General features: G+C 32.8%; 2 protein-coding genes across 2 annotated transcripts; both read right to left on the reverse strand.

Annotated features, from left to right (window-relative positions):
- Positions 1-16,509: 16,509 nt before the first annotated feature.
- LOC107933444 (agamous-like MADS-box protein AGL18) lies at positions 16,510-44,437 on the reverse strand. Its single transcript, XM_016865655.2, has 8 exons — positions 44,091-44,437; positions 43,657-43,732; positions 42,495-42,562; positions 41,969-42,068; positions 19,300-19,341; positions 19,151-19,192; positions 18,921-19,069; positions 16,510-16,809 (listed from the first exon to the last, which is right to left on the reverse strand). The coding sequence occupies exons 1-8, from the start codon at positions 44,270-44,272 to the stop codon at positions 16,728-16,730; spliced, it is 741 nt and encodes a 246-aa protein (XP_016721144.1). The 5' UTR covers positions 44,273-44,437; the 3' UTR covers positions 16,510-16,727.
- An 18,551-nt stretch (positions 44,438-62,988) lies between these two features.
- Positions 62,989-65,921, reverse strand: LOC107933445 (calcium-binding protein CBP). Its single transcript, XM_016865656.2, has 5 exons — positions 65,146-65,921; positions 63,919-63,965; positions 63,646-63,821; positions 63,523-63,541; positions 62,989-63,432 (listed from the first exon to the last, which is right to left on the reverse strand). Exons 1-5 carry the CDS (start codon positions 65,624-65,626, stop codon positions 63,328-63,330), a joined length of 828 nt encoding a protein of 275 aa, XP_016721145.2. The 5' UTR covers positions 65,627-65,921; the 3' UTR covers positions 62,989-63,327.
- Between the last annotated feature and the right edge of the window lie 6,168 nt (positions 65,922-72,089).

Consider the following 72,089-nt stretch of genomic DNA (forward strand, 5'->3'; position numbering starts at 1 on the left):
TATTTGATAGTGTGGTGATTTCTGACAGTTAAAAATGTGTTTACTTATAGAAATGGATCCCGATCCCAACCGAGCGGTAGCTGATGATCTTGAGAGTGTAGCGCCTGCTCCCGCACAAGGGACAGCGCCGGTGGACTCTCAACCTATTGCTAGTAATCAGAATGATGAAGCTAGACAGGCTTTTTATAGCGTGATGAATGATTGGTTCAATCAGTATATTCGAACTAATACGGCTGTTCCACAACCCTCATTCCCGACTAATACAACCCCTACACCTGCGATACCTCCGGTAACTGACCAAATAAGGTTAAATAAGCCCCCAGTTGACAGAATCCAAAAACACGGGGCTACTGAATTTAAAGCTACAGACAGCGACGATGCCGAGCAAGCTAAATTTTGGTTGGACAACACTATTCGGGTACTTGATGAACTATCTTGCACACCCGATGAATGCCTAAAGTGTACTATCTCCTTGCTACGTGATTCTGCCTATTATTGGTGGAATACATTGATTTCTGTTGTGCCCAGAGAGCAAGTAACTTGGGAGTTTTTCCAAACTGAGTTTCGAAAAAAGTATATCAGCCAGAGATTCATTTATCAAAAACGGAAAGAATTTCGTGAACTTAAACAAGGTTCCAGTCGGTTACTGACTATGAACGAAAGTTTGTAAGGCTTAGCCGGTACGCTCGAGAATGCATTTCTTCAGAAGCTGTAATGTGTAAATGTTTCGAAGATGGACTGAATGATGATATAAAACTGTATGTTGGCATTTTAGAAATCAGAGAATTTGTGGTACTTGTCGAGCGAGCTTGCAAAGCCGAAGAGCTCAGTAAGGAGAAAAGAAAAGCAGATATGGGAGCAAAAGAGTTTCGTAAGAGATCTTCGGGAAAGCCCTTTCAACAGTCATCGAAGAAATTTAGAGATGATTTAGGCCGATCTAAAGACACTTCGGGCTTTTCTAGACGAGATCGTGATCGACCCCCTGTGAGTGCACGAGTCACTTCGGTTGCCAGTGTTGGAAGTGATCGTCGAGATAGAACAGAGTGCCAGTATTGTGGTAAATGGCATTCGGGGAGTTGTAGATTCCATGACCGCTCCTGTTATAAGTGCGGATCAGCTGACCATTTTATCAAGGATTGCCCGAGACTGTCTGAACAAAATGTAAATCAGAGTGGGAAACCAGGTGCTACTACTGCTCGAGGTAGACCATCTAGAAATACGGGGAATGCTAGTGGCGGTCAGAGAGGATCTAGAGATGCTACAACTAGATCTGAGGCTCGTGCTCCTGCTAGAGCTTCTGCTATACGCGCACGCGAGGATGCTTCCTCGCCAGATGTTATTACCGGTACTTTCACTCTCTTTGATACTAATGTGATTGCATTGATTGACCCTGGTTCTACTCATTCATATGTATGTGAAACCTTAGCATCCAGTAAGACTTTACCTGTTGAGTCTACTGAGTTCGTAGTTCAGGTGTCGAATCCCTTGGGTCGTTATGTACTGGTTGACAAAGTGTGTAAGAAATGTCCCCTAGTAATCAGAGGTTCCTGCTTTTCGGCCAATTTGATGCTTTTACCGTTTGCTGAATTTGATGTTATTCTCGGTTTGGATTGGCTGACCGTACATGATGCAGTTGTGAATTGCAAAAGTAAGACTATTGATTTGAGGTGTGCAAATAATGAGATAATCCGAGTTGAGTCTACTGTTTTGAATGGATTGCCAACAATAATATCCTCGATGTTAGCTCAAAAATATGTGAGAAAAGGGTGTGAAGCGTATCTTGCATACGTACTTGATAATAAAGAATCAGAAAAGAAACTTGAATCGGTACCAGTGGTTTGTGAATATCCGGATGCTTTTCCCGAAGAATTACCGGGGTTACCACGTGTTCAGGAGGTAGAGTTTGGCATCGAACGTGTACCTGGGACTACACCAATTTCGATAGCTCTGTATCGCATGGCACCAACGGAATTAAAGGAATTGAAAGTCAGTTGCAAGAGCTGATGGATTGAGGTTTCGCTCGACCGAGTTTCTCACCTTGGGGTGCACCAATATTGTTTGTGAAAAAGAAGGACGGAACCATGAGGTTGTGCATCGACTATCATCAGCTGAATAAAGTGACAATAAAGAATAAATATCCGTTACCGCGTATTGATGATTTGTTCGATCAACTAAAAGGAGCCTCAGTGTTTTCAAAGATAGATTTGAGATCGGGTTATTATCAGTTGCGAGTCCGAGACTCAGATATACCCAAAACTGCTTTCAGAACGAGATACGTTCACTATGAGTTTTTAGTGATGCCGTTTGGGCTCACTAATGCCCCGGCGATATTTATGGGTTTGATGAATCGGATCTTCAGACCATATTTGGATCGGTTTGTAGTTGTGTTTATCGATGATATTTTGGTCTATTCAAGAAATGAAACCGATCATGCTGAACACTTGGGATTAGTGTTGCAGATTTTACGGGATAAGCAGTTATATGCTAAGTTCAGTAAGTGTGAGTTCTGGTTAAGAGAGGTTAGCTTCTTGGGTCATGTGGTATCTGCATCGGGTATTCGAGTTGATCCGAGCAAAATTTCGGCCATACTTAACTGGAAGCCTTCGAGAAATATTACTAAGGTTCGGAGCTTTTTGGGACTTGCCGGTTACTACAGACGGTTTGTAAAGGGTGTCTCGATGATAGCCACACCAATAACGAAACTACTTCAGAAAGATGTTAAGTTTGAATGGACAGAAAAATGTCAAAAAAGTTTCGATCAACTGAAAACTTATTTTACTGAAGCTTCAGTACTAGTGCAGCCCGAATCAGGCAAAGAGTTTGTCATTTACAGTGATGCATCCTTACTTGGGTTGGGTTGTGTATTGATGCAAGAAGGTCGAGTTGTAGCTTATGCGTCGAGACAATTGAAGCCACATGAGAGAAATTATCCAACCCATGATCTCGAACTAGCTGCCATCGTATTCGCTCTGAAAATATGGCGACATTACTTATTTGGTGAGAAGTGCCATGTATATTCGGATCACAAAAGTCTCAAATATTTGATGACTCAAAGAGACTTGAATCTGCGACAAAGACGTTGGCTTGAGTTGTTAAAAGATTATGAGCTTGTCATTGACTATCACCCGGGAAAGGCTAATGTGGTTGCAGATGCTTTAAGTCGTAAATCACTGTTTACTTTACGAGCGATGAATGTACACTTGTCTGTTCTATCCGACAATGTGTTAGTAGCAGAATTAAAGGCCAAACCCTTGTTGATTCATCAAATTCGTGAAGCTCAGAAAGTTGATGATGAATTGGTTGCAAAACGGGCTGAATGTGTTTTGAATATGGAATCAGAGTTTCAAATTAACGATGACGATTGTTTGAGGTTCAGAAGTTGTTTGTGTGTTCCAAGAAATTCAGAACTTATTTTGATGATTCTGAACGAAGCTCATTGTAGCCGAATGTCAATTCACCCGGGGAGTACGAAAATGTACAACGATCTAAGACGTCAGTTTTGGTGGCATGGTATGAAACGAGACATTTCCGATTTTGTTTCGAAGTGTTTAATATGTCAACAAGTGAAAGCGGAACATCAAGTGCCTACAGGTTTACTTCAGCCGATCATGATACCTGAATGGAAATGGGATCGAGTCACAATGGATTTTGTATCTGGGTTGCCATTGTCGGCAAGTAAGAAAGATGCGATTTGGGTTGTTGTTGATAGACTGACTAAGTCGGCTCATTTTATCCCCGTACGTACGGATTATTCATTGGATAAACTAGCTAAATTGTATGTTTCTCAGATTGTAAGATTACACGGGGTACCCATTTCTATTGTGTCGGATAGAGATCCGAGATTCACCTCGCGATTTTGGAAGAAATTGCAAGAAGCTTTGGGTACCAAGTTGCATTTTAGCACCGCTTTCCATCCCCAGACTGATGGTCAATCCGAACGAATAATTCAGATACTCGAGGATATGTTGAGATGTTGCATCCTTGAGTTTAGTGGTACATGGGAGCGGTATTTACCTTTGATTGAATTCGCTTACAACAATAATTTTCAATCAAGTATTAAGATGGCACCTTACGAGGCTTTGTACGGTCGTAAATGCCGTACACCATTGTTTTAGACCGAGCTCGATGAAAGTAAAATTTTCGGAGTTGATTTGATTAAAGATGCTGAGCAGAAAGTAAAAATAATTCGTGAAAGTCTGAAGGCAGCATCAGATCGTCAGAAGTCGTACGCGGATTTAAAACGAAGAGATATTGAGTATCAGGTGGGAGACAAAGTGTTTCTTAAAGTTTCACCTTGGAAAAAGATACTCAGATTTGGCTGTAAGGGCAAACTGAGTCCGAGGTTCATAGGGCCGTACGAAATATCCGAACGAGTTGGTCCAGTGGCATATAGATTGATTTGACCCCCTGATCTCGAGAAGATTCACAATGTTTTTCATGTTTCGATGCTTCGACGTTACAGATCTGATCCTTCGCACATAATAAATCCCTCCGAGGTTGAAATTCAAGCCGATATGAGTTATGAAGAAGAACCGATTCGTATCCTAGCTCGTGAAGTGAAAGAGTTGTGAAACAAAAGGGTTCCGTTAGTAAAGGTGTTATGGCTCAAACACAGGATCAACGAAGCTACTTGGGAAACCGAGAACTCTATGAAAGAACGATACCCAAACCTATTTACCGGTAAGATTTTCGGGGACGAAAATTTCTTGAGTGGGGGAGAGTTGTGACAGCCCTAAATTGACCCTAGTCGGAAAGTGGTTTCGGGACCGCTAAACTGAGTCACAGAAGTATTTGAATATAATATTTATTGTCTAAAATATGTGAATATGAATGTGTGAAAGTTTTAAGCTTCGATTTAGTCGATTGCATGTGAATTTAGTTAATAGGACTTATGTGTGACACTTTTGAAATGTGATAGGTTAATCTATAAGGATCTATTAATGCATGTTAGAAAATGCTTGTACTTGCATGTCAAATTACCCAAAATTTTAGGTAGTGGCCGGCCATGCTATGGGTTAAAACATATTATAAACATTTTGTGTTAATATTTTGTGTTAGAAATAATAAAATAAAAGGTTAGTAATAAAGTAATGGAAATTGGGGGGTGATGAAAACAAAATGAGAGTTTGGTTCTTCTTGGCCGAAAAACCAAATAAAAGAAAGAAAGAAAGGTTTGAAGAAGTTCGACCATGCTTGTAACTAGGTTGAGGTATGTTTGATGTTATTCCATGAAATTCATGCATATTTTTAGTTGTTAGTTTGAATTCTACCTAGCCCATGGTTTAAATTTTTGCTACTTGATGGAGATGATACTTGGCCATGGATGTTGTCTTTCTTGGTTGGTGTTTGATGTTGTGGTGATGAGGCATGAAGATGATTGAGTTTGAGTGCTTAATAAAAAGGATTGGATGTGAGTATGTGTGAGAATTTGAAAAGGATGGGTCTTAGCAACTTCATGAGGTGTTCGGCCATGGTGCTAAAATGTCGTATTTGTGTTTAAACTTAAAATTATTTAGTTATATGGTTAGTATAGGTATGGATGACCGAATATGAGAGCATGAATAGATGAAGAGTTTTGTAATTATAAACAAAATTGGTTAATTGATATGTGGTAAATGTTAAGTGTTAAATTAAATGGAAATGATATCATATTGGAATATGTATATTCGACCACATGAATGAATACATAGATTGATGTTGCATATATTCGGCCTTTAATTAAGGATGTAGGTGATAGTGATAGATTGATGTTGCACATTCGGCTATAGGTAAGCATATTGATGATTTTATCTTGACTTAGATAATCGGCTAAAGGAGAATATTGACCAATATGTTGAATTTGATTCATGATTTCTTATATATATGACTCTAATGTCTAATGTATATATGGGCTAAGTACCTTGAGTTTCTCTTTGATGTTTAAAATGATTAAATCAATTTATTTGTTAAATTAACCTCAAGAGCAAAGGGGAACTAAATCTGATAAAGGAAAGGAAAAAGTAATTGAATAGCCGTTGAAGTCGTTCGACAACATCCGAGGTAAGTCTTCGAGTAATGGAACTTAGTTTATGATTTGATTAAGTCATGACATATAAGCATAACAAATAAACGGTGATATAATGATTCTACTTGAATTATATATTGAGGTAATTGGTTTATACTTATGACGGGCAGCCGAATGCGTATAGAGATCATGTTATAAAGCAAATCAAAATCATGCCCTTTTGTATGTGGCTATTGAGCCGAAAATGGTAATGGTTGATAAGTGTCTTGTGTTTGAATTCTAGTAATGAAAATGAAAAATAGATGTGTTATGATTTATTGATATATGTGCATGATTATTCGGATGATAACCGGACTAAGATCCGAAGGCATTTGTGCTAGTGACTATATCCGGGCTAAGTCCCGAAGGCATTTGTGCGAGTTACTATATCCGGGCTAAGTCCCGAAGGCATTTGTGCGAGTTACTATATCCGGGCTAAGTCCCGAAGGCATTTGTGCGAGTTGTTATATCCGGCTAAATCCCGAAGGTACTTGGGTTTGGAAATGAGCGATCTTGCTGTAATAATTTCAATTAATATGCTCATAAAATCCAAACGATAAGGTATGTTTCGTATATGCATCGGAAAGTTGATTCCTTTTTAAATAGTATTCGCTCAAGTGATTAACAAACTTCCGGCCTTAGTTAGGTTTGATCCCCTGTGTATGAATGTACTGGTTGAAGCGTGAAGTAAGTATGATTTTTGGAACATGCGTATATGCAATTATTCATTTAGTCATATGAACGCTATACTTTAGTCGTAAATAATTTCATTACTTAAACTTACTAAGCATTAAAATGCTTATTCTGTTGCTTTGATTCTCTGTTTTATAGATTTTGTTCGTCAGCTATCGGACTCGGGAGTGTCAAATTCGAAGTCGTCCACACTATCAAAGCCCTTTTGGTACTCTTTTAGTTGAACTTTGATAATGGCATGTATAGGACTGACCTTTGTTGTTAATCAAGTACCTTTTGGTAATGTATATATTCTGATAGCCATGCGAAAATGGCTTATATATATTTTGAGCATAGCATTATAATCATTTTGTATATTTTTCATTGAGTGGTATGGAAATGCTTGGTAATGATTAGCCATTGGAATGGTTAATCACAATCATTTTGGTGCTATGTATGACAAATGGCTAGTTGATGCATGGAAAACTATGAAATAGGTGAAATTTACCTTAAACTAGATGCTGACAGCAGCAGTGATGTGAGTTTGAAAAATCACTAAAAATAATAAAAATGTAATTAAATAATGAATAAATTATTTAATCGAATCTTGATGAGTCTATTTTCATATAAAAGAAACGGAATGACCATATGAGCCGTATTTTATGAGATGTTTAAGTTTTCGTGAAACAGGGCCAGAGCGATTTCTGGATCCCCTGTTCTAACTTTGGAAATTCACTATAAATTAACCAGAGATAATTAGAAGTCATGCTTTTTATGTACAGATTCCTTTTTGAGTCTAGTTTCATTAGAAACAAATGGCATAAGTATTGAAGCCCTGTACAGGGAGACATCTAAGTTGTAATGCATGAAGGTCAGAGTAGTCGAACCCTGAAATAGGGGAGACTTTAACTAATAAACTGTACTAATTGGCCCAACCAAAATTCTAGAAAAAAATTTGTAGATGGATATATGAGTCTAGTTTCAGGAAAAATTTACAGAATCGGTTTTCAATTTTTGGAACTTGAGATATGATTTTTAAAGTGACTGTGATGCAATTAGCTATCTTGTCTGGAAATTTTAAAATGAACTGTGTAAGCAAATGAATTAAGTCTGTTAACACCCCGTGTTCGACTCCAGTAACGGTCTTGGGTACGGGGCGTTACACTTTCTCAGTAGCTTCTTTCTTAATATTTTCTTCCTTGGTCTTCTCGTTCACAAATGCAACATGGACTTCCTCCTCAACAGCAAGTGCCTCTTGACTAGCAATGAAGTCAGCCTCGACCAAGCTATCAATCCTTCACATGCACTCCTCAATTTCCCTTCAGTCCTCTTCTTTCTCGTCATCAGAGGCATACATAAGGGGAGGGGATTCCAACGATCTATCTTGGTCCCCTAAGTCCTCTTCCTTAAATAAGGGTTCATAATCTCGGATGATTGGTGGGAACACTAAAAATTCTGGGAGTAGGGCTAGGCTTAACTGATGTAATGAGGCTATAATAGAGTTGTTACAGGCCTTGGTATAAGTGTAGAAAAAATTTTGTAATCTGTCCATATCCTTTATTATAGCGGCAAGCCTGATCTGCTTATTGTTGATGGAATCGGTCCTTAGCCGCTTCTGTTAAAAATATCATCGGCTCCTTTCTCTCCGTTGGCATGGAGGATTCCGATCCACGAACTGCAGTTGTAGGGGATGAGTGTTCTTCAATAGGCTTAGTGGCTTTCTTGACTGATCTTTTCGTTCTTGCCATATTTTGTTTATTTTTTGGAGTGAAGATGGTTTAAAGCTGTAAAGGTATGAGCTTGGGGAAGATAAAGTGAATAAAAATGGCTGCTTTGTATGAGTTACAATCGGCACAGTGAAGAGGGTTTATAGCGAGTAAAAGAAGAAGATGGAAATGCGTGATTTTGGTGAAGGGATGTAAAGTTGGAGGGAATAAATATGTCCAATAGGAATTATGCCCATTTAGATAAATCAGACGACTAGGTCACTTTTGATCAAATGGTGGGATCTTAAAATTCTGGTCTGCGCTTTCATTCGTGGTGAGTCATATGTGACAGTACAATAGTACGAACTGGATTGGCAATAAAGCCCAAGTTCGTCGACAATGATACCTAATTATTCTGAAAAAAAAAGTAAAACAAACTTGAACAGAAATAAAAATAAAATAAAATTACATAATAATAAATTCTATAAAGATTAAAAATTTTAGACCAATTTAATGGTCTTTGCCTACTTTTGATCAATATTCCCAAAATAATGTTTTAATCGCTGGCCATTCACTTTGAACTCGTGTCCATCATATTAATCTCTGATTGTGACTACACCATGAGGAAATACTTCGACAACTTCAAAAGGTCCAGACCAACGAGAGCGCAATTTACCTGAATGTAGTTTCAATCTAGAATTGAATAATAAAACTTGTTGACCGCGATAAATTGTTGCTACAAAATAATTCTGTCATGCCATCATTTGGTCTTTTCCTTGTAAATTGTAGCGTTTTCATAGCCATTTTGTCTAATCTCCTTTAATTCAGTGATATCCAATAGCATTTTCTTTCCAGCAGCTTCATAGTCCATGTTCACTTACTTAATTGACCACATTGCTTTGTGTTCTAGTTCAACTGGCAAGTGACATGCTTTCCCAAAAACCAATTGATACGGCGACATCCCTAATAGAGTTTTGTATGCTATCCGTAATGCCCATAAAGTGCCATCCAGTCTAGAGACCAATTTTTCCTCAAAAGGTTCACAACATTTTCAAAAATATTTTTAATTTGTAGATTTGATACTTCGGCTTGTCCATTAGTTTGTAAATGATAAGTAGTGGCCATTCTATGATTAACTCCATATCTATTCAGTGCGGCTGCCACTTGGTTGCAATAAAAGTCTGTACCCTGATCACTAATTAATGCCTTTGGTGTTTCAAAACGGGTGAATATATACTTGTGAAAAAATTTAAGCATTGTCTTTGTATCATCCTTTGGGAACGCAACAGCTTCAACCCATTTCAAGACGTAGTCAACAGCTACTAATATATAAAGATTTCCAAATGAACTTGGAAATGGTACCATAAAATCCATACCCCAAAAATCAAACAATTCAACCTCCATAATTGGCTGCTGCAACATTTCATTGTGTCGGGATATAGAACTAGTGCGTTGACACCTATCACATTGATTCACAAAATTGTAGGTGTCTTTGAATAATGAAGGCCAGTAGAATCTTGATTGGAGAACCTCAGTAGAGGTTCGCATGCCACCGAAATGACCTCCATAAAGAGCATCATGACAGTGCTTCAGGATTGAAAGCATCTGTTCTTCCAGTTGCATACCTTGAATAAATACGACTTGTTCCAATGATAAGTCACTACTTTACGAAGAAATCTTTCTTTTTTATGGCATGTGACACCCATTGGGAGTTTTCCACATGCTAGATTATTAACCAAATCTGCATATCAAAGGGTTGCATCTACGGTAAATAACTTCTCATTTAGTAATGCATTGACAATTTGAAGTATGTTTCCATCTTCGCTGCTAACTTCCAATTGTGACAAATGGTTTGTAACATGATTCTCTGAACCCGTGCGGTCTTTTCTCTCAATGTTGAATTCTTGTAACAGTAAGATCTAGTGTATCAATCTTGATTTTGCATCATTCTTCACAAAAAAAGATATCTCAACACCGAGTGATCAATAAATACGATAACCTTTGCGACGACAAGATAAAAACAAAACTTGTCAAAAGCAAAGACTACAACAAACAATTCTTTCTCTGAGGTGGTATAATTGATTTGATCCTCTGTAAGCGTTTTGCTAGCGTAATAGATGGTGTGAAATATTTTTACTTTGCGTTGTCCTAGAATAACACCCATAGCAAAGTCGCTTGCATCGCACATAACTTCAAAAGGTTGAGACCAATCTGGTGTAATGACAATGGATGCATTTACTAGTTGCGTCTATAATTTAATGAATGCATCCAAACATGCATCGTCAAAGAGGAATTTTCAATTCTGTTCTAGTAATGAGCATAAGGGCTTTACAATTTTTGAGAAATCTCTAATAAATCTTCGGTAAAACCCCGCATGCCCAAGAAAACTACGAATACCTTTCACATTTGTCGATGGTGGTAATTTCTCAATGATTTCCACTTTAGCTTTGTCTACTTTAATGCTTTGACTAGAGATGCGATGGCCAAATACAATGCCTTCAGTTGCCATGAAATGACATTTTTCCCAATTTAGAACAAGATGTGTGTCTTTACATCGCTATAATACTTTATCCAAATTGTCAGCGTAATGATCAAAATCATTCCCATAAACTAAGAAATCATCCATAAAAACCTCTAAAGAATCTTCAATCATATACGAGAATATTGCAATCATGCAACTTTGAAATGTGGCTAGTTGTTACGAAGACCGAAAGGCATACGAAGAAAAGCAAAAGTACCAAAGGGACAAGTGAAAGTTGTTTTCTCTTAATCCTCCAGTGCAATAGCAATTTGACTGTACCTAGAATAGCCGTCTAAGAAGCAATAATAAGCTCTTCCAGCAAGCCTGTCCAATATTTGGTCAATAAAAGGAAGTGGGAAGTGATCATTCCTTGTGGCAGCATTAAGTTTGCGATAATCCATACAGACATACTGGAATTAATTCATCTTTGTCGTTGCTAAACATAGTAATGTCACTCTTTTTAGGAACGCATTGCACTAGACTTACCCAATTGTTATCAGAAATAGGGTAAATAATTCCAGCATCAAGTCATTTTATAATTTTTTTCTTAACAACTTTCTTCATCTTCTCATTTAATCCCCTTTGTTGCTTAATCAATTGCTTACCTTCATCTTCCAACTTGATCTTGTGCATACAAAAACATGATATAATGCCTTGAATATCAGTAATACTCCAAGCAATAGCTAGTTTATGTTAAGTAAGAATATAGACCAATTTCTCTTCTTGAGTTACATCCAGTGTTGCAAAGACAATAACTGGGAGAGTATTGTTATCACCAAGAAAGACGTATTTAAGATGAGTAGGTAGGGGTTTCAATTCTAAAGTAGGAGTTTCATTGATAGATGGCTTGAAAATTAAAGCTATTCTATTGGCTAAGTCTAAGGATTCAATTTGCCATCCATGTTTGAGTTCAATATTATTAGCTTCAATCATGTTGTCACAATTATCTAAGAATTCATCATTAGATGTCACTGCAAACTCCTTAGAAAGTATTGTGCTTTGGTCATTGAATTCTTCCTCAATTAGATCATTTAGCACATCGATAGTATGACACTCTTCTTTATCCTTGCATTGAATAGATTCGAAAACACTGAAGGTAACGTGCTCATCATTAAGTCGCATGGTCAGTTGACCTTTGTAAACATCAATAAGAGTTCGTCCGATTGCTAAAAATGGTTGTCCCAAGATTATGGGAACCTATTTGTCTGTCTCGCAATCAACTATGATAAAATCAACTAGAAAAATGAATTTATCCACACGAACTAAGATATCTTTAATTTGTCCTTCAGGATGAGCCAAGGATGGATCAGCTAGTTGCAATGTCACTACAGTAGGTTTCATGTAACCAATTCTAAACTTTCTGAAAGTAGATAGTGGCATTAGGTTGATGCTAGCTCACAAGCCACATAATGCCTTGCCCAAATAATGCTTGCCAAGTAAAGATGAGATAGTAAAACTCCTAGGATCTTTCATTTTAGGGGTAACTTATTCATCAAAGCAGTACTACAGCCTTCTGTGAATGCAATAGTTTCCATATTACTGAGTTTTTTCTTCTTGGACAAGAGCTCCTTCATAAATTTCCTATAATTTAGAATTTGCACAAGAGCGTCTACTAAAGGAATATTAACCTGAAGCTGCTTCAATGTGTTCAGGAACTGTTGGTACTGCTTATCCTGCTCATTCTCCCTGAATCTTTGTGGACAAGGTAAATGTGGAGATACATCTGATTCACTAACACATTTGATCGCATCGACAGTTTCGAGGGTCGGACATTAGGTATATGAGTGACAATTTGTGGAACTTTTTTGTTTGGTACATCGATAAGCTTTTCAGATTCAACCTTCTCACCAGAGATCACTTTACCAATTTCTTAAGGTGCTATAGTAGAGTCTGTAGTCGGCTCGCCAGTTTATTTACCACTCTTGAGAATGATAGCCTTGCAGTGTTCTTTCTCTTCGGACTAGGGTTTTTTGTGTCACTAGTTAGTATGCCCGGTGGTCAAGTATTCAGATTTGAAGCAAGTTGTCCTAATTATGCCTCTAACACTCGAATAGAAGATGAATTACCTTGCACAATAGCTTCTGTGCGAGTCATATGCTCTCGCATTAAGCCTCAAGAGCTGCTAGCAAGTCAGAAGGAGAAGCTTGCATGTACTATTGTCATCGATGTTCTTGAACATGCTGATTCGACATTGAAAAGTGCTGTGGCTATGTCTGATTCTGATGTGGATGCATCTGAGTGTGTTGATTGTAGTTCTGCTGTTTTTTATTGTAATTCCCTTGTCGTGAATTATAATTGCCTTGAGTAGATATATTCCCATATTGGAATGGTATTTTTTTCCAGCATTTTGAGTTCTCTAAGACTGCTGATTGCATGCAGAATTATTATAAGAGGTGTTATAAGGATTGTTGCAGATGTTACTAACATAAAAGGCATTTTTTGCATGTTGTGGAAAATCTTCATAGCTGTGGTTGTCACTACAAATCTCACAACAAATAGTAGGAACATCAACTTGTTCAGCAACTTGTATAGGTGCAACATCAGTAGTCCCTTGCATATTTTTTTATCATATTTGCAAGAGAAGAAACTTGAGCACTAAGTGCAGATGTTGCATCCAATGCAAAAACTCCTAGAGTAGCTTTTGCTTGTGCAGCTCTAGAGACAGGATATTGATATTCATTCTGAGCAATTCTCTCAAGAATTCGAATAGCATTATTATAAGTACAATCCAGTAAAGGACCATTGGCTGATGCGTCGACAAGATTCCTCATGTGTGAATTCAACCCATTACAGAAAATCTCAATTTGTGTTTCCTGTTGAATGTTGTGCATGAGACAACATCGAAGCAAAGATTTATAAGGTTCCCATGTGGTGTGAAGATTCTCATCATCTAGCTGATGATAAGTTGTAATATCATTTCGGAAACGAGCATTCATTGTCGACGGGTTAAGTCGTAAAATAAACTATGTTGCTAGTGCATTCCAAGAAGAAATTGATCTAGCAGGTAGCCCAAGGAACCAAGTACAAGCTCTTCCCTACAAGGAATAAGGAAATAATTGCATCTTCAAAGTGTCATCAGGAATGCCTTATTGACTAAAGGAAACTCAAATCAATAAAAATGATTTAAGATGTTCTCGTGCATCTTCATGTGGCAGTCCAGTATATTTCCCGTTAGAATTTAACATTTGAAACATTACTGGCTTGAGTTCAAAATTTCCAACTTGGATTGCTGGTCGAACAACTCCTGGTTGTAAGTCATCTAAGACAGGCACTACAAAATCGCGTAAAGTCTTGTTTTGTATTTGAGCATTTTGCGACAATGGTGGGTCATTAGCATTTTGTTGCTGCATCGGAGGTATTACTTTATAGTTTCTTAGTAAAGCTATTTGTTCTCAAAGTCTCATCCTTACAGTTCTTTCAATTTCCAGATCAAAATCGGCAACAAACTCTGAATTGCTTCAGGTCATACAACACCTAAAAATAAAAGGTGAAAATAACAACAAAAAGAAAAAAAGTTAGTAATAACTAAATATTATGAAATAAAAACGAACAAAAATAAACATCAAACAAATGCCATCCTCGACAACGGCGCCAAAACTTGATCAGTTGTTTAACGTCACAATAATAATATTCAAGCGTACACTGTTGATGCAAGTATAGTAGACAATATGAGGTTGTCAGATATCGATCCCATGAGGATGGTTGTCTTTTGTCAATCAATGTCAGTGTAATAAATAGATAGAAACGAGATAAATTGTAATAGTAATTGTCAGAGCAATAACTTGAAAACAATAAGACAAAATATATTAATGATAAATCGGGATCCCCAACATGAATATTCAACAGAATACTAAGTGCTCACAAGGTATAAAAGGATAGGTAATTGTTGATGCATTAAATTGCAATGAATATCTTACCAAGATTAACTTCTATATTTAATCTAAGACTTAAACATGCACATTAACCACACCTTCTGATGAATGCAATGGAACACTATTAAGAACAAGTGAATTAAATTCCTCTAATCTTCAAGCAACTTTCGTTGTCATGCTTGTTAGCTTGAACTATCGTTAAACTTTCCAGTGTCAGTGACTGTAATAACACTTTCATGCTAAAAACATTCAAACCCAAAGATTAAACAGTAGAAGCAAGATTGAATAAAATAACATTTAACCTAGAAATCATGTATACTTCCGTACAAACATGAAATAGAAAGTAATCACCATCGTTTAGAAAATAAATATAAAAGAAACAAGTAGAGAATACTATTCCTAGACAATCTCGACTTGAATCTATCCATTCCCTCTTGTGTCACACTCAGGGCTCCTCGTCAAGAGCTAATTTGCATCCCTTTCATGTCAGTTCACCCACAGGAGACTTAAGCCGACATAGCCGAAAAGCTTCAAAAGATAGGTTAAAGAAGATAATTCCCCCTACTATTCATGTGAATATTAATATTTATCCAAATAGCACATGTCTCATTTCATCAGAATTATATTGCCTCTGTACGTACAAGTAGGTTGTACCAGACTGGACAGCTTACACCTTTTTGTTCTTATTCAAACAGTTTTCAGGTGCGACGACAATTCTGGGCGCAATTTGGAAATTCTTATGCAGTGACATCAATACTAAAATATGACGAAATTAAGGATAAATAGGTTAAGATCCACTGAGTTATAAAATGAAATTTACTAAACTGTAAATGCTAAAATATGTGCTGAAGATAACTAAATGGGGACAAATTAACCAATAAGTAAGGAGAAAACATATGTTCTTTCTAGTACTATCACATACTTTTACCTAATTTAAAAATATGAATATTTTAATTATATTAATATTAGTATTTGTTTAAATAATGTTTATCTTCATTTATCCCTTACAACTTTGATGTGTCAATATACACTCTTATATATGTACTATATGTAATTTAAATTAAGTTTTAATTAAAGATTATTTATTGTTAAGTTTATATATGACTTTGATTATTACAAAGTATTTTCTTATTATAAAATAAATTTTGATTGGTAAAAGGAAATTGCACTGTAATATTTTATAACAAATATATTTTTGTCATGTTTATTTTATAAAGAATAAAACAAAATATAAATTTATAGATATAAAATAAACTCATTAAACAATGAAAAGATAAGAAAATGTTAAATGTATGTTTGTTTCATTGAAAAAAATTTATAAAATATTTTCAAGAAATCTGTAAAAGAATAGAAAATATTTTATATAAATTCATCTAAACATTAAAAAATATTATATTTTCTAAAAAAATTATTTTTTAAAAATTATTTTTCAGAAACTATTTTTAATTAAACAAACGGAGCATAAATGTGAAGGGTAGGCTAACAAGTCAAATATCAAATTTAAAGCCCAAAGTCAAAATATTAGCAGAAAAATAGAATTAAATCCAATCAAAGAACAATTTTACGCCCGCTTAAAAATGAACTCAAATAGACTCAGACTTAGGCATTCTGAACGGAGTAACTCGGACTTATACTTTGAAAAAAATTAAAATAAATAAACAAAATTTATCTGTATTCAACACTCACTTAACCCGATAGAGAAGTTGATTGCATTTTGAATCAGCAAGTTGAGTTTTGAAACATGAGACTACTTAAAAATAGTGGTTTACTTGCTGACACCACAGCCTAGAGCACTAATCAATCTGCAAATTGTAGGATGAGAGAACCCAAAAAGAAATCTAATTGCCTAAGGAGATGATTAAGAGTTCGAAGAAATAGGGTCTTTTTTTTTTATAAATGTAGGTAAAATCATTCTAGGCTATTTGACTCTCTAAATCATTATTATCTGCTTCAATTTTTTTCAATTTTCTCTTGCGTTCACCATCTGATGACAACCTGAAAATCAAAACATAAATTTTTCAATAAGTACTATAAATCTCATAAATATTAATTTTTAATAAATTCAAACTTTATCAAATAGGGCTAAATTAGATTTTTATATTATTTCAATAACTTGGTATAAATAAATCAAACACTTTCTTAATAGTATAAATAAATAAATAAAAACAAATATAAAATCTTTTGAACCAACATTATTCACACTATTTCCAAATTTCTATTATATTTTATTAATAATAATATGGATTTTAATTTTAAAATATTATTTTTAAATGTATTTATTAGACAATAAATAAAGAAGCTCAAGTTTAGATTAAAGTTTTTGCGTTTAAAGTTTTAATTTTTTTTGTTTCATTATTCTTAAAAAAAAAACTTATTTGGTTAAAAAAAACATGGTATAAAATTGATATATAAAAAAGATTAACAAATGTGTTATAAACATATAAAAATAAAAAAATAAATATAAAAAAAAAACACATTACAATTTTTCAAATCTTTTTATGGAATATACTATTGAAGTTATATATATTAAATGGTACTTATCCTTGTTTGATACGTATACCATCATCAAATTGGTTTTTTGTTATTTCCCTATTGAAGTCAAACTCAATAAATTTTTTTTATAATAATGTATAATCACATGTTTTAAAATAGTAAAACAAGTATATATTCTCAAATAATAATATTAATTATGAGAAAAAAAATTAAATTATTGACCAATTTAACCATTAATAGATGCTGACATGATTAATGAAAATAATGAGAAACTAACATATGACATGTCATATGAATAAGTATTTTGATGATGCATATTACACTAACGTATATCTAAAAATAACAAAGGCTAAAAATTATAAAATTTACTAAAATGTGTACCTTCATAATGAACTTAAAAAGAAAAATGTTCCTACTCATTTGAATTTGAACAACTGTCCAAGTTCATTCTGAAAATGGTTTAGAATATTATAAAAAAATATTAAAATTTTTACAAAAATATTTAAAATGGTAAAAATTATACATGATTGTTAATAATTATTCAAAATTTTATAAAATTAATAAAAATCCTAAAAGTTATTAAAAATTGAAACTGACAATCATTTGTTCAGATTTATCATGAACATAATATTATAAAAATTATTAAGAATAGTAAAAAATATAAAATTATTAAAGATTCTAATAAATTATAAAAATTAATAATTATTGAAAAATAACATATAAAAAGTATTACAATCATAATCCCCTTCAATTACAGGTTTTGGATAGAAACACTCTAGAAGCTAAGTCTCTAAAAATGAGCCCTCAAAAATTTAGAAATTATATGATGTTAGTACTCATATTTTCATAAAATTTAAGATTTTATATTCATACTTGAAAAGTTAATAATAAGTTTCTTCTATAATCTATGCTTACTAAATTTAAAACTATTTACTTTTAAAATTGATAAAATTGAATAATATATTGATAGATTTTCTTTTACCAAAAATACTAACAAAACAATTATGATTGGATTAAAAATTTTAAATAACAAAATAGAAAAAGTTAGGAGTAAATCTTAAATCCTATTCCACTTATTTTGAGCTAAAATTTATGGGACCCTAAAGGAAATTATTAAAATCCTGAATATAGATGTAAATGTTAAAATTTGATGGTATTTTTTTATATAATTATTTATATATATATTTTCCTTTTTATAATATTTTAAATCACATTCTAAATGAATTGTGAACAAATGGTTGTTCAAGTCTAAATTGAATTTTCATTTGCCGAAGCTTATTTCAGATGTGTATTTTTTTAGTTGTTTATTTTATTTTTTTTTACAATTATGACTTACTTCTATAATGTTCCAAACCACGTCCAAAATAAGCCTAGATAAAGGTTTGTCTAAATTTCATTTCCTTAACTTCATTTTAGACGTACATGTTTTTAGTAATTTTTTAAGATTTTTTATTTTATTAGTTGTACACGTGATAATCACACAAATGTCCGTAAAAAATAAACTAGTGAATGGTAATTTCCATTAATAAAAAGGTGTAATTGATATGCAGGACTTGGTAAAAGTGTTTATTTAAAAATAAATGAAAAAAGAAAATGGAAATGAGCATACATACCCCAAGTCCAGGTGCAAGGAAGTGTCTGAATGATGATGATAGTGGTGGTCAAAATGAAAATCTGGCTTTGAAGTATTGGAAGAAATTTTTGTTTGCAGCGGATTGAAATCAAGTGAATTAGAGCTTGTTTTTTGCTGCAGCTCCTCAACCTTAGTATAAATTAGGGAAAATAGAAGATTAGAGGGCCTGAATTGCAGCACATAACTACCTCTTCTTTTCTTATGGCCTACCTGTTTACGTAGACTCTGGTTCTCAAGAATAGCTTTCTGCTCCTGAAAATGAAATATATTAAAGCAGAATTGATGGTTAAAATAATGACGTTGTTTTCTTCTTCATGGCTAAAATAAGCATTGGATTGGCATATTAAATTTTAATTTACCTGTAGTCTACATCTTTTAAGCTGCTCTAGTAGAATTTGCTCCTGAAATAAGACAAGTCGAGTTTAAGAAATTACGGTGGTCAATGTTTTGCAAATAATGGAATGTTACTGGAATTTAGAGTTGAGTGTCTATTTCTTATATGGATATTCGCAGGGATAAAACCATGGAGAGACAGTTAGGTCCTTGTTCAAATAGTTAAATTCCACTTTTTTATTCTTTCTAAATATTTATAATTTAATCAACTTCTTTTAACTTCCGTAAATGAATATTGCATATATTAATTAAAATTATAGCAATTTGAAATCTACCACGAAATTTGCCCAAAGTAGAAATATGGGAGTTCCTTAGATTGGGAAATTAAGTATGGGAATCTCAAGGTGTTTTCATTTTTGTGGAGACCAGGGTATTTAAGGTCAACTGTTCCAACCTGCTACTCGTTATTTTATTTGTAAAAAGCTACCACCCACTAATGGTATCGAGTTAAGGTCACTTTATAACCTACCTCTTAACTGGGGTATAATTATTATACCACTATCACAAGTTGGACATGTGGCAACATTAGAAGTGATCGAAGAAACACCTACAGATGGATTACCCTCTGCCTTATACCATCCAAATAATTACTCAATGACCGGCCACTCGCATGCTTCGTACCACCTGTAAGAAGGAACATCCATAACCACCTAGTTGGACCCTCTGTTAGGCAACCCACTATTAGCAGGTGCATTCTCCTCAAGAGGAGACCACTTGGGAACTATCACCTACCTATAAATACCCCAATATACAACATAGTAAGGGGCTTCCTCTTCCTCTCCAAAAACCCTAACATGCTAAACTCTCATCCTCCTCCACGCCATTCTCCTATTTTTTTGGCTCTCAGCCCAACGAGGGTGAACCAATCTACCTCACACCACCACCCTGTCCACCTACTTCATCCTTGTTGATACCCCGTATCAACAACCACCGATAAAAGGAACTAATTCTTTCGTCATGGGTGCTCTCCAAAGAGATAAATGACTGACAATGAAATGTGCTCTATTCTCATGACCTGGATTAGGTTCCTATCCACATAATTAAATGATGAAGTGAACAACCACAACATCATACTTCAATGTTCTCATGACTGTTATCTTTACCCATAATATCAGTGAATAAAAAAACATATTAGTAGATTAAGTTGGTTGGTTCGATACTTAAACCATATAGGTTGAAATAATATATATATTAATGAACAGTATAAATTAGAAAAAAAAAGGATAAAATAAGTATTATTTTATTAACTTTTAGGTTTTTTTCTTTAATTTCAAAAATTTTCATTATGTTTTAGATTCTTTTAACCCTATTTTAGATTCATTTTGTAACTTACTTTTTAAAGCCACTTATATCATTTGATTAATAATATAACTAAAAAAACTGTTAGAATTAAGTGACCCAAATTCTTATTTAAATAAAATACGATGGAAAATAAAATAAAAGTAAAATCCATATAGAACTAGACTTTTTTTATTTTATTTTAGAATAAGGTTTTTTAAACCTTATTAAACTTCATCTATTTTATATTGATTAGGATAAGGTGTTTCAATCCTACTAGAATATGGCTTTACAAGCCTATAAATAGGCATAGTCTATTCCTCTTGTATTGATTCAAATTTTCGACATAGTGAATTTTCTTCTCCTCTACCCGTGGTTTTTTTCCGAAAGGGTTTCCACGTAAAATTTGTGTTTTCTTTATTTTCTTTATTTATTTATTTTATTTTTTCACAAATTGGTATCAGAGCTTCCGGGTTATTCATCTTGATCACGATAATGGCGTCTTTGAAGTATGAAATTCCGCTGTTGGATCGCAACACCAGATTTGCGTTGTGGCAAATTAAGATGCAAGTAGTTTTTGCACAGATGGATCTGGAGGATGACCTGCTAGGGATAGATAAGATGCCTTCGACATTAACAAATGAAGAGAAGAAGCGTAAGGATCAAAAGGCATTGACACAATTACATCTGCATTTGTCTAACGAAATTTTGCAGGATGTGATGAAAGAGAAGACTGTCGCTGCATTATGGAAGAGGTTAGAACAAATATGTATGTCGAAAACTCTAACAAGCAAGTTGCATATGAAGCAGCGTCTTTACGCTCATCGTTTGGAGGAAGGTGCGTCTGTATACTAACACTTAACAGTGTTTAAAGAAATTCTCTCAAACTTGGAGGCCATGGAGGCTCAGTATGATAAGGAAGATCTAGGGTTGATTCTACTTTGTTCGTTGCCCCCGTCTTATTCAACCTTTAGAGACACGATTTTATATAGCAGCAAGTCTCTCATAGTTGATGAGGTTTATGATTCTTTAACCTCGTATGATAAGATGAAGCATCTTGTGGTTAAACCCGACTCTCAGGGAGAGGGTCTCATTGTTCGTGGGAGACAAGATCGGAATGCTGATGATGATCGTGGTAGGACACAGGAACAGAATCCTCGTGGTAAATCTAAAGGTAGATCGAAGTCTTCAAACAGAGGTAAAACTTGTAACTTCTGTAAGAAGAAAGGGCACATTAAATCTGAGTGCCATAAGCTACAAAATAAGATTAAAAGGGAGGCTGCGAATCAAAAGGGAAAACAACCAGAAAATTTCAGTGAAGCTGATGTTGTAGAAGATTACAGCGATAATGAACTTCTAGTTGCTTCTATTAATGATTCTAAAGTAAGCGAGGAATGGATACTTGATTCAGGCTGCACCTTCCACATGAGTCCCAATCGGGATTGGTTTACAACTTACGAAACAATATCTGAAGGTGTTGTTTTGATGGGAAATAATGCTTCGTGTAAAATCGCAGGTGTTGGAACAGTTAAATTTAAGATGTTTGATGGAGTTGTCAGAACACTTAGCGAGGTACGACATGTTCCAGAATTGAAGAGAAATTTAATTTCGTTAAGTACTCTTGATTCAAAAGGGTACAGATATACAACTAAAAGTGGGATTTTAAAGATTTCCAAAGGTTCCCTTGTTGTGATGAAAGGGCAAAGAAAAACTTCTAAATTATATGTTTTGCAGGGTTCTACTCTTACTGATGATGCAGATGTCGCTTCCTCTTCCTTGTTAGATGATGATATTACTAAACTTTTGCATATGTGCCTAGGGCATATGAGTGAGAATGGCATGGTAGAATTGAGTAAAAGAGGACTTCTTGATGGGCAAGGAATTTGCAAACTAAATTTCTGTGAGCACTGTGTTTTTGGGAAGCAAAAGAGAGTTCGATTCACTAGAGGAATCCATAACACGAAGGGAATGTTGGAGTATATTCATTCTGATCTGTAGGGGCCATCTAGAGTGCCTTCGAGAGGTGGAGCTAATTATATGCTAACCTTTATTGATGATTTTTCCAGAAAAGTTTGGGCGTTCTTCCTGAAGCAGAAAAGTGATGTGTTTTCCGCATTTAAGTCTTGGAAAATTATGATTGAAAAACAGACGGGAAAACAGATAAAATACCTTCGCACAGACAATGGCTTAGAGTTCTGTTTTGATGAGTTTAATAGATTATGCAAGTCAGAAGGGATCATGAGACACTTGACAGTTCGTGATACTCTACAGCAAAACGGTGTTGTAGAACGAATGAACAGAACGATCATGGAGAAGGTTCGATGTATGCTGTCAAATGCCAACTTATCGAAGTCATTTCAAGCAGAAGTAGCCTCTACTGCATGTTTTTTAATCAACCGATCTCCATCCGTTGCCATTGAGAAAAAGACTCCACAAGAGGTATGGTCTGGTAATCCTGCTAATTATTCTGATTTAAAGATTTTTGGGTGTCCTGTGTATGCTCATGTTGATAATGGAAAATTGGACCCGAGATCTATTAAATTCGTTTTTCTTGGTTATAAAGATGGTGTAAAAAGGTATAAGTTATGGTGTCCTGAAAATAGAAAAGTTGTGATTGGCAGAGATGTTATTTTTGATGAAACTGCTATGCTACCTAACTTATCTCTTAAAGACTCTTCCAATAAAGAAAATCAAAAGCAGGTGGAGCATCAGATTAACACAGAGTCAACTCCTCAAGCCAGAACAAAAGTTAAGAATAGAGTTGCTTCTTCACCACAATACTCTATCGCCAAAAATAGAACTAGAAGAGAAATTAAACCTTCAAAGAAGTATGCCGAGGCTGATCTAGTTGCTTATGCTTTAAATGTGGCTAAAGATATAGATGCGAATCAAGAGCCATCTAATATTCTGAGGCGGTTAGCTGTAAAGACTCAGAAAAGTGGATGTTTGCTATGCAAGAAGAGATGGAATCACTCCATAAAAACAGAACATGGGACCTTGTGAAACTTCCTAAAGATAAAAAGGTTGTTCATTGTAAATGGGTGTTTAAAAAGAAAGAAGGGACTCTAGGAGTTGAAGAACCCAGATATAAAGCAAGGCTTGTTGCAAAGGGTTACAGTCAAATTCCAGGAGTGGACTTCACAGATGTGTTCTCTCTAGTTGTTAAGCATAGTTTGATTCGAGCTTTGCTTGGTATTGTGGCCATGCATGATTTGGAGCTTGAGCAGTTAGATGTAAAAACTGCATTTCTCCATGGAGAACTTGAGAAGGATATTTACATGCAACAACCAGAGGGTTTTATAGTTTCAGAAAAAGAGGACTATGTTTGCTTGTTGAAAAAGTCCCTTTACGGTTTGAAACAGTCACCAAGACAGTGGTACAAGAGGTTTGATTCCTTTATGACTTTTCATGATTTCTAAAGAAGTAGTTTCGACAGTTGTGTTTACTTTAAGAAAAACAGTGATGGTTCTTTTGTGTATCTACTTCTTTATGTTGATGACATGTTGATAGCAGCAAAAGATAAAGGAGAGATAAGAAATGTCAAAATCCAACTAAGTAAAGAATTTGAGATGAAAGATTTAGGACCAGTAAAGAAGATACTTGGAATGGAGATTCTCAGAGATAGAAAAACAAGTAAATTGTACCTAAGTCAGAAGGGGTACATTGAGAAAGTTCTTTGCAGGTTCAATATGCAGAGTGCTAAGCCTGTTAGTACTCTTTTAGCGGCCCATTTCAGACTTTCATTAGTTTTGTCTCCACAATCAGATGATGAGATTAAGTACATGTCACATGTTCCATACTCTAGTGCAGTGGGATCTCTCATGTATGCTATGGTTTGTTCACGTCCAGATTTATCATATGCAGTCAGTGCAGTTAGCAGATACATGGCGAATCCCGGTAAAGAACACTGAAAAGCAGTTCAGTGGATTCTAAGATACTTACGAGGTACTACTGATGTTTGCTTACAGTTTGGAAGAACTAGAGATGGAGTCATAGGGTATGTTGATGCTGATTTTGCTGGAGACCTTGATAAAAGAAGATCTCTCACAGGTTATGTCTTTACAATCGGAGGTTGTGCAATCAGTTGGAAAGCCACTTTGCAGTCTACAATCGCTTTGTCTACCACTGAAGCTGAGTACATGGCGATTACTGAGGCTTGTAAAGAAGTTATTTGGTTGAAGGGACTCTTTAGTGAACTCAATGAAGACCTTCAAATCAGCACAGTATTTTGTGACAGTCAGAGTGCCATCTTTCTTACAAAAGATCAAATGTTTCATGAGAGAACAAAATACATTGATGTCCGGTATCATTTTGTTCGTGATATTATTGCTCGTGGTGATATTGTTGTAAGCAAAATTAGTACTCATGAAAATCCTGCAGATATGATGACTAAGTCACTTCCTATAACCAAGTTTGAGCATTGCTTAGACTTGGTTGGTGTATATTGTTGAAGTCAAACCCTTAAGGGGTTTTATGGAAGAGGTGGAGAACTTGTTTATTGAAAGTTCATGATAAAGAACTTGTTCATTGAGAATTTGTCTCAAGGTGGAGATTGTTAGAATTAAGTGACCCAAATTCTTATTTAAATAAAATACGATGGAAAATAAAATAAAAGTAAAATCCATAGAAAACTAGACTTCTTTTATTTTATTTTAGAATAAGGTTTTTTAAACCTTATTAAACTTCATCTATTTTATATTGATTAGGATAAGGTGTTTCAATCCTACTAGAATATGGCTTTACAAGCCTATAAATAGACATAGTCTATTCCTCTTGTATTGATTCAAATTTTCGACATAATGAATTTTCTTCTCCTCTGCCCGTGGTTTTTTTCCCGAAAGGGTTTCCACGTAAAATTTGTGTGTTCTTTATTTTATTTATTTATTTTTATTTTATTTTTCACAAAAACAGTTTACTTTCATCCTTAGTTCTTTTATGAATATGATTTCCTTAAATTGTTTTGATTTTTAGGTTGAACTGAAAATGAAAATCCAACTAATTTTACATTTCATTCGATTTTTTAATCCTTGTTGTCAAATACCCTAAACAAAAACGCAGAAGTGGGACTGGACATTAAGCTTGCAACTCCATATATTTTTGTGTAATAGTTACATCACTATATTATTTAAATATTATATATTTATTTTATTTTGAATCTGTTAATGAAGAGCATTATATAGATTTTAAGAATATATATATGTATCTATGTATTTGTACTATGTTATTGTTATGATGACATGGTTTGTATCTTATTTTAATCATCTGTTGTATTTTGTTTATGTATGGTATCCAAAATTACTAAATCTACTTCAGATACCTTCCTTTTCTCTCTCATAGGGATGCTATGCAATACAAGAATCTTTTCCCCTAAACGTTTTCAATTCTATTTTGGTAAAATAATTTTTTAGTTTCTCTCACTTGAGTAAATCTGTCTTTTCTTTAAAAAATTTAAAAAATTTAATTATTATCAATTTCGAAAATAAGCAACTAAGAACAATTAATCACAACATTCGATGTATTTTGTGAAATTGTATATAATTTTGATTGGTATAATAACAAATTCAGCCTTTGATGTTTACATATTTTATTATTTTTTGGCCTTAATTCTAAAAGGTTCAATGAATTCAGCTTCAACATTTACACAAATGTAGTAGGATAAATTTGTTAAATTAAAACCAAATTGACAAAATGTGTAAACTTTGATGGATAAATTTGTTATTATACCGATTAAAATCATGTACAATTGATGAAAATATTAACCCTGTAATTAATTGTCCTTAGTTACTTGCTTTCAAAATTAACAAAGATTCAATCACCCTGTGTTTCTCAAAGAGATCAATTTACTCAATTTTAAAATTGAGAAAGATAAATTAATTGTTTTAATTACCTTCTATGTTTGTAATGCAAGTATTTTTTGTGTGGAGTGTGTCTCACATTTCAAATGAAACAGAGCTAACGACATGACACCAATGCCTTGACGAGATGAATCGCCATGTCCCGATGATGCGAAGAAGGACATCCGATAAGGCAATATGCCACGTCACGACGTGGTAGCGTGTTTCCCACTAAACCACGTTTTTTCTCTTAGTTAAACTATGTTATTTTTTCTAGTCAAACTCTAATAACTTTAGGATATTCTAATCAGATTAGTCATGAATTTTAGCCTATAAATATGACTTTTAGCAATCCTAGAGATATTGATTCAACAACATAAGTAAGAGAGAGTTTGTGAGAATTTCGGGAGAACTTTGTATTTTTAGGTACGAGTTTGGTTTGTTTGTTTCTTCATCTTGTACTCCTCTTTTAGTTTTTTTCCATTTCAGTGAAGTTTTCTTTACCCGTGGTTTTTTATCCTATTCAGAGGGTTTTTCCACGTAAATATTTGTATCCAATTTTTTATATTTTTCATTCCATAGTTTAGGTTTAACCCAACAAACTAGAATTAGAGTTTGGTTCAATTTTTACATTCAACTCGTTCAAAAATGACAATAATGTACGGTATCAAAAATTTTTATAGGATCACAATTTTAGTTTATGGAAAATTCGGATGACGACAATTCTAGTTCAGAATGGCTTGAGAAAGGTCATTACAGGGAAAAGGCCCATGGATGCGAATCAAACAGAATGGGAGGAGTGTAACATTAGGTTAGCATGAAGTGAATAATAAGTAAAGTCGTTAAAGAAAGATTCATCCCAAAAGTCTTTGATTGGTGTGAATAGAATGAGTAAGGTATGTTATAGGTAATGAAGAAATAAACCTTGTGCTGAGAATTTTATGTCAACAATGAGGGCAATTAATAATGATGGCCTTAAGCTGATCAAGATATAAGAAAAAATAGTTAGGAAGTAACCAAATAAGAACTAAGATAGTTAAGTACTAAAGGAAATATTTGATTAATTCTTGGAATTCGTAAGATTTGGACAAGACTATCAAATGATTAATGTGACATTTATTGAGTCCCAATCAAGTTTAGGGACAAGTTAAAAGGCTTATAAAGGAAGATAGGAAAAACTCCTCAGGGTTAAGTAAAAGGCCCAAGGATTAGGCGAGGGTGAGGTAAGGTGATGCTTGAATGGCGAAATATGAAGTCTATGAGTAAATAAAGTGTTGTTCACCCCATTGATGTTCTTGGCATATATGTGGGTTGTTTTGGGAAAGGACGCCTAGAAAAGTACTAAGGGGAGTTAAGTAAATAAGGTTACTGCCATAGAAGCGTGATGCGCCAACGCATAATTAGTTGGGCTGTCAGCTACGAAGGATGGGCGAGAACCCAGGTATAAGTTATGTATGCGTTTGTATACCCACACATGTTGCCTTACAGCTGTCATGCATCTAATTGGTGATCATGTGGATTAATAAATGTGTCGAACATCCATTTGAACAAAGGAAAATATCTGATTACCGGGTAAGTGTTGGGGAACTATTCATTACTTCCTCAGAAAGTATCGTCCATCTATATAAAGATGAGCCAAGGGAGAAAAATACTCCTATCATCCTTTAGGATAAGTCAGGAATGAGAGGATCAACTTTGAGATGCCCCTCTTGAAAGGTAAGTTTCCCGACCTTGCATTCTAAGCTGTCATGAGAGCAAATCTATTTAAGCTTAGTAACGAAAATGGTAAAGCCTTATTGTACGATTCTATTATTCAAGTGAGAAAAGAAATATCTTAATGAGTTTCTTATGGTTTAATGTTTAGAAGCTATTGATCTACCCGATGGAAGCCCAGATCTTAAGTTAAACTGGCTTTAAGGCTAACAAGTGTGTAACAGGCCAATTTTGGTGAAATCGAAACAGTAGTTTCGGGACCACAAATCTGAGCTGAAAAATAAAATTTATTTTATTTTTATTTTATGGTTTGTAATATGATAGGAATGTCATGTGAAAATTTTGATAAGAAAATTTTACCGATTATGTGTTTAACTAATACACATTTGACTTGGTCTGATGATGGTTCGTTAATAGCTGAGTTGAAAGCGAGACCGTTGTTCATACAATAGATTTATGAGTCTCTTAAGTTTGATAATGAACTACAAGAAAAAGGGGTTCAATGTGAGTTGAATCCTGATTCAGAGTTTCAAGTTGATTCCGATAATTTTTTTAGATTCAAGAATTGAATATGTATTCCGAGAAATTAAGCGTTGATTCAGATGATTTTGAATGAAGCACATAGTAGTTTTTTATCAGTGCATCCGGGAAGCACGAAAATGTATAATAATTTGAAACAGCTTTATTGGTGGCATGACATGAAATGTGATATTTCAGAATTTTTTTGAAATGTTTGATTTGTTAGCAAGTAAAAGCTGAGCATCAAGTACCATCAGGTTTATTACAGCCTATTATGATTCCTGAGTGGAAATAGGATAGAGTGGCTATCAATTTTGTATCTGGTTTGCCCTTATCTCTGAGAAAGAAAGATGCGATTTGGGTCGTTGTAGATAGATTGATGAAATCAACTTATTTTATCCTTGTACGTACAGATTTCTCTCTTGATAAGTTAGTTGAGTTATATATCTCTGAAGTTGTAAGATTTTACGGGGTACCTATTTCCATTGTTTAGGATCGAGATCCGAGGTTCACATCGCGGTTTTGGAAGAAACTCCTAGACGCACTGGGTACAAAGCTACATTTCAGTACCTCGTTTCATCCACAGACTAATGGTCAATCCGAGTGAGTTATTCAGATAGTCGAGGATATGTTACGTTGTTACATTCTTGAATTCGAAGGTATGTGGGAAAAATATTTGCCGTTGATTGAATTTGCTTATAATAATAGCTTTCAATCGAATATTAAAATGGCACCGTACAAAGCACTATACGGTCGTAAATGTAGGACACTGTTGTACTAGACTGAGCTAAGTGAAAATAAGATTCACAGAATTGATTTAATCAGAAAAACTGAAGAAAAAGTAAAAGTGATTCGCGATAGCTTGAAAGCAGCTTCTGATCGACAAAAATCTATGCTGAGTTGAAACGAAAAGATATTGAATTTCAGATCGGGGATAGAGTGTTTCTGAAAGTTTCACCGTGGAAGAAAATACTCAGATTTGGTAGAAAAGGAAAGTTGAGCCCGAGATTCATCGGACCGTATGAAATTACTAAGCAAATTGGGCCAGTGGCATATCGACTATCATTACCATCTGAGTTTGAGAAAATTCATAATGTATTTCATGTATCGATGCTATGATGATACAGAACTAATCCTTCACATATCATTTTCCAGACTAAAGTTGAAATTCAGCTAGATTTATCGTACAGTGAAGAACAGATTAGAAATTTAGCTCGTGAGATCAAAGAGTTGAGAAATAAAAGAATAGCGTTAGTGAAAGTATTATGGCATCGAAACGGGGTTGAAGAAGCGATGTGGGAACCCGAGGATGTTATGAGAAAGCAATATCCAAATCTATTCACTGGTAAGATTTTCAGGGACTAAAATCCCTAATGGGGGAGAGTTGAAACAGCCCGGTTTTAGCTTAAATTGGAACAGTGGTTTTGGGACCACAAATCTGAGGTCAAAAAATTATTTTAATATTATTTTTTGTGTTTATAGCATGTGATTATATATGTCTGAAAATTTCATGAGCTAATTTTATCGTTAAATAGCTCAATTTGAGCAAAAGAACTAAATTGCGTAAAATGCAAAAGTTGCATTCTACTTGTTAAAAGTGTCTATTGGCTATGAAATTTAAATATGGAAGTCCTTATGATGAAATTAGACCATTGATAGTGGAATTTGACATAAATGGGCTTAATAACATGAAATTTGGTGGCTTTTAATTAAAGTAAATTTGGTAATTAAATAAAACAATGAATAAAAAAAAAGATGAAAACATGTTCATCTTTGTTTCTTTGAACCGAAAATAGAGAAATAAGAAATCCATTTAAGGCTTGTAATATTCGGCCAATTCTTAACTTGATTAAAGCATGTTCTTTGCTCGGTTTTTGATTATTTTTCTGTTTTTGAGATCGTTGCTTTGTATTCTAGCTAGCCCATGCCTTAATTTTTGAAGTTGTCAATGATTTTGTGAAGTTCCATTGATGAATGCTTGAGCTTTTGAATGTTTTATGATGAAATATTAAAGCTTGATGATAGATTTTAATCTTTTGTGAAGTGATTTTTTATGAAAATGCCTAAATAGGATTAAATTGTGAAAATTATAAATTGAGGGGTTGAAATGTGAAATAAATGAAAGTTTTGGGCTGCTAGGGGCTTATGTGAAATTCGGCTATGGTGAAATTGGATTAAATTGTGTGAATTTTGTGTTTTTATAAAATAGGGACTAAATTGAATAAATATGAAACTTTAAAGGCTAAAGTGTAAAAATTCCCAAACATGTGTTTGTGGATTGAATTGAATGATTTGATGAATAAAGTAGTTAATGTTGAATGTATATAGATCAAGAACGAAAGAAATCGGATTTAAATCGGAGAAAACCAAAGATTATTGAATAATCGATCCAATCCCTCTATTTCGATTACGAGGTAAGTCATATGCAAATAAATACCTTTAAATTGATTTATAAATGTTCATTTGTCATTGAATTGCTATGAATTTTGAACGAGAAAATACGAGCAAGAATCAACAAAGTTATGATATCTGAAAGTCCCGTACGAACCCTAACAATAATATAGGATACGAATGTCATGACATTAGGATTGCCGAGATGTGATTACATGGAAGACCATGTCTGGGACATTGGAATTGTATTATGATTATGTGTAAGACTATGTCTAGGACATTGGCATCGTTATATGATTTCGTGTAAGACCATCTCTAGGACATTGGCATCGATATGTGATAACATGTAAGACCATATCTGGGATATGGCATTGTACGAGCTATATGTGATTTCCGAGTATCCTTAACGATTCTGAAAGGTTCAATGGGCAAAGTCAAGTCGAGAAAGAATGTGTGAACGAGTTAAGTGATATAGAGGGAAGCATTTGATGAATTCACATGTGATATTGAATATGTGTACATTTGGAAAGGTTTGTGAATTTATATGTGCTTATTCATAGTTTCCTATTTGATGAAAATGGTGTTGATTCATGAGATAGTTTTATTTGTATATGGCTTACTAAGCTTTTAAAGTTTAGTTTGTGTGTTCTTTCCTTGTTTTATAGATAATTGAAGCTAGCTCGAATATTGGGGATTATCAGGAACCGTTATCACACTATCGACTACTTTTGGTACTTTTGGATGCTTGTAAATATGGTATACAGCATGTATAGGCTAATGATATGATGATATGTTTTGAGTTATGATATAGCTATGAGATTTGGCTTGTATATGATGTAAATGTTGGTGTGTATGTGGCCATTTGAGTTGGCTAGATTATGAATTTGGTAAGTGATATGTGATGTATATAATGTCTTATGTTTTGGCAAGTTTTAGTATGGCTTATGTGTTGGCTAGATAGTTAATTGATTTGGGTAATTATCAATGATGTATCATGGTTGAGACATGGCATGATGTGGTTTAGTTTTAAGATGATGATTTGGTATGTTTTATGACATGATTTAGTTGATAAGATGGTGAAAAATGCATATAGAAGTTAAGGTTATGGCATATTGATTTGGCATGATTTTGGTTGTGGATTTGAGTAGTGAAATGGATGGAATTTCAATGGCAAGAAATGTACATGAAATGGTCATTTTTGGTTGCCTATTATATATGAAAATGATGCCAAATGAATGCTTTTACGTACATGAAAAATATGTGGGAATAATGGCTTAAATCAAGCCTATTTTCGTGCCACACGGTTGAGTACACGGGCGTGTGACTTGACCGTGTAACCCCTGAAACTTAGTTAAACAAGTCAGTGAGTTACACGACTTAGAAACACGGGCGTGTCTACTGGCCGTGTGTGGCACATAGGCTGGCACATGGGCGCATGGTTGGCCGTGTGAACCAAGTAGTATACCCTCAAGTTTTCCCATGGCCATGGCACACGAGCGTGTCTTCGGCCGTGTAGTGCAAGTCAATATGTATGCCCTGTTTTCACACGGGCGTGTTTGGTGGCCTATTCACACTGGCGTGTGATCCCTTTGTGCATGAAAATTTTCTAAGTTTCCTAAAGTTTTCAAATGTTATTGCATTAGTCCCGAACCTCTTCCAAGCATGTTTTACGACCTCGTAGAGCCTTATAAGGGACATTGTAATTATGTTTGATTAATATTTATGTGATAATGGATTCATGTATGAGAAATGTATGTTGTATGCTGTATTTGATCGATAATGCCTTGTAACCCTATTCCGGCGATGGATACCGGTTAGAGATGTTACAAATTGATTGGGTCAGGGGGAGGGTTACAAGGAGCTTGATGAGAAAGTATTGTCAACAATTCAATTGTGTCTCACAAACAATGTCTTGCAAGAGGTATTTACGGAGAAAACGGTAGCAACCTTGTAGAGGAAATTTTAAGCTCTTCATATGAAAAGGTCTATCGTAAATCACTTGGTATTGAAATGACAATTATACGTATTTTGTATGGAAGAAGGTGAGCCTATTAGGGCTCACATCAGTGAATTTTTTACTTTTCTTAATAACTTGAGGAATGTCGAGGCCAAAATAGACGAAGATTAGGCGATGTTATTGCTTTGTTCTTTTCCTCCTTCATACAAAACTTTCAGGGAAACCCTGATTAATGGTAGAGAGACTTTCTCGTTTGAGGACGTGAAGGGAAACTTATTAATGAAGGATAAACTCGACAACAAGTTAGGTTCAAAGAATAAGTTAGATGGGCAAGCCTCAATTTTGGTTGCTAAGGGAAGGCAATAGTCCAAAGATTCGAGTCAAAGAAGATTTAGAACGAGATCGAAATTAAGAAACTGTGATAAGCAATGTTGCTATTACAAAAGATGGGTCATGTCAAAGTAGAATGTTATAAACTTCAGAATAAAAATAAAAGGGATGTAAAAAATGACAATAAAGACAAGCAGAAAGTTGATGCAGCTAATGTTAGTCTAGTCGAGGGTAGAGGTGATGATTTATTATTATTGTCAACTATCGAAAGGTCTAAGTTTACATCTGAGTGGATCTTGGATTTAGGGTGTTCCAACCATATGTGTCCCAATAGAGACTAGTTATCCACATATAGTTCGGTTGAAGGTGGAGTTGTGCTTATAGAAAATAACTCACCTTGCAAAATAAACAACATTGGTACCATTCATATTAGGATGCATGACAGGATAGTCAAAACATTATCAGATGTCAGGCATGTGCCTAATTTAAAGAAGAATAATGTCTTTTTGGGTATTCTAGACTCAAATGGTTGCAAGATTGTTTTTAAGTTAAACGACTTAAAAGTATCTCGTGGAGCTCTTGTTTTTATGAGAGGGAAGAAAGTTGGTAGCCTATACATTTTGTAAGGTTCAACAGTGTCTAGTCTTGACTGTTAGAGTAAGCCCAAAAACGAATCATGAGATGATTGTAAAAACATACTTGTTTTAGCTCGTTTACTAATATAAGACATTACCATTATTATTTCAATTTCTTTTCTATGTATACAAATAAACTGTTTTATAATAATGTCCTGAGAATAATATGATTATTCTTAAAAGGTCCTTAGTCGAGTATTATTGTAGGCTTGGACAATAATAATACATTAAGACTAACATGTAATTTATTGATGACAAAGTGTTGTCATTGACATAGGATGTCAAAATCAATACATGAGTATGTGTGTTAGAGAACAACATATTGGATTGACCCGCTATGGGTATATTTCTTGGATTATTATGTAATAGCCACAACATTACTCATAGTGATTACTATGTATATGATCCTCAAACTTGAGATCATAATTATCCCAACATCGTGAGCCATAAATTTTGATACAGTCAAGCGTCCACCATAACTGGTTGTTCTATAAAGGCTAGTGTTGGATATACCACAATCTATGTAGTAGGATATGGTTGATCAATATAGGATTTGTCCCTCCTACATAATGGAAGCAATATCTTAGGCCACTTGATTGAGTGAGACTAGAAATGCATGGCCATAATCGAGTAAGTTGATATCAGATATCTTACTTATTCGTTTATCATAGTCTACTCAGGATATCAAGAAACATTAGGTGGACTATGCAAGTGTGACTATTCCATGACTTGTGTCCATTCTAGATATAAAGGACAAAATGATTTAATACATGAAGGGTTAATCATAGAGAGGTTATGTCGAATCATGACTTCTTGTAACTTAGGTAGCAATGATGCATTACTAGATGCCACTCATTATTTGTAATATTAGAATCGCTCTAGTATTACTACTAACATTACAAAAACCTATAGGGTCAACCCTATGGTTGATACGAACGGAATCCAAACATAGTTGGTATTGTTTTTTAGCTGTCACATTATTTAAATTGACTATAGAATTAATTTACTTGGGCAGTTAAATATCGAACGAATTATATATACAAGTATGTTGTACACATAATGAGAACATGATTAAATTAATACATATGAATTTGATTCGTATAAAATTTAACTAAACATAATTTACTAAAATCCTTGTTATAATTATAATTTACGATCGAATATTATTATAATTATTGTAATTGTAATTTTTGGTCAAACAGTATTATAATTATGATAATTATAATTATTATATTCGGTTAATTATTATAATGAATTTTAATTCATATTAAAATATAACCTATTCCCGAATTAGGAAATATAAGGTTTTTAAGAAAAATCTAATATACCCGATATATATAGAATGAGGTCTAGCAGCCGTCAAATAGAGTTTTCTCTCTGAAAAAGTTTGAGAGTTCTTGTCGTTCGTTGTCACACTTGGTGGATTACATAGAGGCCGAAACTTTTCGTAGCGGCTTGGAATTGATATATAAATGTGTAATCAGTTTCACAACAATTATATTTGGTTTTTCATATGATTAAAGGTAATCGTTCACATACCCTTCTCATCCCGATTCGTTTCTCGCATATGGATCCTTGGATATGATCACCAGATTTATTTTTTTCCTTTGTGCCATAAGGTGTGCTGGTGTTCTAACATTGATGTCACGACGACGTGACAAAATTCTATATTTACGAATTTTGAATCAACCTAATTGTGGCACATGTGACTCGGTCATGAGTGAAAAAGGTATGACCGTTTTGATAAAAAGAAGTCTTCTTACAAGCTCTAGAGTTGGAAAGCTAGATTTCTACGAGCATTATATTTATGGGAAGCAGACTCGAGTCAGCTTTATTCCGTCGTGCACAAGACAAAAAAGGCCCTTAACTATATTCATTCCGATTTACAGGGTCTGGCTCCATTTGTCTCCAAAGGAGGTAGTAGATATTTTCTAACTTTTATTGACTACCACTCCAAGAAAGTTCGGGTTTATTTCCTAAAACACAAGAATAAAGCCTTCAGGATCTTTAAGCAATGGAAGACCTTACTAGAAAAGTAGACTGGGAAGTCCATAAAGTGGTGAAGAATGGATAATGGTCTTAAGTTCTGTTCAGTTGAGTTTAACAATTTCTGCAAATGAGAAGGAATTGAAAGACATCACACAATTGTTGGTACCCCGTAGTAGAATGGTGTTTCCAAAAGAATGAATAGAATGTTACTTGAGAAAGGCTGATGTATGCTTTCCAAAGCAGGCTTAAAAAAGGAGTTTTGGGCCAAATTAGTTAACCTAGCAAGTTATTTGGTGAACCAATCTCCACATCAAGCATTGGATGGAAATGTTCTTAAAGAGATTTGGTTAGGTAATCCTCCTAATTACTCTAACCTTAGAGTATTCAGTTGTCTTGCTTATGCTCGAGTCAGTTAGGAAAAGCTTGAACCAAGGGCTGTGAAGTGTATTTTTCTAGGTTTTGCTACCGGGATAAAAGGCTATAAGTTATGGTGCCAAGAAACTAGTAAGATAATCATCAGTAGAGATGTTATGTTTAATGAGACATCAATGATTTTCTCAAAAAGTTGGTCACCAAGTCAAAACAACATAAAGAACCAAGTGTTTCAAGTAAGATGAAGTTAAAAACAAAAATAAACAATGATGTCATGAACACTCGACATCGTAATGTCCCAACGAGAATAACTGCCACGTCGCGATGTCATGTAGAAATCATGAAATCGATGTCTCTTAAATGTAAGAGAAGGTTTTCGAAGCCATTCCATCAAAATTAGAGACCCTAACATCTCAACTTTAAGACTATAAGTTAGCTTGAGATAGAAAAAAAGCGAGAGATCAAGCCACCACAAAAATATTGTGAAGGAAATCTAGTGACATATGCTCTAAGTGTTGCAGAGAGCATTCATTCAGCCGACTATTCAAATTATTCAAAAGCAGTAAAAGCTTCTGATTCCAGCAAGTTAATTATTGCTATGGAAGAAAAGATGGAGTCCTTCAATAAGAACGAGACCTAGAAACTTGTTAAACCACCCATCAAAATAAAATTAGTTAGTTGCAAGTGAGTATTCAAAAAGAAAGAAGGATCGAGTTAAGGTGACACAAGATATAACGCGACATTGGTCGCGAAGGGTTACAATCAAGTGGAAGGTGTTGATTTTCATGATTTTTTTCTTTCATGTTTCCAAGCATATGTCCATTTAGGAACTATTAGCTTTTTCTGCATTACACAATCTCGAATTAGAGTAGTTAGATGTGAAAACTACATTCCTTCATGGTAATTAGAGGAGGAAATTTACTTGCAATAACTTGAAGGCTTCAGTATCGAAGGCAAGGAAGATCATGTTTGTCTTCTTCAGAATTCATTATATGGCCTAAATCAGTCCCCTCAGCATTGGTACAAGAAGTTTGGTTCCTTCATGTTAAGTGTAACAACCCATTTTTAGTGAAATCGGAATAGTGGTTTCGGGACCACAAATCCAAGTAAAAAATAAAATTTATTTTAATTTTATTTCATGGTCCATATTATGATAGAGATGTTATGTGAAAATTTTGATAAGAAAATTTTACTGATTATATGCTTAATTACAATAAGGACCAAATTGTATAAAATGCAAAAGTTAAATTCTAGTGTTAGAAGGATCAAATAGCTATGGAATTCAAAACTTGAGGTCTTTATATGGTAATTAGACCATTAATAAAAAGTTAGTAGATATTTTTGATGATTTATCCATGGAAATTTAGAAAAGGGAAAGGTCTAAATTGGAAATAGAAATAATTAAATATGATAAATAATTAAAATAGAATTAAAATCATTTTATATCATCTTCTTCCCCAAATATTCCATGGAACCCTAGTAAAGAGAAAACAATCTTTCTTGGTTTAATGGGTAAGTTTTCTTGTCCCGTTTTAGTAATTTTGATATTTTTAAAACCGGGATAGTTTAATCTTTCTATTTAGGGGGTTAATTTGAAAAGTTATCAAAGTATAGAAATTATGTCAAGGATGAATATGATGAAAATTAGGAATTTATGGTAAAAATGAAAGGTTGTTGATAGATAAACAACTTTTACAAAGTGATTTTTGATGAAAATATGATTTAAGGACTAATTTGTAAAGTTGTGAAAATTGAAGAAAAATTTTGAATTTTATAGAAAATATGTGCTGTAAATTTTATATTGAAATTTTGGTTAGGCTTGGAAAAAGTAATAAATTGCATGAATTTCATTTTTCGAACCTAGGGATGAAATTAGAATTTATAGAAAGTTTAAGGGCAAAATGATAATTTTACCTAGGATGTAAATTGAGTTCAATTAAATTTGAAAGGTGATAATTGATTATTAAATTCATTTATATAGATCCGGATAACACAAATTCAAAGTTAGATTGAGGAAAGGAGAAAGTTTCAAATTAGTAAATCTATATCGCGAACAAGTGTCGAGGTAAGTTCGTGTAACTTAATTGAGCATGTAAAAATGTTGTATTGGATATTGTATTTGTATAGAATATGATTTATTTGTATGCGAATTGTTTGGATGTTACAATTTAGGAAATAAATACATGCTTGAAATTATATGAAAAAGGTCAAGTTCCGTTTGAATATTGGATTTCGATGGATAAATGTGATTTCCCCTATTAAATGAGGTCCTGCATTTGTTGCTGGCAGGATTTAGCTCGAACGAGTAATCCGATTGATCTCATTATAGAAAGGATTTAGCCTGGACCGGTAATCCTAAAATGAGCCCTCTTAAGCATAGGTTATAGATAGGATTTAGCCCGAACAGGTAATCCTGAATAAGCTCTTATGAGCATATATTGGAAATAGGATTTAGCTTGGACAAGTAATCTTGTTACGTGATATATGTGGCTTGAGAGTGTACTCACTGATTATGTGCCCTAATGGGTACTCTTGAATATGAATTGACAGGTTATTGAATTGTACACCTTGAGTGTACTATTTGAGTATCCATCGGAATTTCAATGATTCAACGGATAAAATACTTGACATGTTATGAGAATTATGAGACGAAATGAATAATGTCTTGAAAGAATATAGTATGATGAGCTCATCTATGTTTATTTGATGTATATGACAATTAAGTTACTAACTTGCTTGATTGAGTGCATGTGTTTAGGCAATTTTGTCAAGTTGATGGAAACATGTTATTATATACATAATTTTAATAAAGAGATTGGTATGTTTAATTCCAGTTATACGAACTTAATAAGCATAATATGCTTACTAGGTTTACTTTTCTCTGTTTTAAAGTGCTCTGAAGCTCGCGAAGGTTGGTGAATGGTTGGAGCATCATCACACTATCCACAAGCTTGTTTTGGTATAAATAGTAAGCTCATTTTGGTATAATGGCATGTATAGGTAACTTAGCCAAATATTGGTATATAAATTTTGTTTGTAATCTAGCTATTTGAAATGGCTAGTAATGATTATATTTTGGAATATCTATTAAGGAAATCTTATGGTATTATCATGAGTACATATATTATGGTTTGATTGAGGTATCCATATAATGATATACTATATTAGATGCTTGAATTGGTTATGTTATAATGCTTGGATTGGTTGGTATTTGGATGTAAGTTTTGGTGCAGGATATTGGTAAAATTTTAGGTGAGAAATGAAGCTAGAAATGACTTTATTTTGTCCACACGGGCGTGTGTCTAGACCGTGTGTGACACACGACTTGGTACATGGGCGTGTGGTTAGGTCGTGTGTCCCCTGCATCTTAAATTCGAGAAATAGAATGCTCAGAATTGAGCACGCAGGCAGAGACACGGGCGTGTGTCTTGGGCATGTGAACCCTGCACCTAATTTTTGAAAATTAAATTGATCACACGACCTATTCACTCGAGCGTGTGGCTGGCCGTGTGGCACAAGTCAGAAAGTTACACAGAGTCAAACACGGCCTACAGCACTGGAATGTCATAGGGTCACACGGGCGTGTGAGCCTTTCACTTAGAAAAATTTTAGAAATTTTACAAAAAATTCTTGGAGTTCTCGATTAAGTCCCGACTCGATTCTAATACTCAAATTGGGCCTCGAGGGTCCATTTAAGGGACGTTATAAATAATTTTGGTAAATGAATAGTAATTAACGTGAATTATTTGTAAATATTTTGAAAGTTTCGGTGATGCTCCGTAACCTTGTTCCCATGACGGATACGGGTTATAGGTGTTACATTAAGTATTAGTTTCGCTCGGAGTTGGATGACAGTTGTGTGCATCTACAATGTTTAGATGATAGATAATTTATTTAACTGCTACTTTATATTAATGATCTTTTAATTGCGACCAAGGATCTATTAGAAATAAATCGACTTAAAACCATGCTTAACTCTAAGTTCGAGATAAAGGATCTTAGTGCAACCAATAAAATTCTAGGGATGGAAACTTCGGGAATAGACACTTCGAGAAGCTATTTCTATCACAATAGAAATAAATTGAAAGGATTCTAGAGCGATTTGAAATGAAATATTCTAAACCAATTAGTACTCCCTTAGTTGTACGTTTCAAACTTTCGGCTTTAGAATCACCACAAACTACAAGCGAAGAAAGGTACATGTCTTTGGTTCTTTATTCCAGTGAGCTAGAAAGTTTAACATATACAATGGTTTGTACTCGTCCTGATATTTTACATGTTGTTAGTGTAGTAACTAAATACATGGTAAAACTCGACAAATTACACTAGCAAGCTGTTAAGTGTATTCTTAGATATTTAAAGAGGACATCTAATACTTGTTTGGAATTTGAAATATGTTCAGAAGGCCTAGTCAACTATGTAGATTTAGATTATAGAGGAGACTTAGACAAAAGAAGATTTCTCATCGGTTATTTGTTCACTTTTGGCAATTGCACAATTAGCTGGAAAGCCACCCTACAGGCTACTTTGGCATTAACAACTACAAAGGCAAAATATATGACTATCATAGAGGCTATGAAAGAGGCCATTTGGTTGAGAGGTTTACTTGGGGAGTTGGTTGAGAGGTTTATTTGTGATAGTCAAAGTGTCATACATATCACTAAAGATCAGATGCATCACGAAAGAAAAAAGCACATAGACATTCAATACCACTTTGTTCGAGAGGTGATTGCTCAAAGAGATGTTCAGATTCACAAAATCGACATAGAAAATAATCCAACTGATATGATGGCCCCATCACAAAGAAGGCATTTTAGAAATACAAGTCAAGTGCGGAGATTTGTTGAGTGTGCCTCGCATTTCGAATGAAACAAAATTGACATTGTGATGAGGAAAAGCCGACGTCACGATGACATGACACCGATGCCTCGACGAGAAGAATCGCCACATTTCAACTATGTGAAGAAGAACGTTCTGACGAGGTAATATGCCACATCATGACAAGACAATGTGTTTCCCACTAAATCAAGTTTCTTCTCCTAGTTAAACTTTGTTATCTTTCTTAATCAAACTCTAATAACTCTAGGATATTCTAATCAGATTAGTCACAAATTTTAGCCTATAAATAGGGCTTTTAGCAATCCTAGAGAAATAGATTCAACAACATAATTAAGAGAGAATTTGTGAGAATTTCGAGAGAACTTTGTATTTTTGGGTTTAGTTTGTGTGTTTATCTTATACTCACAAATTTTAGCCTATAAATAGGGCTTTTAGCAATCCTAGAGAAATAGATTCAACAACATAATTAAGAGAGAATTTGTGAGAATTTCGACAGAACTTTGTATTTTTGGGTTTTGATTGTTTGTTTATCTTATACTCTTCTTTTGGTTTTTTTTACCATTTTAGTGAAGTTTTCTTTGCCTGTGATTTTTTATCCTCTTCAGAAGGTTTTCCACGAACAAAATTATGTTCAATTTTCTCGTATTTTGTTCTTGTTTGTTGCATAATTCGGGTTTAACCCATCATTCTTACTAAATACTAAAACATCAAAAGGTGATTTAAGTTAGGTGGGTCAGGCAATCCTTTCTCATGAAAATGATATTTGATTAGTAAATACCTTATGTTCTTTAATTGATAATATTCCTTCATTTAATTGATGCTCCAGTTGTTGTACTTCTTTGAAACTTAGACCCTCCAGCTCCTTTCCATTCAATCGCCTGCAACTCCAAATCACACCTATTAAAAAATCAAAAACCGACTTGAACTGAATGTTTGGGCGATTTATGGAATACAAGTTTGAAATTCATGATTACTTGAAATCACATCGAATTCTATTTTTAGTAATATATAATTAATTTTAATTTTTTATGATATAAAATAAATATTGTATATTTAAATTAGTGAAAATAATTTAAACGTTCTTGAAAAATTATTTTTTTTTAAAAAGTGATGAAAAGATGTAGAAATTTTGCCAAATAATATTCAAAAGTCATAAAACAAAACTTATTTGATAAATAAGTCTAAAAATTCAAAATAAAAAATTAATATGAAAAAATCGAGAACCAAACCAACCTAACCAATATCATTCCTAATCTCAACATATATATACACATGTAAACTTATCTTTCATTGAAATGACTTACATGTATGCCGCACGTAACTTTAAATACTCCTCTTTTAGAGTGCTTACGTCAACTGATTGTGAGTTTTGCTTATATAACCAAAAAATAAAAACTCTAGAATCAGAAACAATGTAATTTTTATTATTCACACCAAAAAGATGATCAAATGAAATACTTAATGCATGATTTGGCTCTTAAATAATGTCGTTTTGCTTTTCATTTTGATACTTCAAGCTTTTTTTAAATTGACATCTAAAGTTATATTCCATTGTCCAATTTACTCTAACAGCATTATCAATGTCAAAAAACTTAACAGACACATATCACCTATTAGCGAGTACAACGTTGCACATCCATCTAATTAGAACGCGACATGTGGAATTCATGTAGATTGAAATTAAATATTTATATATAAATTCTAAGAAGAATTTTAAAAAATAGAAAATCTGAATTTTTTCGAAATAAAAATTTAGAAAATTGTATGATATATAAATTTTAAATTTGGAATAATTTAGTTAAATTTTTAGAAAAATACAAAAGCTATCTAAATTTTAAAAGTGAATTATAAATACAATAAACTTTAAAATTTAAAAAAAAATAAAAAATTAAATATATATAAACTCTAGACAAATTGCAATAATTTATAAAAATATTTCTTACATAAAATCCAAAAATATATCAACAAATTCTTAAATTTACTAAATACCAAAAACTCTAAAAATATATAAATTCTAGAAAAATTGTAATTATTTTTAGAAAAGTGTTTTTTTTAAAACCTCAAATATAAATTTTTTTTTCTAACTCAACAAAATTTTTTAAAAAATTTAAAAATTCATATTCAAATTTAATTGCGAGAGTCAAATAAAGTTAACAATTTGTCAAAGTCAATGATAATTTTCTAAAACATTTAACTTTTTCCTTTTTTATAAACTCTTTTGAATTTTTATATATATTTCCACATGTTGTATTCTAATTAGTTAGAAGTGTGCGTTCTAGTAGGTATTTCATGTGAACTGATTTTTATAACAATATTGAATTGAATTAAATAACGAAATATATATTTAGATGCTAATCTAGGCCAAGTATTTAAGTGGGAAAAATGAAATGTGGATGTAGTCTGTACATATTGCATACTCATTGTGGAAATGCAGATTAGGGAAATTTTATTGAATGTTAGCATTACCTCTGCTTTTTGTTCATCAAAAGGATGTTGTTCCACTATCTTCCCTCTGTTGTATTTTAAAAGAGTGTCTTCCATGCTACAATCATTCAATAGATGATGATGATGGCTAACAACTGAGTCCAATATCTCCTCATTTTAAGACTCCCACAATAATTGAGCTTAAACCCATTATTAATATGTTGCCTTAACCTACTACTTTCAGCCATATTTTCTTTTACAAAAAAAAGTGCCCATCCAATTCTACAATCTACAGATTCTATTTTCCTATTTTTAGACGTTGCCAATAGTTTCTTTCTTCTTGCAGATTTTTCTCATAAAATAACGGAAACAGATAAAATAACTCACTCCATACAAATACCACCAACTATGTAGCAAAGATTTCTTTTGTGATTACAAAAATAAAAATAAAAAAAATGAGGTGGTTTATAACGTACCTGGTGCTAGACCACTGGTAAAGTTTGCCGGTGGTAGAGAAAATAATGACACTAACCTCTGCATCGCATAAGATGGACAACTCTCTAGCTTTCTTCAACAACCCATTTCTTCGCTTTGAAAACGTTACTTGCCTACTATTCAAATTCTCAATCTTCTTTATTTCAATCTTCCCTCTTCCCATTTTTTCTTTTCAAGCCAAAGCAACAGAGAAAAGAAAATTAAATAAATGAAAATAACTAAGAGAAGAAAGTAGTGATGTTTATATATAACTACGTTTCTGAGATTCTATAGGACAAATAATGGAAGGAAAGTGTGACTAAAATTAGGATATTTTGTGTAAAAATGGTGGCAGATGGGAAACTATATCTAGCAATTCTCCAAATATACAAGTCTTTAATTTTTGGGTTAATATACTAAATCATACACCAATTTGATTTCAAACTTTAATGTGCTCTCCAACTTTCTTTTTATCCCAATTAAGTACTTCTTTTTGGATTTCCTACTCAAACTGGTATATAAAGTTAACAGGGTTAAATTTTAAATTTGAACCAATTGTATAGAATCTCTCTCTCTCTCTATACATATACATATATATATATATATTAAAATTTTTAGAAATTTATAAAAAAATTCAAAATTCAAAAAATAATATTTATATTCTTAAAAAATTAAAATATATATTAAAATTTAAAAAGTTAATAGTTTAAGGAATTAAAAATAAAAATTATATAAATTCTGAAATAAATATATAAAAATTACATGTTATTTTTTAAATTTTAATTCATAAAATATTTAATTTATTTTTTAAATTTTAAACTAAAAATATTTAAAATTCAAAAAACAAACACTTGCTGGCATTCCGGGCTCTGATCAACGCTGATCAACACTAGTCAACTATGAACACTTTTTGTGTTTTTAAAAAAAAATTAACTTCAAATATTTTTTTATTTTTTTGCAATTTATTTCAATTTTATATGTATAAAATTTTAAGTAAATTTGTAGATTATATATATTTTTAGAATTTATATACATAATTTATATATATATTGTAATTTTCTAAAATTTTAAATTAACGTGATACTCATTGCATTTTCGTTGGCTCAATTTAAAAAAATTAACAGAGTGAGTCCTAAGTACAGGGATAAAAAATAAATCAAGTACCACATTAAGCTTTATAACCAACCGTTTGATATATTATCGCTTAATCTCATTATAGTGGTAGGTTATGTGATTATTATTATTTTTTTCCTTTCTTCCCTTACTTTTTACTTTCATTTCACTCTAAATTAATTTCAATTTTACTTACGATTCTTTCTTTAATTATATTTTAAAAATAAAATATTTTTACATCTTTTATTAAGAAAATTTGAATACTTTATCAATTTCTGATGACACGAGAATAAAGTTTATTAACTCACATACTCATTTGATCATAAAATACACAAGTCTTTCCAAAAGTAGGTTGAGCATGAGAAAGTTGCAGTGGATCATGAGATTTGTCATTTAATATATCTAAGTATTTTTGGTAATTTTAAGTTCAATGTTACCACTTTTTATGTTGATGTAAATGGTTCTCTAATGGTTTCAATGAAAACAAAATCCATTATCAAATCGTTTAAATGGATTTTGACTAATTTTCCTTCAATGTAGTAATTATGGTAAAAATATATTCACAATTATATAATTACGGTTAACGCTCGAAAACCATTTAGAATGATGATTTGCTTAGGAAAAAAATAAAATGAATATATTTTTCAACTTATAAATAACATTGAATCAAAATACAATATATATATATAAGAGTTCAAGGTATTTGCAATTTTTTTTTATTCAGCTTTAATCTAATCACTGACCTTTGAAATAGATAAATTTAGTTGAATTGATGCACCAGCTAATGATAATTTCAGAATTCTGTTACAGATACAAGTTCATCAATTATACAATTGCTTCACTTTCACCGTCCCTTTTTTGTTACTTTGAGATTCAACTTTTATGTAACAAAAGCTACAATTTTATTCTTTATGCACAGTTTGATTCGTTAAAAAATTATCTTTGTCAATTCTAAAAATGTAGGTACTACAAGAATTATGTTACAAATACAATTTTAAAATTTAACCACTAATCTTTTTACAATGAAAAAAAAAATTATAGTATAAAAATAGAAGGTGCATTGTGGGGTATGTCTTGCATTTATTAGGCTCTTTGTAAGTATTTAGAAAAGACATTTTGACAAGCAACCGAAGAAGGCCTGAAAAAGGCCTGAAAAAGGCCCAACGTCACGACGAGGAGCATCAGGACAACTCGACAACGTTGAAATAGCAAAGCAGAGATGACGTCGCGATGAGCTGATATGCCATGTCACGACGTCACGAAATGTCCTCCTATTTGGCAGCTATGTTTTAGACTTCAAGCAGGACCGCTTCTCCCAGTTGGACTCTAATTGTTCTAGGAATATTTCAGTATAATTAGAACTATAATCTTAACATATTTAAAGGGGGTCATTATATCTCTAATTTGATATGTCAATCAATAAGGGCTTTTCTTTCTTTTTGGGCCGACAAGATATAGTCGTAGTTGTGTTTTGATGAGAGTTTTTGCGGTAATTATGGAGATAATTTTGTACTCTTTTTGTGAATGACTTATGAGATTTAGGGTTTTGTTTACTGATTTTCTCTTTGGGATTTTGAACTTTATATCAGTTTAATCATATATTTAGTTTTGGAGTTATGTGTAGATGCAAAGCATGTCGGTACTATTTTTATTACATGCATTATATATATCAATGAATTTAAGGGAATAATGCATGATTTTATTTTGCATGAATTGAGATTGATTTTAATGGTATGGTTATAAACTTTCGTTGAATTTGGTTTTGACATATATGGTTAAAAAAAAAAGATAAAGATTAAGGTTTTTGGTTTTTTAATTGCACTATTGAGACAATCTTATTTTGGGTTATTTTGGAAAATGTAGTGCAATAAAAAAAATTTAGTTTTGACCTTTGACTATTGGGTAAATTTTAAATTTGAATATTGGTATAATTATATAATTTTTAAAATAACTTAATTGAAATAATAAGTCACCAAAGTGATCTTTTTTGTATAAATTATTTTGTTTTAAAATATAAAAGGTTGTGTGCATGTAACTTGAGTTATGTTAATATTGATCGGCCCAAATGAAGATTTATAATATTACATGTGCAACTATGGTAATAAATATGTGACAATTATTATGTTTTACATGTGAGCAATAAATTGGCCCAAAGAAAGATTCATGGTTCGACATGTTCTTATTGTTAGTGTTTGATTACCATAATAAGATATCACTTACAAGTTAATATTTTTGTCCAAAGATGACATAGTAATAGAGTGTCTGATATCTTGAGATAGGGTTTATCTTTATTTAAATTATTTTGGAGTAAATTTAAAATATTTTAAAACAAATAATTTAAAATATTTTAAAACAAATAAATTCATATTTTGGCTTTGGGTTTTAATTAAGGATGTCTAATATAACAACCCGTTTTTCAGTGGTGCCAAAAATAGTGGTTTCAGGGTCACAAATCCAATGAATAAGTTCATAAATATTATTTTTTAATATTTACGAGTCAAATATGGTTTTAAAAGGGTTTTTGATATGGTAATTTATGCTATTTGAATGATTAATTAAGTTTAAGTGGTAAGACCCTAAAGTCAAGTAGTTTTAGAAAATGAGGTATCGGGACCCTGTTTTTATAAACCAAACTATAAATATTTTTATAAATATTTATGAAGTATTATTAAGGTTGTAGTAAAGTTTCGATAAGAAATTTTAATATTTCGATACTTAATTAAGCAAAAAAGACTAAATCATAAAAGTTGCAAAAGTCATTCGCTATTAGTTTAAAGGTATTAATTGATTAAAAAATTATAATTGGATGGCCTTAATGGGTAAATTACCCATTCTTAAGTTGGTCAGCGGTTAAAGCTTTATTTTCTTTTAAATTTATATGTGTTTTATATGATATAATATTATTGTTAAAAGATAAAGATAAAATAAAGAATACAAAGTTAATAAAATAAGAAAACAAAAGGTTTCCTTCTTCATTTGATATGTCCATCACCGAAACACCATGGCAAGGAGAACCAAGGTTCGGCCATGCTTTAATTTGTGCATGGTAAGCCATTTTTCACCCGTTTCTAATAATTTTTATATTTTTGAAATCATTGCAACTAGGTCCAGCTAACCCGTGCTTTCATTTTTAAAATTGTTAAAGATTTTGAATGTTTTTATTAATTAATATTTCTGATTTTATATGTTAAATGATGAATTTGAAGTATTAGCTATTATTTATAAGTATTTTATTAAGTGATTTTTGATGAATTTACTGATTAGGGACTAAATTGCTGAAATAGTAATAGTTCAAGGACTTGATGTGAAATTGTTGCAAAAATGGGTTGAAATGGATGCTATTAAAATTTGGTTGGCATGGGTTTGTAATAAAAATGGTTAATTTGCATGTTTTAGGCTTAGGGACTAAATTGAATAAAAGTAAATTGTTAGGGGTAATTTTGTAAAAATGTCAAAATAAATAAATTGCATAAAGTAAATTAATTTATCGTCTAAATTAATTAATGGAATGAAATTATTAATTTAGATCAAGATTGAGTGGAAAATCGAGGAGAATGAAAAATTACCAAATAACCCTTGTACTTTGACATTTCTGCAAATTTGGCCAGGTAAGTTCGTATGAACTATAAACACTTAAATGTTGATTAGATTGAATTTTTAATGTGTTGTTCTATTGTAAATGAATCAATATATATGTGTGTTATTATGAAATTTATCATGTAAAGAAACGATGAAAATCTAATGACGTTCGACGACTATCGAGCCCTGTTTGAACCTTAGGAATGAATAGGATACAAATGACATGTCATTAGGGTTTTCATGTTTCGGGTGTTAGTCCTGAATGTCCTACTGAAGGGTAAGTTCCAACATTTGTTACGGATACTCGTTAGCTTGTATGAGCAGCATCATGTAGCTACATTCTGACCGTTAGCTTGTGTGAGTAGACCCAAGTTACCATGTTCAGGGTACTGGTCCTGAATGTCCTATTGATGGCTGAGTTCCGATATTTGTTGTGGATACTCGTCAGCTTGTGTGAGCGGCATCGTGTAGCTACATTCTGACCATCAGCTTGTGTAAGCAGACCCATTTGTGGCTTGAATGAGCAATGATGATAAGAAATAGTTTCAACCATATGTTTAGCACACTTTGTGTGAGCTTTCCCGCGTATCCAATATTATTCTAAGTGGTTCAACGGGCATGAAAAGGGAAGGAATGGTAAGTATTCAAATGACTTATATCATGAAAACTATGAAAAAAAATGAATAGGAAAGGTTAAATAAAAGTATGACTATGTCCATGAAATTGATGATTTCAAGTGAGGTTATTCATGTTTAATAACTTATCTTATGTTAATTCAAGTGAATTATGAATTGATGCACTAACATGTGTTGTTGATGATGTTTTGGCTCGTGCCAAGATATTGATTGGATTATATTAAGTTTACTTTTAAAGTTATGTTAGAATAGGGTTATGAGGTATTACCGATAAATACATGTCATTTATCATACATAACACATACATTTATATGTTCATATTCAAATATCAATCAACACAATCACATTGTCCCTTATAAGGGCCTACGAGGCCTAAAACATGCTTTAAAATTGGTTCGGGACTAAATCAATAACATACAAAAAATTTTGGAAACTTAAAAAAATTTCAAACATACAAGGGTCACATGCCAGTGTGAACAGGCGGTATGTCTCACACGGCTCCAGACACGCCCGTGTCACAGACCATGTGAAAATATGGCATACATACTGACTTGGGTCACACGACCGACCACACGCCCATGTGTCTAGCCCGTGTGCCTTCAAAGTGGCCACACAGGCTCGTGTGCCACGCTGTGTACTAGGTCGTGCCAAACCTATAGGGTATTCTAACTTATACAACACGGCCAAGTAACACGCCCGTGTGCTAGGTCGTGTGCCATTTAAGAGGGTATACTGACTTGTGCCACACGGCTGGTCACACGTCTATGTGTGAGGCCGTGTGGAGCATACTGACTTCAATTTAATTTAAACACTAGGAGACACACGACCGTGTAGCATGACCATGTGTCGCACACGGTTGAGACACATGCCCGTGTCCCTACCCCGTGTGGACAAAAATAGGCCATTTGTAAGGCCAAATTTGCCACTCTTTTTCATGATCACCTAAACAACCAAAATAGTACCAATCCATTATACAATAGGTAGCCAAAATCATCATCAATATACACAATTCATACCATATTCATTTCAACAAAATCAATACTCAAGTCAATGCAAATTACCTATTCAAACACTTATATCATCAAGCATTAGTTCACAAGCACATAGCTTCTCAAGTTAATAACTTCAATCACACCATATAGATCATTTACCAAACTTAAAATATAACCATTTGAGTAACTATGAAACCATAACCACACGATGTTTGGTATTTTTGTCCAAATAGGTTCCGTACGTACCATTTGAGCAACTATTAAATAGGTTTCGTACGTACCTATGTCACCTCGTACTAACCTCTTTCTCAACTACATCATTCATTTACCTATTGAACCATTCAGAATAGAATTTGGATACTCAAAGATCTCAATCGATAAGTACTTATACCATGGCTCGTAGCCAAATCAAGGTAACTTATCCTGGAGTACCTATACCATGGCCCATAGCCAAATCAAGGTAACTCCTCTCTAAAATACCTATACCATGGCCCGTAGCCAAATCAAGGTATCATTCGCACCCGAAGTGCCGATATCATGGCCCAAAGCCAGCACAATAACCTAATGGCATGTCACTAGCATTCTAAACTATTACTAAGGTTCAACCGGGAAGTTTCACTTGTCGATTTCATCGTCGAACACATCCATAAAGTCGTATTCACAATTCAAACATTATCCGTAATCTCATAATCACATTTTATGTAATATCAAAGCATTTAACATTCATTTATAATGAAATTACCACATATACGAACTTACCTCGGGTATGAAAACGGCAGAACAAGTCAATTACTTGATAATCTTGCCTTTCCCCCGATCTAGTTCCGGATTCCTCTTTTCTTGATCTAAATGTATTCAAAATTAATTCATTTAATCACCTACTCATTCAATTTAGTTTAAAAATACACATTTGGGTATTTTTACATTTTCAAGCTCAATAGTAAGTGCTCCCTAGCCCCGTTTTTAACGTTCTTCATATTTTTGAGATCTTCGTAACATGCTCTCTCTATTTTTACCCATATTTCAAGCTAGGGTTCATGTTCAAAAATTTACCCATGCATGACATGTTTGTGTTTTGATGATTTATAGAGGAATATGAGAATTTAAAGGATAGTAAACAACTTTTACTAAGTAGTTTTTCATGGAAATGGATTAAGGGACCATTTTGTAAAAGTTGTGAAAATGGGTAGAAAAATGTGAAATGAAAGAAAATGTAGGCTGCTATAGGTAAGAAAATTATTCGGCTAGGCTTGGGTAACTTAGAAATTTCATGCATTTCATCATACGAGCCTAAAGATTTATTTGAAAAAAATGTGAAATGTTTGGGGCAAAATGGTCATTTTTTCCTAGGGTGAGTTTTAGCCGAAATTGAATAATGTAAGGTATTAATGATTTATTTTTACTAATATAGACCCCGAGGAACCAATTCTGGAGGTTGACCGTGAAAAATGAAAGGTTTTAGAATAACCGAGACACGAATCTGAAATGACTACCAGGTAAGTTCGTATAACTCAAAGTAAACTCTTAATATACTTATAATGCATGCTCTTGAATGTATGAAAATTTAGATATTCATTGCATGATAATCCATGAAATGTGCTAGTGTAAATGAAAAGATGATAAATGTCTCGAATGAAATAAAAAAGGGAAATCCGATGGATAAATTATGGCTTTCATTACATGAGATCCTGCATGTGTTGCAGAAAAGGATTTAGCCCGGACGAGTAATCCGATGATCTCAATATAGAAAGGATCTAGCCCGGACGGGTGTTCCTTGAGTGATTAAGCCTCTAGAAGAATATGGGTGCTTTAAGGATTTAGTCCGGACCGGTAATCTAATTGAAGACTGAATTTAGCCTGGACTGGCAATTCATATCCGAGCTCTTATATCTAATTGAGGACTGAATTTAGCCTGGACTGGCAATTCATATCCGAGTTTATAAGAGCAATTGTCGTTAAAAGGGATTTAGCCTGGATTGGTAATCCCGACATGGCTCTATGAGTTATGACTACGGGGGATTTAGCCTGGACTGGTAATCCCACCGTAAGATGTAATGTTCGCAAGAGTACGCACTTGGGATGATCAGTTGTTTGACTTGACGGTAATTTGGGCTATCCATCAAGATTTCTAATAAATTCAACGGGATTAACATGAGAAATAAAGATGGAAATTTTGAGTTGATGAGCTCATCTAAGACTAATGACATAATGTATTGTTATGAGCCTAACTTAATGATGAAGTGCATGTGATAGGGAAACTATTTCATGCTTGTTGGAATTATTGCCTAAATATGGTTGTATGTTAATTAACCGGTAAGTTTACTTTCCAGTTATTCAGACTTACTAAGCATATAAATGCTTACCCCCTTCTCTTTTCCTTGTCTTACAGAGCTTGTGGACTCATGAAGATTGGAAGACGGTTGGACAATCAACACACTATCAACTTGTTCCGCTTTGGTATATAGATACTTTTATTTTGTTTAATGGCATGTATAGGGTTTTTGGTCATTTTTTTGTATGTGTCATTTGTCTAGCCACTGTAGGGGCTTGAATGGTATACTTATTCTTTTGTATATGGCCATAAGATATGGCTCATATTGATGTAGGTTATAAACCTACTAATGATGAATGCTTATGTTTAAATGTTTTATGAGATATGATAATGAGGTTTATCATGAATGGATGCTTGAAATGAGACCTAATAATTTGAGAGTGGACATAGCATATAATATATGGTTATATTATGGCCTAAATGTAAATTGTGCTATGTTAATCCTTCATACGAAAAGGATAATTTAGCATGTAACTAAGCCAATGAGATGAGGTTAACATGCAATGAGTTATGCTAAGGTTGTTTAAGAGTATAATTAAGCCATGTTAAATACCATTGAAGTCTATAAATGTGTATGGATGTCAGAGGGTGACCAAGGGTTTGGAAAATAGCCCTAAAAAGGTCCACACGGGTAGACACACGGGCATGTGTGTAGGCCGTGTGTGACACACGGTCAACCCCCATGGGCGTGTTGCTTGGCCATGTGTCCCTTGCACCTAAAATTTTAGGTCAGTTTGCATGGTAGTAAACACACAAGCAGAGACATGGTTGTGTGTTTCAATAGTGTGATGGACACGGCCTAAGCACACGGCCATGTGCCTTGGCTGTGTGCCTCAAAATGAATGATGATGTCATAAACAGAATGTCTGGATTTTTGGACACGGGCATGTCTAGGCCGTGTGAGGGACACGGGCCAGAGACACGGGCGTGTGCTTGGCCGTGTGAAAACCCCTATAGGTTCAAAATGAAAAAAATAAATTCAAATAATTCAACACGGGCGAGGGACACGGGTGTGTCCCTAAGCACACGGGTGTGTCCCTAAGCACACGGGCGTATGCTTTTCCTCCATACGAGCGTGTGAGGCATAATCCTAGGAATTTTACTAAAATTTTCAATAGTTCTCGGTTTAGTCTCGGGTCAATTTTAATGTATGTTTTGGACCTTGTAGGTCTATAATAAGGACGTTATGATGTTGTTTGATCGGTTTTAAATTAGAATGAAATTTTATAACCTGTATTTTTTGAAATGTCTGAGTATATGTCTGGTAATGCCTCGTACTTTGTCCCAATCTTGGGTATGGGTAAGGGGTGTTACATTTTCAACATATTCATCCATGGAAAAACTTTGTTACTTTGATAACTTTTCAAATTAATCCCCAAAATAGATAGATTAGACTATCCCTATCTCAAAAATATAAAAATTACTAAAAACGGGATAAGAATACTTACCCAATTAAGCTTGATTAGTTTCTTCTCTGTCTCCTAGGGTTTTCATAGAATTTGGGGATGAAGATGATAATAAAATAAGATGATATTTCTATTTAATTATTTATCATCTTTAATTATTTTGATTTCCAATTTAGTCCTCAGCTTTTTCTAATTTTTCCATGGATGAATCACTAAAAATATCTACTAACTTTTCTTTAATGGTCTAATTACCATATAAGGACCTCAAATTTTGAATTCCATAGCTATTTAATCCTTCTAGATACTAGAATTCAACTTTTGCATCCTATGCAATTTGGTCCTTTTCACAATTAAACACATAATCGATAAAATTTTCTTATCAGAATTTTCATATGACATTTTTATCACAATATAGATCATGCAATAATATTAAAATAAAATTTCTTTTTGGCTCAAATTTGTGGTCTCAAAACCACTGTTCTAATTTTACTAAAAATGGGTTGTTACACGGGCTGAGACACGGCCGTATGCCCTACTTCGAATGCCCACATAGCCTGAGACATGGGTGTGTCTCACACAGCCTAGCCACACAGGCGTGTCTCCCTTGCACCTAGGAAAATTTTGAAATTTCGCAAAAACTTATCTGAGTTCCCGATTTAGTCCCGTCTTGATTCTAATGTGTGTTTTAAGTCTCAATGGCTCATATATGGGATAATATGATTGAATATGATTGATTTTTGATATGAATGTGAAGTGATATGAAATGTCTGTATTTGATCTGTATATTCTGGTAATGCTCCATAACCTTATTCTGGCGATGGATATAGGTTAAGGGTGTTTCAAGCTTACTAAGCATTCATTGCTTACGTAGTTATTTTCCTTTACTTTACAGATTATAGGAAGCTCAATCGGCTAGGAAGCTCGTCGGAGACTTTTCACACTATCTAGTGAATATTGATAGATTTTTATGTTTTTATCAATGTTATAATGGCATGTATAGGTGGACTTGTGGTTTATGTTAGTTGATGAGTTTGGCATGTATATGTCATTTTGGTTGATGTAACCTTGGTAGTTTTGATGCCTTGTTGATGTGTGTTATTTTGAAAATGTTTTAATGCATGTTTGAATGGCCAAAATGGTAAGTGATGAATTGACCTCAACATGGTCAAAGTTAAGGTATGTTTTGGAAAGGTTTTGAATAGATGTGCATGATTGAAATATGGTTTGTATATATGTTGGTTGCTGGAACCATTTGGAAATGGCTAGATTTGTGTCATTTAGATAGTTTTGATGCATGTGAGAAATGGTCCAAATAATAAAGTTATTTTGATTTGGCATGAGTCTAATATGGTATGGTTGATATGTGTCAATTATGATATGTTTTGGTATGGAAACAAATTAGTTGATAAATTGTTAGATATGCACATGTTTAGGTATGTTTGATGTATGTGCTTAAGGTGTCTATATGGCATATTGGCTGTATGAATTATTAGCCTACTGTATGGACTTTTTATGCAAGTTTTGAGCATGTTTAGAAGACTTAATCATGTGTGCAAAAGTACTTAGGCTTATGCTTGAAAAGAGTGAAAGAAATGGCTTAATTTTAACCATTTTCTTGTCTATACAGCCTAAGACACATGCGTGTGCCTCAGCCATGTGTCCCCTATAGGTTTTAAAGGGTTGCAAGTCAGGCAGTTACACGGCCTGGCACACGGCCTGGCACGTGGGCGATTGGCTTGGCCGTGTGACCCAAGTCAGAGAGTTACACGGGCACGAACATGGGCTGGGACACGACTGTGTGTCACTATTTCGAATGTTACACGGCCTTAGACACAGGTGTGTGTCTTAGCTGTGTGAGTTACACGGTCGTGTGACCCCTGCAGTGTGAAATTTTCTATCTTTTTCCATAAAGTTCTAAATGTTTTTTATTTAGTCCTGAGTTGTTTTTAAAGTGTTTCTAAGGCCTTGATGGCTTGAATAAGGGATGATATGCATGTGTTTGAATGAATTGTGTTATGATTTATGAAATGTTTAGAATTGAATGTTTTACGTCATGATTTTATGGTAATGCTCAGTAACCCTATTCCAGCGACGGATACGAGTTAGGGGTGTTACAACTAATATTTTAAATAGATTAGTTGGAAAAAAAATGTTGCCAAAGTTACCTCTTTTACGTAGATTAGTTTATTCAAAATATCATGATAATTATATGTTTTTGTGATTCATGCATTTATTAATTAACCCAAAAGCAAGTTAATATTTGGTAGAATTTCAACGACATCTGTAGTGATAAATGTGTGACAATTTTAAGGTACTTTATGTGAGCAATAAGTTAGTCCAAAGATTGATTCATTGTTTGACATAATTTATTGTCAATGTTTGATTGCTACAACAAGAATACCGCTTACTATTAATATTATTGTCCAAAGACTTGATATTAATGTTGTGTTTGGTATCTTGATATGGGATTAGCCATTATCTTGAATTTATTGTTGTTTTTATCTATTTTGTTCTATACTCAACTATCATCTTCTACTGCCACAATATCTGCTAATATAAATTCTATACCCATTTTTAATGAGACTAATTTTAAGAATGGAAAAGACACTTATAGTGCTTGGTTGCATGGACATAGACCTTGCACTAAGAGAAGAACAACATGCACCTTTCACTGCGGAAAGCACCTCTGATGCTAAAAGAGATTTTGAGAGGTGGGATTGTTCAAATTGCATGAGGCCAATGATCATGAAGCACAACATTCCAAAAGCCTTTAAAGGCATAGAATCTGAAAAGATTACTCAAGCAAAGGGTTTCCTTGACAAAATTGAGAAACATTTTGGTAAAAATAGTAAAGTTGAGATGACAGCACTTCTGACTTCTTTAATGTCCATAAAGTATAATGGTCAAGAAAATTCTAAGAGATCTAAGGGCTATGAGTTTTATGGTCCCATAATTAAAAATATTTTTGAGACGAGAATTGCAACATTTTTTGAGGATGTTGAGTTTAGAGGGAGAAATAAGGTTAGAGACATTGCTTTTGAGGAGGAATTGGATTCTAACTAAATTCCTACTATCACTTTTGACGATGTTCAAGTTCTCATACCTATCATTGATCAAGAAGTGAATTCAAAACCTCAACAAGACAGTATTGAACAACTCCCTCTTCAAGATAAGGTAATTGTTCTAGAAGAACAAACTCAACAACCTCAAGAACTAATGTAATTACACATGTCCACTAGAGAAAGGATTATAATGGCTTTAGTGGAATATTTGACCTTAAGCTGCATCAGATGAATATTAAGTTAATGGTTTCTCAATGGTAACATGATCATACATTTATATGGTGTAACTAACAAATTCGGTGTCTGATGATGCAAAGTTAAATATTTGCAAATTAAAGAACTCCATCTATGGGCTTAAGAAGACTTATTGTCAATAGCATTACAAAATTTACCAAATGATTATCTCATTCAGTTTAGAGATGAATTTGGTAGATAATTGTATATGCCACAAGTTTAGTGGGAGTAAGGTTATATATTTGGTTTTATATGTTAATGGCATACTACTTGTCAATAATAAGTTAAGTCTCAACTAGTACCCAAGAATGATTTTGAGATTAAGGAAATGCATAAGATTCCCTACGTCTCAAGAGTAGGGAGTCTAATGTATGCTAAAGTATGTACACGTCCGAACATTATGTACATTGTTAGGATGTTAGATAGATATTTAAGCAACCTTGTTTGGACCGTTGGATAGCAGCCAAGAGGGTTATAAGGTATCTTTAGAGAATAAAAGATTACTTGCTCACATATCGAAGGTCTGATAAGTTAGAGATCATCAAGTATACAGACTCTGATTTTGATGGAATATTGATGCAAAATTTTGTCACTAGGGTGCAAATTGTGACAATAATTGGTAGTCCTTTATTCCAGTAACACCAGTAGCATATCAAAGTCAAACCACATAGAATTTAAATTTCTAGTTTTTAAAGTAAAAAAAAAAATCAGAGTGGTTAGGTGCCTAAAAAATAAGCATATCGGGACAAACTTCATAAGTGTGGATCCACTTACTAAGAGACTACGACCCAAGGTTTGTCTTGAGCACACCACTCATATGGGTGTAATGTCATTTAAGGGTATTTGGTTTTAGTGGGAGTTTGTACTTTTAAATGTTTTTATGTTATAGACACATTTTTAGTTATTTTAGTTTATGGATATTGAGTTTAGTTTCTGCAAAAATAAAGTTTATTTGGTTTATTCACACCCTGATTTTGGTAAAGTTTGATATTATTAAGGTTGAGGAGGACCATTTGAAAATAGACATGTTTAGATAATATTGTATGTAATTTCCATGCTACACATCCATACTTGATCTATGCCATTTGGTTGTGTTAATATACGTGATCAGAGATAGATTTAGTTACGATATATGTAACGAAAGTTGTATTGGTTCTATGTTAACATAATTAATGGATGAGATTATTCGAAATACCTTTTGGATATGATAGGAAAGTTTTGAGCTCATAAGGTTATATAATGACATGTAATTATAGAGTAATTAATATATATATGTGTGGCCTAAGTGGGAGACTGTTGGAAAATATGGACATCACATATATAATAGGGGTAATTCCATGTTATTATTTACTATCATAATAGGTTAGCCCAAATTAAAAGTGATCTAATGTGGTTAAAATTTATTGGACTTTAATTATTAAATAAAGTATGAGTCAAATATGTGTAGATACTCTATTAACTAATTTCTAATTGATGATAAGCTGATTAGAAGTTAGGGCTAATGTGCCAAAGTTATATATTAGGGGTATGGTCCCCAAATTACACACAAGATAACTTTTCTAATATCTCATTGTTAGGAAAATGGGAGCAAATATTTTCTGAATTTATTGTGTGCTAATTTGGAATATTAAAACTCCAAAATCCATAGATTTCAAGAAATCAATGAATTCAGGTATGCTTCCACATCTAGTTCTGTTATTGTTTTGTTCTTGATGATTTGATATGATAGATCCTGATTTATGATTTATAAAGTTTTATATCATATCTTAATTTACGATTCTAACAAAAAGAAGTCTTTGGTTTTTGGGTTGTCTGAAGTCGTTGGTTTTTAGGGTTGTCTAAATTTTTTTAGGTTTGTTGATTATTTTATATATATATAGTTTGATATTCAAATCAATTGTTGGTTTTATTCATATTAATGGATAAACAGCAGTTGAGTTCCTTTTTAGTATTTGAAGTAAAGTCTTGGTTTTTTGGATAGAGAATTTTCTTTTAGTATTGTTGCTGACTCATTATTGTTGATTGGGTTGTCTTGTTTTTGAGATTTTACTACTGGGTTTTTGGTTTAGTTTCCCTGTCTTACTGCAATCCTTAGAAGTCGGTTTTTTTCTCTTTGTTTATTGGAACAACTTGGAAACTTTAGAGTTGAAATCTTGTCCCTTTTAAAAATGAAATGGTGTGGTGGCTGGAAGCAGGGAACAAAGAAAGAAGAAGAATGGTGGAAGTGGGGATGGGGTGGAGGGAAGAAGATGATGAACAATAAATAGGATCAAAAAATAAGATGTGGTGTGCACTCAGTTACAGTTAAAAATTTTTAGTTGGGTAATTAAAATAAAAAATTTTTCTAACGATAAACTAAATAATTTACCCATTTGTTTTTTAAATTCTGCCTTCGTCCTTTTCTAAAAAGTTCAAATACAATGAGTACAATAGCAGCATTGCCAAATTATGTCAAAAAGACATTAGCAGAAAAGCTCGAGAATAAAAAGCCTTTGTGAAAAAAATTTGAGAATAATATATTGATTCGTCTGCAAAATATTGGCCCTGAAAAAAAAAACTTGTAGCTTAAGTAGAAACTAAAAGATTTAGTCCATAAATCTTAAAATCGACTATTTTGGTTTCATCTTTCAATTATCTATGTGATGGAAATTTTAATAATTTCAATAAAATCATGTGGATGAATTATATTTGCTATATTTTCATTTGTCTCGTTTGACTATATTACATCTCTACTTATCATAATTATATGCTTCATAATGCATTCTATATCAATATGATGTAATCATTATCGTTATCAAACTTAATTAAGGATGCAAATTAAGCATACAATAATGTTATGATTAAAATTTGTATATAAAGTGTTTACCGTTTCAAGTATATTTTAAATTCAAGTCGTATTCACTATTAAGATTTTATACTTTTTCTTATGACTTACCAAAAATAAAATAAAAAATCTTTAAGACTCCCTCCAAAAAAAATCCTATGATTAAGATACATTCCATCTATCAATTTTTTTTTTATCCCATACTCCTCTGCTACAAGTTTTACCTAATTTTGTCTCTTCTTAAATATATTTTTAATCATTTTGCTTAACTTTATTTTAAAATTAATTTTTTCAATTTTAAAACCAATTCCCTATATCAATAGTATATTTAATTTTATATTTCAGATTATCAACAAGGAGTAGGCATTTTTAATTAAAATAAGATAAATACAACTTTATAACTATCCCAGTTTAAAGCAATGTGAACAATTTATTTTAATTAATTTACGATGGTTTGAGGTATTCCCAATTTTACATTTTATTGATTCATTTTATTAATTTCCAAATTAAATCTAATCAAATTGCAATAAATAAATTCCATAGAAAACTAATTAAATTGCAAAAATTACGTTGACTAATTTTATTGCCAAAATTTTTATAATTAAATATCTTTTCAGTATCCTATAAATAATTCTATGAAAAACTAATATATAATTCCATAAAAATATTTTAAAAACTAATTAATTTATTTAACATTTTACAGCTTATATACAATTCTATAAAATATTTTCATTTTAAAAACTATAATTTTACCCATTCATTGCATGGGACTAGAAACTAGTAATGATATATAATCCAACATTTTCCTTTGTTGTTTATCTCTTTCACTTTTGTTTTCATACTACGCCTTACATTTAAGGTTTTAATAAAAATTAACATTACTTCTGTTTAAATTATAAATATTAGATCATATCTAAATTATGAAATTAAAATTTGCATGCAAACTCTTTTTTTTTTAAATTAATAAATTAAAACATGATTAATAATGCTTACTCATTCCTTTCGTTTTAACTTTAAAACATAAAATTATTAAAAGAAAATAATTGAATAAAAAAACTTTCCATGTTAAACAAACCAAATTGCATGTGTTATATAATTAACTTAGACTAATAAGAGCGAATTGGTGTTTAAAAATTTAAAATAATAAGCTTAAGAAAATTGACACAAAAGATTTAGAGAGTAATCCATCCCAATTACCTATGTTCACTACCTTTAATTATCATTGTTAATGATTTCTCAAATTTACTAATTTAAAAATATTTTTGACAATATTTACCTTTTATAACTCGATCTTTTCAATTAGACAAGATAGAGTTGGCTTCTTCTTAAGACTTTCTACCAAAAACTTAAGTAACCTTTTACAAATTTGAAAAAAACAATTATGAATCAAGAGGCACAAGGTAGATATACAAATAAATACTTCTCTCAAATACAAATCATCACTTGAAAGAATGAATAAGAATTAAACCCACAATTTTTTACAATCGAATATAAGAATAATAAGGTGAAATGATTGTATTTTTGTTCTTGATCTTTGTAAGTTTGCTTCTTATCTTCATCGAGTGCCCTTGATCCATATTTATACCCGCTCATTGCTTTTTAGATGTTTGGAGTAGCTAGAGGGAGTTTCTAGCCATTGAGAATATTGGATTTGCGCATTTATTGCAATATGTAGGTCTATTTCTTAAGGCATAGAAGGGATGTCTCTATGCATCGACACAAAAATATTACTATTGGAGCAAAATGTCTCTAAGTCAACAAGATTTATGTCTCGAGACATAATGATTATTGAGTATGCCATATGTTTCAGTCAAATTTGGAAGATAATCTTCCAGTAAACTCTATTTATTTGTTTCTATCGAAGTCTGATTAGTCTGATTATTTTATTATTATTTGACTATAAAATTAGTTTATAAATACACTTGTTTACAACCTTAGAAAATACACTAATTAAATATTAAAATTCATAACACTTTTGGAGAATTTTGTGTTTACGTTTTGAGGGTTTCTTGTTTTCGGGCTTCGAAATTTAGTTTTTATCTCCTCTTTTGTACTCTTCGTTATTTTGTTATTATAATAAAATCATATTTGTCCATAATTTTTTATCCTTTTTGAAGAGATTTTTCCACGTTAAATTTATGTCCAATTTCTCAATTTTTTTCTTATTTGTTGCTTAATCGAGTCGAACCCCAATAATCACCATGTCTCAAGACTTCTTTGTTTCGAGATATTTTACCTCATGAAGCAAAAATTTAACTTCAAAAAAGCTTTATATCTTGAGATATAGCAAAATGCCTGAAGTCAACAAGACTAATGTCTTGAGGGCTTAGAAGGCTATCTCAGACATTTCACCCGTAAAGCAAAACTTAAACTTCAATGCTTTATGGCTTCCTAAAGCAAAGTTCGCATTCAATGTTTTATATCCTAAGATATTGTTAAGAAAATGCAATATTTTGAATTTAAAAAAACTGATCTGCTTAAACTTTTGTAAAATAGCATGCCATTTGGAAATTTTAATTTTGAGTTTATAACACTTAACAAATTTGACTAAAAATTAAAATTTATTTTATTATAAAATTAAAAATAAAATCATGGTTTATGATTATTAGCTAATAATGGATTGGATTGTTGAAAACTGAATATTTTCAATTGTTGACATCACATTACAAAACTTAATAGTCAAGTCATTGATTGATTGATGGCATTAAATAAAAGCAAAGAAGTAAAACATATCAATATGCATTGGCCTTGCACATGAACATATCAATATGCATTGGCCTTGCACATGGCATTTATTCAATTTGAAAAAATTTCAAAACTCACATAACATGGCTCCATGGAACATGGAACAGCAAAGCATGAAAACCGCATAAACATGGCGATTGGAATCAACTTCAAAATAGTGCTTATACAAGAAATTCAAATCAAACCCTTTAATAATATTAAAAAAAAAACCTTCAATAGCAAGAAAAACAAAGAGTTAAAATACCTAAAGGAATTTACTCCATAAACGCAAACCCATAATCAACGACAATACCGTTTTGCCTTCATAATCTATTAATTCATGCAATTAGGAATGGCAGAACGGTAAGCATAAAAGCTTCGTATGTAAAAGTCGCATTACCACTGTACATGGCATCCTTCTCCTTGAATTTCTCAGTTAGTCCCTACACAAAGAAACGAAGAACCAAACACTGATTAGAAATTGAGCCACCCATCAAGTTAAATGAGGAGATGAGTAGAAAAAGAGAGCTCACTTTAACTGTAAGGCAGCACCTGCATTTAAAAAAGAAAGAAAGAATAGTTATTATGATAGATATAAATTGCTCAAGTTTTTATGATATGACTAAATCAATTAAGGTGATAAATAGTGGTCGTACTCGATGAAGTTGTCATATTCAATGGCCTTGTTTTTGCCTCCAGTTTTATCAAACTTTGAGACAAGCAAATCCAAAACAACAGGAGAGACTGAAAATCCGAGACTCAAAAGTGCTTCTCTCAGTTCATTGGCATCTATTTTGCCACTCCTGTCCCTATCGAATCTCTCAAAGATGGCCTGCACCAAACCCATTTTTTTAACTGATTAAACCCACAAATGCAATGATGAATACTGTTCTTTCATTTAAAAATACTACGGTTCTGATGGAAATTACCCTCCAATTCTGAAGACTATAGAACACTGAAGTGAACTCCTTCGGACCTGTATTCAGAAATTTTATGAAAGACTAGTTAAAATGTTGATAAAAATTACTGATATGTTCATTTATAAAATTTATTGTACTAAGCAAGAAAATCAAGAAAACCAATTCAAACTTAAATATTCGGTTCGGATTCGATTATTTTCAATTAACAAGTTAAAAAGATCTTAATTCTTCAAAACACAACCGAATTTTATATTTATTTAATTTAAAATTCTTTATAATGTAGGGCAGCTGAAAAATAAAATTATAATAATACAATATAAATATATTATATTTAAATTACTAAAAATAACTTCAAATTATTATACGATTATTTTAATTTTTTTTAAAAAATAATGAATTTAACCAATTAAAACTGATGAAATTCATTAGTGAGTCAATTCAATTTTTTTAAAAACTAGAATTTTATATTTTAAAATCGAACCGAACCGAGAGGTATCAGTCCTAATCATGCCCACCGCAGAAATCAAACAAACATTGTCAAATTGAAAAAAAATAATGCATGTGAAGTAAATCAATCACTTATACCCAACGAAATAATATATTAAAAATTACATATATATATATGAGAAGTGTCTTTAGGTTTTTTTTTTTTGGGGGGGGGTTCAAAGAGAAGTTAAGTGATTGCCGTTAAAAGACTGCGTGATGATATGAAACATGATTAACAAGTTTTTTTTTTTGAAAGGGATGATTGACAAGTTTTTTTAAGAAAATAAAGTATTTATACAATTTTCTTATTTTATTTTAATTTGTGTGTCGAAAGTTCATAGACAGTATTTGACTCAGCATTAGTACGAGTCAGTAAGGCGATTCAATAATGTCAATATCAAAATATTCATACCGGAAGCCGTAATTAAGAAAATTATTTTTATGAACAGAAACAAAAATGAATTAACTAATTAATAAAACCCCGACAACAAGTTACGTCATCTTTTCAGTGTGCGGAAATGGACAAGGAGTGGATATTTTGGAAAATATCTTCCCATCTCCCTTGAAATGGACCAAAATACCCATATACCATTAGCCAAGTACATGAGAAGGTTGTTTAAGTCATTACGCTACAGTATTACAAATGTTCGCTTTTTTTTTCAAAATCAATTGACCTAATAATTCAATTGCAATTGGGGCCGAAAAGCATCGAAAGAGTTACAATAAAAGTAGAAGGAAAAGGGAACTGACCGATCTTTCTGGTGTTAGTATTAGTGAAGAGATACATGAGCAAACGAACAGTTCTCAAACTGAAGCTTTGGTTATACGAAGAAAGCGCCCTTTGCAACTCTTTATCATCAATAAACCCACTTCCATCTTGATCAGCCATTTGAAAGCAGGCAACGACGTTAGGATCTGTCCCCGGTGGAAATGCCGACGGCAACAGAGATGCGAACGGGCTCGCATAGCCTCCTGCGGGAGGATAGCTTCCGCTGTGAACTGGAGGAGCACCACCGACGCCATGCGCTTGGTGCTTGTCCTTTGGTGGTTTCTCGCCTGGAGGGGCAGAGTAGGGAGCAGAAGGTGCGCCGTATGGTGCAGCGGCGTATGGAGTACCGTACGGTTGAGGTGGCGGCGGTGCTCCAGCTGTGTATGGAGCGGCTGTGTAAGGCTGAGCTGGTGGGGAACCGTAACCGTAGCCGGGAGGGTGTTGAGGGTATCCACCGGACATGTTTAGAATTATTTCCGAACAGAAATGAGCTTTTTGCTTCGTTCTGTCTTTAGTTTCTTTGATAATTGATATTTATAAAGCTATAGTTTGTCAAAGTAGGTTGAATTTTGTATAATATTGCGGGATTGCCATTCTTTGACTTAATTGATAAGTTTAGACTTTTCGTTTTTCTAATTAAAAAGAAAAGAATTATTACCTGTTCCCGCGTATGTATGAACTGCAAGTGGATTACTGGCAAAAGAAAACTGCAAGTGGATGTAACTTTTTTCGTTGAGAATATTGGGTTAGCTAATAGGCCTTTTGAAATTTATTTATCCCTTTAACTCGGTTTTAAAATTATTAGGTCGATTTTTAGGGAAAATTAGTTTAGTTGGACGAGTTTTTCATACATATATAAAAAAAGTTGGTCTAGTTGGACACGTTTTCACTTTTAAGTTGTAAATTTTAATTTGTTTAATTTAATTATTTCTTTGATTGAATACTTAAATATTAGTGGTTTTGTCTTTTAATTCTAGGTTCGATTCTTTTTCCATTCATATTTCATTTTATTTCATGTTGTTTTAAGTTTTTTTTTAGCTTCCTTAGTTAGATGATTAAATACTTATTATTTCATCCTTAAGATCCAATTTCAATTCTCCCTTTTTAAGCACATTTGTAATTTTTATTTCATATTGTTTCAATTTTTATTAATTAATAAATATATTGTTTTCAGTTTTTATATTTTAATTAAAAACTCTTTTATTCATAAAATAAAATAATAAATATGTAATTATATAATAAAAACATATACTTTACATATATCATTATGTTAAAAATATTTGAAATTAATAACTCCTTTATATATAATATAAACATAAACTAATTTGTTTGATATATTTTTCTTTATATATCATATTTCTTTGTCAAATATTTATTTTCTCTACGTCTATTGTGGGTATGGTGATTTCAAAAATTATAAAATGAAATAATTATTTCAAATATAATAATTATTTTTATATGTTAAATATTACAAATATAGTTGTTTTTTAATCTACATTATGAGTATGATATTTCAAACATTTTTATATGTGAAATATTTCAATTAATTATTTGAAAAATCATTATGTTTATATGTGAAATATTTTAAATACACATACAAAATATTTACTAATTTACTAAAAATAATTATATTTGCAATAATCATTTAATTTTATGAATAAAAGAGTTATTAATTAAAAAGATGAATTAAAATAAAAAATTGAAAGTAATATATTTATTAATTAAAAAAACTTGAAATGGTATGAAATAAAATTACAAATGTGTTTAGAAAAGGGGAATAAAACATGGGTCTCAAGAATGAAATCATTATTCTTTAACTATTTAACTAAAGAAGCTAATATGTTAAAAATATTCATTAAAAAAAAAGAAGAAGCTTAAAACAACATGAAATAAAAAAATATAAACATTTGTAGGAGAGGAATTGAACTTGGGACTTAAGGACAAAACCACTAATTTTAAACCATTTGACCAAAGAAATTAATTATATTAAAAAAGTAAAAAATTGCAACTTAAAGGGAAAGAGCGTCAAACTCGCAAGCTTTCTTGACACATGTATGGAAAGCTTGTCCAACTGGATGTGCTTCCCTTCAAAATTGGCCTTCTTCCCTAAATAATTTTAAAACCGACCTAATGCTTAAATAAATTTCAACATCGGTATATGGCCCTATATTAGAGCTCATATAATTTTATTTATTTGTTTATTTTAATAGGATAGAATAAAATTATTTGAGATCGAACATTTTTCATGCTTACAATATGATATTCTTTAATTATAAAAATTTTAAAATCATTGTTCAATTAGTCATATTTATCATTTTCCATCTAATTCTATTAATTGGTGTTACTTTATGATCAAGATATGACGTGAAATTTTTTTTTGTGTTAGAATAAATTTAATCCTAAATTTTTTATTTTCAATCAATTTAAATAATTTTATTTAAAATTATAAACAAATATATTGAAAACCAATTTTACCAAAATATAATTTTGTACTTTAACTATCATCATATTCATCAATCTTTAACCAAATCCCCTATCCCTTTCTTATTAACGAACCACTTGTGAGATTTTAGGGAAAAAAATAAAAATTCCTCTCTTTCTCTCTCTCCCTCTCTCCTTCCCTCTCTCTCTCTCTCTCTCTTATTGTAGATGAGAACTAACCTTAACCATTGATGTAATTCGGTCTCTACCATTGAATCTAGATGAGCTTAACTATAAATATAAAGCCTCCCTTCATTTGTATTCATTCCATTCTTGAGTTAAAGAATACTTTTGAGAGCATTTACTCAAACACTTGGTGTGTTTTTCTTTTATTGCGGCGTTTCTATTCAAATTCAAGTCCTTTCATCTTTTCGAGTTGCTTTTTCTTTATTTCAGTGCCTTAGAGAATTTCCCATGAGAATTCTCATACTTAGAGAGATGCCCGGTTTTCCATAAGGACTTGAAGATAAAAGAATTGTGAGTGAATTAAATTAAATAATGAGTTGGCAGAGTCCCTACTGAGAAATTTAGAAAATTTAGTAGCTGATGAGTAATTAGTTGGGTTTCAATTTTGGTTTGGTTAGGATGGAACAGACTAGTTCCGTAAGTGGGAGACACAATGATTACGGTGATAGGCTATTAAAGGTTGGGAGATCTTGAAGAGGAGTTATATATATTTGGGAGAGACAAGATGTTCTTGCAAAAGGAATTCCTATCAAATTCTGTTTACAATTTCCTCTTATCTGTATCGTCTTCTTCGGTTGTTCCGAAGAAGAGGTGAATTTAGGAGAGCTTTGTATGGAGCAATAATCATGAGGATTGAAGTCTGAAAGTAGAGAAATTGAGAAATTGATAAGCTTTCTTATCTTTCTGTGCTTACGAATTAGAGAAAGAAAGGTAAAGGCTCATAATAAGTTTGTGTAAACTAGGTTCTAGGTTTTAAAGTTTGAATACCTTTGATTTAACCGATATATGGTTGTCATGCTTAGCTTCCAAGACGAAAGAAGCTCTGGAATTTGGAAAAGCTAAGCTAACGAGGATAAAGAAATTTAGGTGAGTTTCTATGCTTCATCTTTGGGTGATTGATGACATTGAATTGCTTGAATGATATGTGTCTGTGCCTGTTCTGTGTTGTCTGAATTCGTGGTTGTGTATGAACATTGTGAGTGAGTATGTTGTGTATGCATAGTGATGTGAAAGAATGAGTTGCTTGCATACATGTATATTAATGAGTTGCTTGCACGCATGTATATTGGATGTTAATTAGTTGTGAATTGACGTATTAATAGATGATGTATTGTATGCTAAAGAAATAAATACAATTAATTACGTGAAATGCATGTATGTTATATTGTATGTGATGTGATTTCTCGAACCAGAATAGAACCTTGAAAATATGCCAACAAGACTAATATTCAATAGTTGGAAAATTCATGTTTTGTTAAGGACCGTCTTGATTAGGAACAAAATGGAGACCTTAACCTGAGGCACTTGAAAGATTTAAGGAACCGAAGCTATAAAGAACTGACTCGCTTAAACTTAGCAAATTACCTAAACCTTGGTATAAGAATAATTGGTGTCGCCACACTCCGGAATGGGATAAGAAGCGGAGTGATTGATAGGGTTGAATCCCACAAAACTATTAAGTTTTGATAAGTTTGAAAGTTCGATAAAGAACTAGAGAGAAACTCTCACAAAATAGTTTATATTCAAAAGATGATTAACCCTCTACAATGGCATGACAAAACAATGTATAGACATAGAATACTAAGGGCCACATTCAGCCATTAAAAATGTTCATGCATGACAAGTTAATTACATTCATGAATAAATCAGATTCATCGAACACTTGAATGGTCATATTCTTCCCTCCTTGACCGTGCATGAATCCTTAATGTTGAAGGTTTCTCATGTACTTTGAATGTTCTCTAATGGCCTCTTTCATTTGCCCTTGCCGTACATGTATATGAGAGTGTCATGCATACTTCATTAAGTCTTGCATTAAAGTCTTGCATGTGTATGAATACTTGAATGCATCTTTAGATTCATTCCCTAAGCTGGTGCATGAATGTTGAAGATGCAATGTGCCAAATTTATGGAGTCTCATCACCTTTAGATGTGCATGCATATGAAGTCAACCAAATAGAAACATTTAGCTCCTTTAATTGCCACCGTCCATGCACTTGGTTGATCTTTTGAATTTGGCCAAAGCTTAAAATTAATGAATAAATGAATTTGGCCCTAGTAGATGATCGGTCAAATGAACCAAAGTATATACATGAATGGGATGATTCTTTGAATGGGAATGAGCATGCATTTCGACCGCAAAGTGAATAGCCACAAAAGTACTTGAACGGTCACCCGTTTGTCTTACAAAAAGATATAAATAGAGGATGAGTTCAATTCAAAACAAAACACAATTTGAATTAACACAATTGACTCAAAAAGAAGAAACATATGAAACATTAACACGTCATAATATATAATTAATAACTTGACATCCTATCCAAGAACTATACTAAGACATAAGTAAAAGGTCATACACACACAATGCATAAACACATGAAATAGGAAATTTGTTAAAAAATGAAATGCAAAGTTTATTGAATAAAAGATAAAAGTAATCAAAGGAAATTCAACGATGACTGACTGGTCAATCCAGGCCCATTCAAATGTTCTTCCATCACTTGGATCATTTGTATCATCTTAGGAATAAGATTTTGGCCCACTTTGATCATGACTAGCTTAGCCATTATTCCCAACCCACGAATTAGGCCATTAAGAGCTTCTTTGAATCGTTTAGCTCGGGCCCTTGTAATAGGCCCAACAGGTACTTGTAATTGTTCATAGATAACCTTAGGCCTATCACATGCAAATGAGTCATGAAAGCTTGGACCAATCTTAACCTTCAAAGGCCTACCAGAATCTATCATTTTGCTTGAACCCATGATCACATCAGTATGTGAAGTACAGAGGAATTTACCTAGACGGAGTAGATGAAGATAGGAATAATTTGTGTAATGGAGGAATGGGCAGACTGAAATGGGGATCCAAGGGAGCTTGGGTGGCATCTTGGAATGATATCTACTAACTCGCAAGAGCAACACCGCGATGACAATCTATCGACTCTATGAAACGACACCACAAATGCGGTTATTGACTGGCTCGCTAGAGTGACATCGTGACAACGATCTATCGATTCTATAGAACAACACTGTGACGATAGTTATCGATTGGCTCACTATAGTGATACCATGACAATGGTTTATTGACTCTATGGAGTGACACTGTGACAACGGTTATAGTCTGGCTCACTAGAGTGATACCGTAACAATGGTCTATTAACTCTATGGAATGACACCACGATTGTAACACCCTTACTCATTCTAGTCACCAAACTCGAGCAATAAGATGCTACAAACAAAATTCAAACAATTATATTCATGGCATAATACCAAAAGTAACCCTTAACGTTTAACTGTTTGGTCACTTTAGCCCTTTATGTTTTTTTGATCACTTTGGCCCCTAACTTTTTTTTTTCAAATTGGTCTATTTTTAATGGACATGCTGACGTGATCGTTAGTTGACTAACGGTTAACACTAACTGTCGATGTGGTGATCCAAATGTAATTAAATGCTGACATGACACTATTTCGTCTTATATGCCACGTTAACAAATAATTTTAAAATTATTAAAATTATTTTAAAATCATCATCACCATCACCGTTCCTCCTCCTCCTCATCATCATCATCCCCTTCCCTTTCAAAAGCCTCCTTATCCTTTTCTGGGTTTTTTGAAACTTATTAAGTTTTGATAAGAAACAATTTTTTTCTCAATCTCATCTTCTGGTTTCGTGGCTTGAGGAACCTAGAAGAAAGGGGAAAAATGTCAAACCTTGAAAACCCTAAAAAATGGCAGTTCACATGGGAAACACAATATCATTCTCCAATTTCCGTTTATTCCTCTTCGATTCTCAAAAAAAGCCTTCATTTCAATGAAAAAACCTCAAAGTTCGACTCAATCTTTCTTAATCTCATCTTCCCTGCCATTTCCTTAATGTCCCGAATTTAATAGAAAAAAAATTTAAAAAAATTGTTAGCTTGGACATGGGAGTCACTTTGACAACAACTTATTCTGTAACACCCCTTACTTGTATTCGACACTGGGACCGATTACGAGGCGTTACTGGACTAAAACATAAACATTCACACAAAGCTAGGCCACAAAACTTCATTCAAATTTAAAACTTTTCAATTGCAAGCAAATTGTCCCTTATAAGGGGCTTACGAGGCCCGAAACATACATCGGAAGCAGTTTAGGACTAATTCGGGAACTTTCAAAATCTTTTCGACACTTAGAAAATTTTCTTGTTTTGGAGGGTCATACGCCTGTGTGAGTAGGCTGTGTGGTCACACACATCCGTGCCCTCAACCCATGTAACT

The sequence above is a fragment of the Gossypium hirsutum genome, chromosome A02 (genome assembly GCF_007990345.1).
Source record: "Gossypium hirsutum isolate 1008001.06 chromosome A02, Gossypium_hirsutum_v2.1, whole genome shotgun sequence".
Lineage (NCBI taxonomy): Eukaryota > Viridiplantae > Streptophyta > Magnoliopsida > Malvales > Malvaceae > Gossypium > Gossypium hirsutum.

Excerpts from the sequence above, each read along its gene's own strand:
- LOC107933444 (XM_016865655.2), bottom strand. The coding sequence starts at position 44,272 with ATGGGAAGAGGGAAGATTGAAATAAAGAAGATTGAGAATTTGAATAGT. Across the intron at positions 42,563-43,656 it reads TTGATGAACAAAAAGCAGAG|CAAAACTCACAATCAGTTGA; the intron begins GTAATGCTAACA and ends TGGTTATATAAG. Across the intron at positions 16,810-18,920 it reads TCCTTGCACCTGGACTTGGG|GTTGTCATCAGATGGTGAAC; the intron begins GTATGTATGCTC and ends TTTGATTTTCAG.
- LOC107933445 (XM_016865656.2), bottom strand. The coding sequence starts at position 65,626 with ATGTCCGGTGGATACCCTCAACACCCTCCCGGCTACGGTTACGGTTCC. Across the intron at positions 63,966-65,145 it reads TACTAACACCAGAAAGATCG|GTCCGAAGGAGTTCACTTCA; the intron begins GTCAGTTCCCTT and ends TTCTGAATACAG. Across the intron at positions 63,822-63,918 it reads ATAGTCTTCAGAATTGGAGG|GCCATCTTTGAGAGATTCGA; the intron begins GTAATTTCCATC and ends GGTTTGGTGCAG.